The sequence below is a fragment of the Telmatherina bonti genome, assembly GCF_933228915.1.
Source record: "Telmatherina bonti genome assembly, chromosome: 14".
In the NCBI taxonomy this organism is placed as follows: Eukaryota; Metazoa; Chordata; class Actinopteri; order Atheriniformes; family Telmatherinidae; genus Telmatherina; species Telmatherina bonti.
The window spans coordinates 26,864,539-26,920,980 of NC_136612.1; the positions used below are offsets into that span (position 1 = coordinate 26,864,539).

Sequence of the window (56,442 nt, forward strand, 5' to 3'; positions counted from 1 at the left end):
CCTGGGAATGTAATGAAATCATATTTGCAGAGCTGTTAATCTCTTAAGAGACTTAATGGAGGGAACTTACAGAGGGTGACCTCATTTCTGTCCTGAAGGCGTTGGTGGGTGACAAATACTTTCCCTTTTTAGCAGCTAAGAGGTAGATAAAAATAGGATTAGATCATTTTTCGTGGCAGCAGGCAAAAAATAAATAAAAACAAAAAAAAAATAAAATAAAGGAATTGTCACATCTGACTTCACCTGATAAATTCTCAGTCTGAGGAAAAAAAAAACAACAGGAGCAAAACTGACCTGACGGATTTCCGGGATTGGCTGGAGCAGACGATGAAGGGTTAATAGATTCCACTGCTGGTGGTCTGGGTGGGGATTTTGTAGGGAAACGGCTCCCGTGTTTAAAGCCTAAAATAAGGACAGAAGGATTTGCATGCTGTAGATCAGCAGTTCAGGAGTTCAGCTGTAATACTGATGTATGTAAACAACTTCAAATACAACATTTACAGCTTCAGTCATCACCCCCAAAATCAATTTAACTTTCCCTGAAGCACTGCTGTGAAGTTTACACTTTGTAGCAAGTTGAATGAGTCAACACTATTAATAAATTACCATAGCTGCATATTTGTGAGCATTAGATTAACAAGTTATTAGTCCCATGAATATCTTAAATTGCTACGACTTGACCACACCACAAATTGAACATAATTTGGTCCAGCTAATAAAGCTAATTTATTTTGATTCTACTCGACAGTATATTACAGCCAGTTTCATTTTTCTTCACTTGCCAGTTTAAAAAAAACACACAAAAAAAAAAACCAAAAGCATAACTTAAAAATATTTTTAAAAACTATTATTCTGATGCAGCTTTGAGGCCAAAACTCACAGCAAATCATGTCTAATTTTTTACATCCAACACTTCCTTATTAAAATGTATTACACAATCAGACAAGAGGCTTTCATTTTAATGGAGAGAAGCATCTCACCAAAGCTTTCAGAACCAGGTAGAGCTTTCTGGGGATTGACTTCTTTAAAGCCTGCTGTGTCAAATGGAGCAATGCTAACTGCTGGTACCGCAGGTGTTGGAGCTGAGGGCAGCCTTGTTGTAGTAATAGAGACATCACACATAGCTGAGGACATGAATCCAGGCGAATGTTTCAGAGCTAAAGTTTCAGGTTCGCTACATCTGTAAGAAATAAAATACGCTTAAAAATTCTGGCAACAGATACATATTCTCCATTAGCACAAACTGGCAGGTATAAAGCGTGGAAAGGTAGATTAAAGACTGCCTCACCTCATACTTTATAATGTTAAGGTGAAGAGAAAAAAAGTGATGGTCTCATCAGCATTGATTAGAAGAGAATCAAATCTAAATGTTAGAGTTAGAAAAAGAGTCAGGCTTGGCACTCCTTGGGGCTTGTTAGGATGGGAGACAGAGTTGGTGGTTGAACTCTGAGCCAGTCAACAATAGCAGGAATGGAGGAAACACGAAGAGTCTGCATTCTGGAGAGTGGATAAGCTGAGAGGTCAGGCATGCAAGAAGCAAACTATTTTAATATGCTTCACATTCACACACACAAGGCCCCTTTCACTTCAAGCTAGGTTAGTCATGAAGCTTTAGAATATTAAATACTTGGGCAAACTTACTTTAGTTCTTGCACTGTATTGACAGGTTTAAAATGCGTTTGCCACTCGGGGTAGACTGGATCTGCAGAAAAACAATGAGATACGTAATATACGTGCAACTTCTGCAGCTACAATGTAGTTTTAATCGGTGGAGCTAGTTTGTCCATACAGGGTTATTATCAAGTAGCATTTGTATCTCAATTGCTATTTAAAAATGGGATTCAACACTGGATTAGGAATATTTTGCATTGCACAAATCAGTTTATCACTGCAATGATAGCACAATACAGCTTATGACATAAAAAGTATAATCATGCAGAAAACAGCTGACTATGATACAAGCTGCTTGTTTCAAGCCTTTTTAGCTTGTTGCTAAAATAGCAACTTCACTATTGTTTTGAATAAATCTGAATAATCTTTTAATTTGGGAAATTCCTGGACTATATGGGGTTAATGTCAGCAAGCAGTAGAGTTCATTTCCAGGTCTGGAATATATCTGCCAGTGCTACAAATACAACCATCCTGATACCATTCACAATAATTGTGTGTGTCTATCTTCAAACCCGCTGACAACCGTTTACACACATCCATCCCAGGAGAATGGCAGTTCTATAGAAGTTCATTAGTGCAAGACAGAAATTAAAATGTCAGCTAACGACATGCCAGATGCACTGGCTGCTTAAATTAGGGCAAAAAAAAAAAAAAAAAAAGACAAAAGTGCTTTGTTTTCTGTGAATGTGTGAGGCAGACAGAGAGAAGGGGGGGGGGGGGGGGGGGGGGGGGGGGGGGGGTTGTGGGTGAATGCTGGCGAGATGTCAAATAGTGGATCAAGAGCAAGTTAAAATGAATTTCGTAGAGCTTGCCTTTGGCAGTTTTGTGTACAGTTGTTGGCCTGGTGTTGTCTTTATTGATGGTTTTCAGACATGGCAGTTCCTCATTGTTTGTCTGGCTGGTGGTGGGCTGTCCTGTGCAGTTTCCTGCTGCGCTTCGGCTGCACTTGTCCTTTCTCAAACCAGGCATGTCAACAGGACTTGGCTCGTAACCAAACCTGCAGAGAAAGTCATCCCCCCCAACATCAGCCTTCCAGAAGTATTTATTCTGCAGGCCGTTTAGAAGATACAACCCCTCACCGTCTTTCTGCTGACTGGATGGTGAAGAGGCGTTTGTTGTTGTTGTTGCAGTTTTCTTCTGCTAGTTTCTTTCCCATCATCATTCTGGCTTGGTTCTTTTCATCATCAGGACCAACCAGGACCTTTGGTTTTCCTAAGCGCTCTCCAGGTTTCCTGGCACCGGTTGAAGTTTCTGTAAGTTGAGGCGCAGCTTGGAAAAACTTCTGCCGGGCTGCCTGCGTCTTCTGAGCCGAGCTCGTCCAGGACTGGGAAGGCGGGGCAGGACTGACTGGCTTCATATCGACATGAAGTGGTGCCGTTAGCACTGAAGGACGTGCTGTCAGCTGGGTCTGGATGGCACTGTTTGGATGTGCAGCGGAAATAGCGAACCCATCTTTTATTTCAGCATCAGGGGAAGTAGTTTTGGTCGTTTTCTGGTGGGTTTTACAGACAAAGGTGTCTGGACTCTTCCCGGGCTTGTAGCCTCCTGCATGAAGCACACTGGAGCACTCGCTGCATCTAATGGAAATGTATTTGCATTAGTTAACTTCTAGATTATATGAAAGTGAAAAACTACAAAGACAGCACATGAAAAAAAAAAAAATTTAAATCATACTTGAAACAGCTTCTGTGATAAAGCTTCCCTTCCACAAAATGCCTTTGCACCAGATGAACATGGCTCTTGCACGCAAAACATTTGCTATTGAGAGTTCCATTTTTGTTGGCATTGTCGGTCAAAATCACCTTCTGTGGAAGACAAGCATGAAGCAACATCCTGATTTTAAAAAAAAAATAAATAAATGACTGTAAATGCAGTCATAATTTTCACTGCCTGATCATGTATTATTAGACAAACAGAAACCTGAGCAGCAGCTCTGGCCAACTTTGGTGAGTTGTGAGCAGCGATGGTGGAAGGTGAACGGTTTTCAACGCCCATGTTAGACACAAAGCTTTTGGCAACTACTGGAAGATTTTTCTTCTCAGATGGCTCCTCCTTGGAGCCCTCTGCTGGCCTTTTCATACCTCCCACTGAGGACAAGCAAAACAACACCACTATCAAACACACACACACACACACACACAGCAGTGGGGGGTTGGATGGAAGTCATGACTCGATGCAATCAGTTGGTTTCTATTACAGGATATCTATGAACTGCCTTGAAATGGTGTGTATGTTGGTTTGTGTATGTAAAGTGCCCTGTGACAACATTGTTGTGAAGTGGCGCAAAACATATAAAGTTGAAGTTTAATTAAATGTGAGAACAATAAACTGCTTTTTCCTTAAATAGGCAAGAAGGCTCTAAAAGGAAGAAGTAGGAGGTTGAATGACAAATAAATTGTTTATTTGATGTATACACACACTCACTTGGAGACCTTCCTTTGAAGTAGTTGTAGTACTGAGAGACATAAGTAAGAATACTCAGCCTGTCGGGAACCCTTAAAGCCACCATGTCTTCTGCATCTAACAAAGCTGGGATGCCCAACTTTTCTTCAGCAATCTGAAAAGCCTTGAGAAGAATAAAAACACAAATAACATTTGAGTCTATGCCAAAAAGAAAACTAAATAAATAGCACAGATATCCAGAAATGGTTTGATACATATAAACATGTTTTTTTTTCCCCCTCTAAACCAGGCAACCAGACTCCTACATTTACAGCATGTAAAACTGCCAGACAATGATATTCACTTTAAATAGACAGGGAGTATTCTGTAGCACAGTTCAGAAAGGTCTGTATAATGAATAGACTTCCTGTAAGCTTGCAAGGATAAGAAAAAGGATGGAGGGAGCAGGATGTCAGGGCATTGTTTAGGATCAGCTTGGACCGGCTCATTAAATTTAAAAAGAGATGCCTTATAAATGCAACATGTTATATATATAAAAAAAAAAAAAAAAAAAAAAAAAAAAAAAAAAAAAAAAGGGAGCATAAAGGCTGGTTTGGCCACAAAGACAAATTTTCAACTCAGGAAATAACCTACTGGAAGAAACATGATACTATTCATGAAATATAGAAGGGTGTGAATTACTAGATTCTCATATTTCAGCACAGGGAGCATCTTCAACACCAGCTCTAAACTAACACCTGATCAAACATGCCACTCTGGCCCCAAATCTGTTAGTCTTGTGTAGCATTCAAATAGTGTACATCAGCAGTGTGCTCAAGTGAGCAGTCGTCATATGGATCAAGTAGCAGATGACTGCAAACCTCATTCAAAATGAATAGGCTGAAGAGCCTCTCCCTTGAGCTCAGGTTTGTTGCTGACACTGCCAGGACCATCAGAGGCAGCAAGGAAGTCATACATACTGTAGCACTCTGCAGGGGCCCCCCCTCAACCCTCAGAGGAAGCCAGTATGATGGTAGAAAAACCAAATAATGGAGAAGTTCCAGCAACTGCTCATGTCATGCAGAGGTTAGCTAAATAAATGAGTTTAAGGTAACAGAAGCAGAGGAATTGTAGAGGACATGCTTCTTAAACTACTGTACTGTTAAAACATAAATATGGCTTGATATTGAATAAAACTGTTAGATAAGAAAAGGAATAAATACTGTATGTATAGGGGTTAATATAGCAAATGTTTTGTAATACATCACATTTTTATGGCTCATGTTTTTCTCTTTATTAGAGAAAAAAAAACATTAAACAACTTGACATCTTACCAGTCTGTTGTTCTCGAACACATCCTCCTTTCTGAGTGACTCATAGTCTCTGTGAAAACACAAATACAACAAAGAGATTATTTAAGGTGTGTAACTCAGAACTTCAGACTGGTTTTGAAGTTTGAGATATAAACTTTTTTTTTTTTTTTCCCCCAAAGCAAGCAGATGGGTTTACTAAAAAGAAACATTTACAGAAATCAGTATGTTTTTCATATATTAAAGTCTAAATCTGAAAGTCTGTTTTGGTTGTCAACTAAATTCAATACAAACCCCTTTAGGGGTTGGCTTGGGAAGAAGGTGCTCACCCCTAGAATATCCCACCTAAAACAGTTAAATACTCACATGAGGTCCGGTCTGTACTTGTGTATGAGCGCACAGAAAGCCAGTCCGTTCCTGAATGAAGTGGTCATGTTGATGATGGACACATCTCTGTAGCCCTCACATTGCAGCTTACACCACTGCTCCAGCGCCTTGATGGCAGCCATGCCTCCAGCGCCACCAAGACCAAGTGCGCAACAGGCGGGGAGCTTTGCGCAGTGGAGGAGTCGCTCAGAGGAAGGAGAAATAAACAGTGTCTGTCCAGGATTTGGCCGTGAACTGCAGCGCTGCAGCTGCGTCCGGTTTCCTTCTTCTACCGGAATGGCCGCCGACTCTCCTGCTGCTCCCGCTGCTGCTGAGGATGATGATGATGATAATGGGGCTGGCGGTGTGTATTTCTCAGCTCATTATACTAATTGAGACCGACTGGTGATTTGTCATTTGCGACAGTTCATTAAAACTTGTCCAGAAGAGTATATGCAATTCGTGATTCATGCGCTTTTCACATGTTCTGCTGCTACATATTTTCATTTATAAGTAAAATTAAGGGTTTTTTTTTTTCTTCAAACAACCAACCAACACACAGCTGAGTGGAGAATGTTTGCCAGTATGGATGAATGGCTGACATGTTAGGAGCACATTTGGATAATTATATTGCCATCATTTGTGCGCATCGACAGCCAGACTTTAACTAAACAAACATTTTGCTTTGTTGATTACGTATTTCCCAGCTTACGCAACAGTTCGCCAATACCTGATACCAATGTTCTGTTTCTAAATCAGACAAACTCTCCAACTAACAACTCCTTAAAGGCTGAGGAGGAATAACAGATTCATTCAGTGCTTCGTGAAAAGAATTGCTCAGCTCAGTGGTAATATGTCGCATGATTTCTGAAGAATAAAACATCGAAGTTGGGGTGTGAGTCAGCATTTCAGTCTGTGGCATTCACTTGGCTTAATTGTGGACTAATTGAGGCCAACCATCATCATATAGAGTGTGACCCACATATTTTACTGCTCACAAAATCTTAGAAAAACTTGATTTCTCAAGCAACTTTCGCACTTTTAGCTTATAATGAAGAGTCATTCCACCTCAACTGGAAACAAAGTAGCTGAATGTACTTCCTGACCTATTTTGAAACATAATGTGACCCACTGAACTCATCAGTATGAGGTTAAACCTCTGACACGGTGAATGTAATTAGTGTGAGAGCAGAGCTGAAATTGAGTCTTTGAAATATAAGCAAGGGACTCTGACCTCATTCTTTCAAAGGGCTCACAAACAGGCCTGCTGCTCAATTGTTTATCACGAGCTCCGAAAATGTCAGGGGAGCCGGATAGTTTTTAAAAAAAAAACAAAACTATTATTTACAACATTATAGGGAATCTTTGACTCCTATTAAATTTTTATTTCTTAAAAATGAAGCATCACAGACACTATGCCTTACCTAAACTTTTGTCATCTCCCTTGTCTGTGAGGAGGTTGTAATACCCAGAAGGGGGCGCTGTCACTCTGCAAGCGTCTGCGTGTAGAAACTTCATCCAGCATGTGACCAGGAAACAAAGCCAGAACACAAACATGCACAACACTAATCTTCTTTTTCTTTAATATTTTATAATTAACCTTGCCTAAAATGTATTTGCAGTGGTTAAATAAATACACACATTTGAAGTAATCCTCCAGGATTCAGTCTTTTTTTGTTGTTGTTTTTAATCAAGTTTATCATCTATAAACTTAGTGTCACATCATTCAGATTGTTTTTTGTGCTTTAAGATGATGCATTTTGGGCAACAAATGTGTGTACTGGTCCAAAACTAGATCAAGAGTGTTCAGCTGCTGCTCAATATACCACAGCTGTTCTGAATGATCATTTATTACTTTGGTTTGTAATCAATAATTCTTTACTTTTATAATAATATATGGAATGTGTGATACTATGATGAAAACCAAGTATCAGTAAATTAAAGCTCTGATGATTGAAGTGGGGAAAAATAGGAAGACAGATGTCATGTTTCATACTGTAGGGCCAGTTTTCATGATTTCATTTTTCAGTTATTTCCATTGTTTCCTGTGAGGACGTGTAGCAGCATGCAGACATCCTGGCTGAGTGTGACTGTAACCTAAGAGGTCGGGGACGCCATTAGTGAAATCATTTAGAAATGACTTGACTGTATCCTATTGTAGCTGCAGCCTGGAGATGTCAGCATCTGGCCATTTGTCAGCGTTATCTGATCAAGCCCCATGCCGAGAGCATGGAGAGCATGCTGCATTCAGGCATGAAGATAACATCAGTCACATTCAAGATGTACTGAAAACTGCACTGAAATACACGCTGAGCATTGTGTAAACTGTTGGTGTGACTACAAAAAGTTGATACATGTCACCCAACAGAAGTTTAAAAGTTTTATCTTGAACATAAATCTCAAGAAAATGTAAATGAGGATAAAAGAAGTCAAGACAAATGGGGAACTTTCTTTTTTTTTTGGTATTTTTTTATGTGGAAAATACAGTGTATATAAAAGTAAAAGTCAGATGATAGAATTCTCCCACCTCCAATGAAGTTATTGCATATTAATAGCTTCTGCGTTTTGTTCTTTTATCTGTACAAACAGGAAGCGGAAACATGATCAGTCACTGTGTATGCCATCGGTTTCCTGCGTTTGTGACTGTAAGTCACCTCCTGACATGTTTACGGTGCTGTGGATCTCGGCTTCATGCTCTCTGGCTTTTGCCCTCAGCGTGGCAATGCTGCAGGAGCGGAGCTCCTCTGAGCTCGGCCCCTCCAGCCTCTCCCACTTCCTCAGCCTCTGGGTCAGGGGCCGCTTACGCACACCCAGCGCAGAAGTTGGAGTGTTTATCCACGGATAGCTTTCTTCTCCCTGTTGTCTCTCCCAGTGCTCACCATCCGAACTATCCGTCTGTTTTAAACTCTTGCTCACTTTCTCAGAGGTTTCATCGTTGTCTCTTTTCACATGAGGTCGTGCAAGCTGGCCCTGGAGCTTCAGCTGCCGCCTCATCTTAGCTCGACGGTTTTGAAACCAAACCTTGAAACAAATGAAAGAAATGTCAAAGTAAAACATGTCTGATGAAGGAATAGTAACAGCTGGTGTGAGAATTTACGGTGTTTGTCCTGTCTGTATGTGTTGGCCCGATTGAAAATATATCATTGTGTGTGTGTATGTATACAACTCTCCTTTCATGTGAGGTTCACCACAACTTTAAACCAGATTTTGTTTCTTTTATGGTAAAATAAAATAGAATAAATCAGACATTTTGAGCCATGTGGAGGTTTATCAGTTTACAGCTACTTCTGCACAGAGGTACAGATTTACAGCTTCTGTCTAAATTATTCGTTAAGCTCAAAAAAGTATGATTGAAAGAGGAGTGATATGTACATTTTTTACAAGATTTTAATTGGGTTTACATTTAGCATAGACGTTTGTCAAAATAGTTTCGTTTTTCTCATTTTTTAATAAAAAAAAAAAAAAATAAAAATCATAATTCCCTAAACATAATTGAGATAATTGGTTTTTTTATTTGTACTTTACAACAAACAATTTGGGCAGAAATTAAAAATAAAATAAAGAAAAAGAATCAAAGTAACTATCATATGAAAAAAATAACACTCTTTAGGACATTAGATATTTGTTTTCCTTGCAGAATAAATAACTTTTGTTTTTAATTTAATTTTATAATATTATTGCCCCATTCTTTTTAAAAAGACAAATTCTCACTAAAAAGTGGGGAATTACAGGTGAAAAAAGGGGAAACAATTTACATTGATGGCACCGCTGACCTTCCACAGTTAATTTCTTATACCAAAATATTTTTGTGTGCCAGCTCTTACACTGACGTTGATTTCAAGAGTCTATAAGTGAAATATGCACTGATTTTCTTAAGGTAAACATTAAGATGTTTTTTTATTGATATTTTTTATTACACCATCTGCAATTATATTAATGCTTCATGTAAAGCAGTTTTAATAGTCCTGTATGAAAGGTGCTATACAAATAAACTTGCCTTGCAAAATTGGTCAGCACCAGAAACTACTGTAATTTGACCACAATATTCTCACCTTACTCTATGTATCTATTTAAAAGAAGGAAAATACCTCAATAGGTGCATAACAAATCAAGATCAAGAGAAGACAAGTTTGGAAAAAAGTTTAATCTTCTACATTGCAAATTAAAAAATGACTAATGTTCACAAACTTTTTGTGTCACAACATGAGAAAATAATAGTGGTTGGTCAATAGCAAAGAGACAACAGAGTAGAAGAGCTACATATGCCCACTGTATGGAAAATTGATCTGAATATGAACATGGCAGTTCCAGTAGGAGATGAGTGAGCCAGTTACCTGAACTCTGGCCTCAATCAGATCCAGTCTGAGGGCCAGGGCTTCCCTCATGAAGATATCTGGATAGTGTGTGGTCTCGAATGCTTTTTCAAGCTCCTCCAGCTGCCAGCTGCTGTAGTTGGCTCGTGCACGCCGCTGCTTCACTGGCCTCTGTTCATCTGGAAAGCCCAGCACAAGCACCAATTAGACAATCGCCAGCGGGTGACAAGGAACTAATGGGTCTAGATGGGGTAATTAGCACAGCAGTCAGACCCATTTTAACACGGCTTGATAATTGATTGTTAGTTACGAGCTGTTAGTCAGTCTTTTGTAAACATTTGCACTGCAATCAGATGGCGTTCACAGACTGTCTTAAAAGCTGAGAGTGCCACTTCGGCTGAGCTCTGTCTGAACAAGGATCATAAAATCAGTCACATTTTGGCCAAAGGAGCTGGAGCTTGAACTCACCTGTGCTCTCTGTGAGCGGCCCAATCCCAGCTGCCTGTGTGGCCAAGAGCAAAGCTTCCTTGCATGGGTCTGGCTGCAGATAATTTCTCAGGGATTCATAGTTAATCAAGGGTCCTGGGATCAGGATCTGAGGATGAGAGCCCAGTCTGGCTGGAAATGCAGGAAAAAAGTGAGCTGCAGGTGAATGAAAAACTGCAGGAAGGAGAGTGGACACCAGTTGCCCTGGGCTAAACATGTCCACGTGTTAAAAGTCCAATATTTAATGCTGATTTGCTGGAAACGGCCAGCTTGGCTTCTAAAGAGATGCTCGTAGAATGGCAAGCAAACCACGATCCAGAGTGAGAAAAAGGGAGTGGAGAACTACACAGCTATGATGCATCCACCTGGCAGCTGGAGCTGCTCAGTACAGGTAGAAGGTGTAGTCTGACAAGTAAAGGTAAGGCAAAAGGGGTGGAGGTGGTCTTATCTTAGTTTCCCCCTCCTCTTCTGGTCACATGACATCCAACAGATATATTTCTGTTTGCCAGAACTTTTCTATTTCTTTCATCTGAACTGGAATAAGTTGCAAAGTCTTTGGCTTGTGAAATTTTACTGAATGGGACTAGTGAGGACTTATAAATCATGAATAACTCAATTCTTACCTGACCAGAATTGTAAGAACAAATCACTGCAAGTTATGGATGGAAAAAGTCACTCGGTTCTGTGGAAAAAAAGACAGACCCTCAACAGCAGGTCTTAGGAAAAACACACAAAGTAGCAAAACTGTAAATTATTTGTTTTTATTCTTTGTTAATGACCAAATGCTTGTTGTGTTGCTGACTTCATATTATTCCTCTTTTTTTTGTTTTACTGAAGTGATATTATATTTTACCCATCACCAGTTCCAGCTGTGCATCATGTCAAATGTTACAGCAATAAGCATTTAAGATTTTGTGTTTTGCAATAACAGAGCAATTCTCGTAACAATGTAAATTTGTTTGAATAAAAATCCATTAAAAGTATATTTAATTTGTAAGGGTGGGAAAATCAAAAAAAAAAAAAATCTGGATTTATTTTGCTTCACAATTTTAAAAATCAATTATTTTCTTTAAAAAAAGCTGATTTTTTTTAAAAAAGTAAATAAAAATAATCCATTATAAAATTTTTGTCTTTTTTTTTTTTTTTATTGATCTTTTTACTTGTCCTCTTGAGCATTATGGCAGCAGAATGATGGTCTGGCTACTGTGTTGTTTTTTCATCATTGAAATGAAGAAAATTATGAGCAATTTAAATCGAATCGGCACCAAAAAAAAAAATAAAATAAAAAATCGGAATCAAATCTGGACAAAAGCATATTGTCACAGCCCGAATAGTTTGCATATCTTGTGTTTTGTCCTGTATTGTTTTAAAACTTATTTATATGAGTTTGTGGGTTTTTTTTTTTTTTCCAATATTTGTTCTTCTGTCTTCTGTATATCATTAAGTAAGAGATAAGCAACCATTAAATTCCAACAACAACAACAAAAACATCCAAGGTCCCAAAATCAGTGTAAGTGTTGAGAAATAATAAAGCTCACAAAAGAATGGCTTGTAAAATGTCATTTGCTTTTTCATGTCAATTTTGTGTCTCCAGTAAAAACCATTAAAACCATTAACTGTTTATATAAGGTGAATGCAGTTATGCTAAGCTCTACCAACTACAGCATGAAAAGTGATTCTGTAAACGGCACCAAAATATGTCATGGGCGCAATCATCCCAAGAAAAATTTCAACAACTCTTAAACTCTTCCTACAAGCTGTTATTATATTATTAGAGAATCTGAAAACAACATGTAGGATGAATCTTTAATATTTTGTAGATGTCATTAACCCTCTGATGCATGAATGAAGAAAAAAGTCAATGCCAATTTTTTCACATACAATATTTTACTTCTACAAACATGTGCAAAGGTTATTTTCTTTCTTTAGTATTATTTGAACTTTTATTTATCTTTTTATCTATTCAATAGAAATATTTATAAAATAATATATTGTCATATTTAAATAATAGGATTCTATAAAAATGAACTAGTATCATTTTCTCGTCTTGTTTATCACTGAGGTAAACTTGGTAAATTATGCATTGTGTGTTTACATGAAATTTTGTACTAAATTAGTTTGTTCTTCAGTGAGTGGCAGCGTATTCTGTGACTCTCCGAATGTGCACTGAAGTGGCAAAATTCCAAATATATCACTTTCACTTACAAATATACTAGTAAACAGCCTTTAAATGGGTGTCCACTGTTATGGACACAATGCATTGAAGGGTTAAAAATGGCTTTAAAAGAGTTTTTTCATTATTGAACTTTTTTTTTTTTTTACATAAACATGCCAGACAACCAAATCATGGAAAAAAATCCATCATGAATAAAATCTGATTCCACAAATTGCAGAAGAAATCCGGTTCTACAACCATTCAAAGCACAAAAAATCCTGATAAACATGCTTCAGACCTGAAGAGCTGCTGGCGTAAAGCTCTGTCTAATCATCTTCTATCGAAACACATTGTGTGACTTTCTTCACATTTGAGGAAGATATTCAGTTAATCTTTTAATAAAAGTGGTTCATTAAATATGCTCTTTGTAAAACCAAAAGAAGACATTTCTAATAAACCTTTAATCATTAAAATGCTTTTTTAATAGCAGTTAAACCAGCTTAAACAAATACACACACTTGACTAGCCTGTTGGGCAGCATTGCATCACCACACCGATCACGAAAAGGAACCTGTCAATCTTTAGTATCTAGATGACAAATGGAAAGAATAAATTGTTATTCTGAATTAAAATGCAGATTTATCTCCTGACTCTTCTGACAGCAGAGGAGGGTTTGTTTTGTGGAATACTGGTATTTACTCTCCTTTTGAAGCCTGCTTGTTCAATAAAAACCGAGAGACTGGAACAGTTATGGGAACATGTTTTTGTCATATCATGTGTTTGGTAATAATGCAACAAGAAGTCAAATGTTATTACCACTGCTTTAACGCAGGGAGAGTCAAAGTGTTACCAAATGCTTGCAGGATTTTTTTCCATCTCTGATCAAAGCGTCAGCGTATTAACAGCCAAGACAGGAAGATTATTAACACTTTTTTCCCCCTCCTTTGTGCAAGGCAGCTGTAGCTTAGCGCTGATGGATCTCACCACCGCCGTCTGTGTGAATTAAACCCAGGTGTATCAATTAATCCAGGGATGTGTATCATCCAACAACACTTCTCACTGACTGCTTGGCGGCTCTGATGTTAGTGAAAACATCCAGCTGTCAGTGTTGACACCGCTGCGCGGGCCGGATGAGAGCACTTTGATCAGGCCAGGACCTTTCCAGGAGGGAGCCGGTCAGAGCTCAGGTGAGTCATGGGGTGGTCATTCTTATGCATGAAGTGACAACTCCATCTCCATTACCTGTAAGGCCCTTTCATCTGCACCTGTTCAAACACTAAATTGAAGCACTGGTGGGGGTAATGAGGAGGTCAGGATTAACAAGTGACAATTTGGATTTCTTTACATTTTGGGTTAAAACTTTCAGTTTTTTTTATTTCTTTTAAACCAGTCATGACAATATACACACTTATCTCAGATGCAACAGATTAAGTAAGCCTATTTAATACCTTTCTGCGTGCAGAGGAATGGGACACACCAGATGAAAGAAAATGGGGAAACTGAAAAAGATTAGAAGTGTCTGGTTTGAGTTGTGGCTTAATAAACACCCTGTGTGGTGGGACTGATGACTGAGCAGCCATTGCGTTTGTTCCTGGCACACATAGTTACAGGGATTTCTGGTCTGTCTGAAAGAAGACCCCTTCTCCCCACTCCTAAACTACTGTGTTTGTCTGTGCCTGGATCCTTTAATGCCCATTGATCCAGATAATCAGGCACAAAATTGGTGAAAGCCAGTGGGGGAGGTTCTGACAGTAGTTCCTCAAAAGACCTGCTTGCGGATAATTGAAGGAGGCATTAAGACAACAATGTTAATGGATAATGCCAGGCTGTGTTGGTATTTCTACTCACTGACTGACAAGGCAGCACAGGAGATCCACGACTAAAACGGCAATCATCGCATCACTCGCAGCCCCTCACCTGCAGCCACAGAATGTGTATTGTCTCTGGGTTTAGGAAGTCACCGAAGAGATGCCCCACACACATCTTTGGCTTGAAATGGACGTGTTTGAGCTTGTCGTCATTCATCACAAACTTGCAAAGATTTACACCTGAAATCCCTCTAAAGTGTGACTATTTGGCTCAAGTAAGGGAAAAGAAATAGTTTTTGCTTTGCCAATTTGCATGAACAATGAAAATGATCAAACAGAAGTACTGGTATGCAGTTTGATACCAGTAAGTATGACAGATATTAGGCATGACTGACGGCTGGAAACTGCTCATCAGCCAGTTCACAATTTTAACAAGTACAGAAATCCTGAAAGAAAGCGGGTATAAACAGCCTCGACCTGTCATGTGAACAATTGTATGAAATATGTTGTTGAAGAGTCACCATGGCAACCTGCAAAATAACGCACTGTAACAGGATGTTAACACTGTGTTAAAGCCAAACTTGTGATTTTTTTCTTATCCAGTTAGTTTTGGAGAAAAAAAAAAAAAAAAGCAACAAAAGCATAGCTTTAGTGTCAAATCAAACTAGTAAACAGAGTTGCCCAATCCTAACGAAGCTATAGTTGTGGCTAATAAGCATAAAACAATAGAGGCAAAAATAAATAAATAAATTGAACAATTGACTAAGCTGAATGACTGTTGCACCATTTGCTGCTGCTGGCGCCTAAAATTAAGGTCTTGATTTGAGATGTAAAACTTCATGTGATTAGGTGTGCTAGTTTAGAGAGGAAACAGCAGCAGGCTTTGTTTATTTTAGTGACCAAACAAGCTATGAAGTTGTGCTGGTTGGAGGAGTTGTTGTTAAAGTACACAAACTACAGCTCATCTGTTGAGCAGAGATCTCAAACTGTGGTCCTCTTTGGACCCTGTCCTGCAGATTTTAGATTACTCAATATTAGACTCAAATGAATAAGTCTTCTTATAAACCTTGACATGCTGCTGGGGGGTCAATATTATTTGGATCAGGTGTGTTGGTGCAAGGAGGCACCTAAAATCAGGATAGTGGACCACAGTTTGAGAACGGCCCTGCGATGGACTGGCAAGCTGTCCAGGGTGTACCCTGCCTTCACCCAAAAAGACAGCTGGGATAGGCTCCAGCTTCCCCACGACCCTGAATTGGATGAAGCGGTTTGCAAAATGAATGAATGAATTAATGAGTTTGAGAACACTGATACAGAGAATGCCTAAACCCACAATAACTTATGATTTATTTACTTATTTATGTCAAGATGCAGTGAAATCTCCATATGAATACAGCACTGGCATGTCTTTCCTATTATTGTTTATACGTTTAGTAGATATAGAAACATGATCATGATGGTTTTGTAACCAGCTTGTAAATGAAGATTTTGTTATTTAACTCATTTTTTTTGTTTCCTCCCTCTTGTATGGAACATCCAAAACTTCTTACAGCTGTGTCTGTCTGCTGTTTTCCATCTCTTCTTTTCTAAAACAGCTTTCAGAAGCAGCCGAGAATGACTTGTGTGAGTTCCAAAAGCGTGCCAAAGCAAAGCCGAGACGATGATGTACTGTTCCTTGAATATCCGCAAAGCCAAAAGCTGCATTTCAATGTTATCTAGTTCTTTGTAAATTCACCACCACAGGAAACCCTTCATGTTTTCAGCTAGTACAATTTTACATAAAAACTGTGAAGACTTAGAAATAGACCACATGATGCTTCTTGACTAGTCTCTCCTCCGCTGTGTACAGCTGGTCCAGAACTCAGCTGCTCGCCTGTTAACGGGGAAAAAACAGTGTGAGCACATACTGCGTTCTCTTCACTGCCTGCTTATCTGCTTTACGATAGATTTTGAAGTCTTCTGGCTTTTAAATGTTCAAACAATTTGGCACCTTTTTATCTTTCTGAGCTGCTGCACCGTCCAGATGCTCTTAGCAGTCCCTAGTACTCGACTCGTAACTCATGGAGACAGAGCCTTTCCCACAGCAGCCCAGAAACAATGGAATGGTCTCTCTTAAAAAAGTCATGTTTTTTACACTGGCTTTTAACTCAAGAGAGCACAACCACCAGGCCTGGATTTGTTCTGGTGTCTTTGTCTTATTTTGTCTATTTAATTGTTGTTTTAAACTATTACGGTTGGTTTCTTCTATCTACCTGTACAGTACTTTGGTTTCCTTGTATGTAAAAGTGCTCTATAAATGAAGTTTTTATTTAATTTTTGAATATTCATTAAATATTGTAGGTTTACAGATTTATGTGTTCATGACCTGAAAACGGTTAACATCTGCTGAAGTCTTATTCATTGTGGAACTAGTTGCATTGACAACACTGCAGAATGTCAATTTAATGATACAGGCTACCTCTCATTTCCCTGACAGACATGGCTGAAGTGGATTAACTCTATGGCCTTAGTGAGATAAGATCTGATATAATGGTGATCATAAACACTGCACATTATTATTCTTCCTCATCCACTACTATGGCCCTTCAGTTCATAAAACAAGCGTTCTGCCAGATGTCATGCAGAGATGGATGATTATCGTCAGCTCCACTGTCATGGGAATTTATTCGCGTGGTGTAATTTTCAGGCTGAAACAGCAATGAGCACATATTTAATATTTAATGAAAGTATAAGTGAGGCTTAAGGGTTGTCAGTATGCCTCGGCTGTCAATGACATGTCACATTATCATACTTATCGGATTGGGTCAATCTTAACTGCAATTACTGGTCTCATTTCTTTTTCATTCATTCCAAATGTCGAATCATTTTGTCCACTTCTGTGCAAACACATCAAGCAATGTGTTCCCTGACTGCTTCAGTATGTATTTAAGTGTCAACTGTGTGCACAAAAAAAAAAAAAAAAATCTATTAGTTCGAGCGAGGATTGGTATAATTCAATCAACACACCTAAAACGTGTTCGTAACTTGGGACAAAAAGTGTATTTCATGGCTGAGGAAGCCCCTATGCCTGGTGCCTCACTCTCTCTGGTAATAGTATCCCACAGTGAGCAGGTTGATTGTTTTAGTGCTGGATCACTGGCCATGGGATAAACCTGAGAGCCCAGCCTGCTTTTCATGTCAAAACCTTCAAGGGAAAGCGGCCACAATCCAAGAGCAATCACACTTGAGACATCAAAGTGCCAGAGAGAAGAGAGGCGAGAGCCGGTCCACATTTTTTCCATGCAAGCCAAGTGCAACTCAAGCGTGGAGCAAGAGGAGATGATCTAAGACGAGGGTGCCATTGAGAGGAAGACGAAGAGCAGACAGATGTGTATGGGCAGGTAGAAGCACATCAGGGGCCCTTGTGGAGACACCGAGAAGTCTCTGCTGGCCACATTCCTGCTCGCTGCTCATTCACTGTCCATTTTTACATGGCCAGGAAGAAATGTTTAAATATTTTAAGAAATTAAATAGATAATATTAGGAAAACAACTTTTAAGGGTCTAAAATTAAAGGATCAAACAGTCTTTCTGTTTACATGCATATATCTATATAGTTTTATCTGGTTGAAAAACTGTCACTTAAGCTATTGGTTCCCAGTGGGACCCCTTTCCATGTGGTCACAAGCGAAACATGACACCGTCTGAGACAGCAGGCCTCATCTGACCACTGGCAAACAGACCAAAACTGTTGGTATTTACTCTCTCATTTGACTTCAATGCTTGATTTCTCATCTTTATTTCTAAAACATTTTCTCCAAACACTAATTATTACATTGTTATATATTACACTTCCTCTCCTGGGCAGCTCAAGAAATACGCAGTATGAAAATATTTAGTGCCATGAATGAACATGTTCAGCATGGACAAATAGGCGCTTAGCTCCCAGCACCTGCACTGAAGGGCATCCAGCCTGGTATGATGAATAAAAGCAGCGGTGGTTAACTTGTCAGTGGCGCAGCTCTCTCTCCCTTTTACTCACCTTCTCGTTAGCTGTCACTCATCTCTGTTCCGCATCACTGCTGTCCAGCCAATCGGATGCTGGCGCCCAACCAAAAGTCCAAGCTGCTTGGACTTGTGTAGTTAGTTGATTGATAACCGTAAACAGAGCTTTTGGCTAGTTATTGGACACCATACAGGTGCAATTAACACATCAAACATTGAGAGCGGTGAGGGATGAGCAAATATGGCTCACTATCAGTGACACGTGATTAGATTTATATGCGAGTAAGTTAATTAGAAGAACAAACGTGTGTCTGCGTATCCTTTAACTGTGATATGAAGGGTTCTTAAAGGCAGAAATAAATTTAAGATTTGTGGAGTTTGGCTCAACAAGTCATTGACGATTTACATTTTATTTTTTTCCCAATAAAATCACCTCACGTTTGTTGGTTTAGCATGAAACCATGACAGCTTAATTCTTGTTTAACATTTTGTATTTTAGAAGTAAATGATTGTTTCTGAGTGACAGAATAACAGATTAATGACAGATTCCACTGACCCACTAGTGTGGGCATGTCTTCACTGAGGATCCTCATCCGCTCGGCAGCTTCGTCTTCACGTCCCACTTTGTAACAAAACACCAGCAGCACTTTGAGCCATAAAACGACCAACCCACATCACATCTTCCAAGATCCCCTTTGGTCTGTGTGATTGAGCAATTATCACCACGCTTAATTTATCATCAATGAGGACGCTCACTTGCTTGGTTTACCTGCATGCCGACACATTGTTTAACATCTTCTTTTGACTCTAACAAAGAGGTTTTCATGATGAAGCCACTGGCACCGGGCAAAACAACTCATACTTTCATGGCGAAATGGGTTCAATCATAGCATGTGCGTAATGCCTTTAATTTGCCTGTTACACCTGGGCGAAGGGCGAGCGTGTACACGCGACAGCTGCCTCCGTCTTATCACGAGCCTGGAAATTATTGGAACGAAATTAAACTTTTTGCCATTTCAGTTTTTTCTCTCAATCATTGTTTGAGTTGCTAAAATATCATTCTGAAATGTAATTACGGATTATTCCAAATGTTCTGTTTTTACAGTTTCAATATTACAACTAATTTGAGACGTCTCCAGAGCATTCAGAACGGAGAAATTAGCTGCTTAGACGTAACACAACTCAGCAGCTGTCAGGCGAGGATGGAGGGGGAAAAAAAAACCAGAAGCAGCTTTTAAAAAAGAAAAAAAAAAAAAAAAAAGTTTGGTTTGTTTTCTTTTATTTGTGTCACGCTATGGTGGCTCAAAAATGGTATGCAGTATTTTAGGACAAATGACAGAACTACTTTGGATGATAATGCTTTTGTATTTTGGCTTCTTAGTTTAAATAAAATCTGTCAAATTTCAAGTGAAAAACTAAACAAAAAAAGTATCAGTGGAGTTACAAAAACTGCTGAAATGATGAAAAAATGTTTTAGAACAACAATGCAAACATTTCATTTTCCTACAATTAGAACTATGAGGTCAAAACTGTCCAAATGTTTTCGCTGTGATGTAATTTGTCTGCTATAATTTAAAAACTCCAGAAATGCAAAAAAAATCCCTCGAAATGCAAGAATATTTTCAAATGTAATATGAACCAACTTAAAAAATTCTCTTTGATTCTGTCATATCTTGACTGTTTTAACAAGTTTTATTCACCCCATTATCTGAATCTATGATAAAATTTATGAAAACTAAAATATTAATTTCAGCAGTTTTCTTTTTACTGTTTCTGAGAGTAAATTTACATCAACAGACGAAAACTATTCGTATTCAGTAGAAGACAGATTCGGTACAACTAGCCTCTTATTTGTTGCACTATTACATTTATTCACAAAGTTTTAATTGTAAGATCTGAACTTCTTTAGAGGGAATTTTAAGGCATTCTTTGGAGTCATTAAATTATCTGGAACTTAATACATTACTGGTTGTGATAACAGCTCTGTGGAGAATCCTTTAATCTGCCACCCAGAGGAGTGACTGTTAATCTGTGATTATCAAATTAGAGCAATATTTAAGATAAAGTCAATTTTAGGAGAAATAATGGAGCTCTGAAGTGGAAAAAAAGAGAGCGCTGCTCGCAGTCAGATGAGGATGTGTTGTTACGTTGTTGCTTCCATATGAAGGACCTTCATGGACTCTGAGATCATTGAACTGGTGTCAATTTGTCCGTAGATTCCCACCAAGAACGCCTTGTGGAGCAAGATGTCTGCGTGTTCTGCAGCGGGGTAAAAGCACATTATGTGATGCTTTATGGATATGTGACTATTTTAAAGTCAAACTTTCACTTGCATGGTTTATAAAATTAGTCAAGCTGAACATTACAGTTTCATGGTAATACTTGCATGGTCATGTGACTCATCAAAGAGAAAAAAAAAAAAAGAAAAAAAAAACAAGGACAAGAGGAACAACTTGTAAGCAGATCAGCTTAAACATGGATGCAGCTGTTTAGTAACTTCTTACCTTGACAGAGAAGAACATACTCTGGAAGGTTCCTTAGAGCGGTCTGCACCACATCAAAGTTACCGCTTCCCATACAGTACATGAAGGTGGGCAGGAAATCTGTTGCTAAGCTACAGAAGAGGAAAAAAATCAAACACACAGTTAAGACAATTTAGAAAAAAAAAAAACAAAAAAAAAAAACAAAAACAGAAAAAATAAGTTGTTTTAAAAAAACTAACCAGGGATTATTCTGGATGCAGCGCAGGGCCAGACTGAAGGCCATGTTCCTACACAACTCCTCAGATGAAGTCATGAGTCTCTGCAGATCATTCTACAAACATCAACACAAGGCCGTAACTGACGTGTTACATCCTGACATGCACAGCATGCGACTTTTCTGCGTGTCTGTTGCTCGTGACTCACAGTGAAGTACTGTATGATTTCTGGGCTCCTCCTTGATTTTTCATCCACTTCTGTCAACACCTCCAGCACATCTGCAGCAGAGGGGTAAATCTGTATATTAGTCACTATGGATGAAACCAGTTCATATGCAGGTGAACCACAAACAGCTGCAGGTTTGTTACCCTCCACTGCTTCTCCCTTAGACATCTTTTTCAGGTACATCGTCATGTCTGCGGCACTAAGTGAAAACGAAGCAGATATGTTGACCAGCGGTAAAGAACCAGCGGACACCTCATCTGCAAAAAGAGAAAAAGCAATTACTTTTTTTTTTTTTTTTTTTTAAATATGTGTATGCCTCTGTAGAAACTTTGTGTAAAAAAAAAAACAAAAAAACTAAAAAACAAAGCTGCTCTAAAAATGCCTCCCTATAAATTAATAAACATTGTATCCAGATAAAAAGCACATACACACACAAGGTATAAACTATTTAAAATAGACACACTTTCAATATAGAAGGCCATCTGCTTTGTGCAAAAAAAGCTAAAAGCAAACATTTCCAACCTTCTCTGTCCTCAGCTGGAACCTCTGCAGAGGAGCTTTTCACTGGCAAAGTGAGCCCGGCTAACAGAGACTTCAGCTGGACCAGGTCTGGATTTTCTGCACACAAACACCTGAAAGAAGAAAGGATGAAATTCATTTAATTTATTTAGAAGCAAGTTTATTATATCTGTTCATATTTAGTTGTTTAAGCATAAAAAATGCATAAAAAAAGATGTCGCTTAGATTTACTGTAGGATGTCAGAGTGCTTCTGTAGGTAAGGAATAGCTGCTGCCGCATCGTTCGTTATGTACTTCTGCGTGAACTGCAGAAACTTGTTAATGAAGACCAGCGGAGAACGGATCCTCTGGAAGTTCTACAAAAAACCCGAATCCATAAATACAAAAATCAGCACAAAACAAGCTGTCATGTTTGAAGTTGATTCTGGTGAGGATTTAATATTATATGAGCACCTGCAGGACTTTCATGAAGGACAGGAGGCAGTCTTGCAGCGCCCTCTGGTGGTCGCTGTGGAAAACAAGCGGCTGCAGCAGCTCCAAGATGGCAAGCACGTTGCTAAAGAACGTCATGTGGTTTTGCTGGCGAAACTCTTGCATATTTAGGTGCATGCGACTGTGTAGGAGTCCTGCAATCATGGGCAAGTGTCTGGGGAAATAAAAAGAAAGAAAACAAAAGCTTGATCATGTTGATAACTTGTCTATCACTCACAATGATTCATAAGCTTTACAAGTGTAAAGCTTATGAATAATCTGTAAATCTTTTTTTTTTCCCTCCAATCTATATACCTGAGTAAAAGGACAGGATGCGATACAGCCAGCTTTCTGCAAGCAAGATTGGCATCAGATACACGACCTTCAACAGACTTTGAGTCTCCTACATCAGCAAGTAGAGTGACCAGACGATGGACCAGGACATCCAACTGAAAAACAGAAATGTAAACTCTTTTTTTTGTGACAACATGCTCAGAAAAGCAGTTTTTTTAGCAGGAGTATCCGACAGCTTTCAGTGACATTTATTGAATTATTGATGTGAAAAATACGTAAAAGCTGTGAATTGTAAGAACTGTGCCGCCCACGAGGCATCTTCACCTTGCAGCTACTGCTGTCTGCGGCTCCTCCACTGCTTAAGGTGCCTTCAGGGAGGGTAACATGTTGGATGACCTCAGGGAAGTGCAGATAGATCTGCAGGAGCAGGTTCTGGCACCGCTTACTCATTGCACTAAGCGGCAAAAGAAAAGCATGGTCAAGTTTTCTGTTTGATATATTTAAAGAGACGAGCCAGTTATGTTATCATATATGTCTTTGTCCCTCCCGGAGCCATCCTGAGGCTTAGTAAGAGGACGATGAAGACTTTCAGACTAATACCATTAAAGTCGTTTAATGTTTTAAAGGTTTTATTGGTCAGTTTGACACTTGTTTTTCTTTTTAACTAATTATCACCAGAGCTGATATAAAGTTAGAGATTAGAGAGCAAAATAAAGTTATGCTCTATTGTTTCTGTCTACAAGCAACATTAATTAATGCCCATTAATACAAGCTAGGAACATGAATAGCATAATGTAATTCAGAGGTATTTGCCTTAAAGTCACTTCGGCTCCATAAAATCCTCTTACTGGCTAAGACTCTTGTCAGACTCACATGATGCACTTTCTTATTAAATGAAAAGTTTATTACAGATATGGTTTAAGCAAATCAGAGCGACCTTGAACAAGAGTTAAGAACTTCCTGGTTGTTCAGTAGTTTCTGCGTAAATGGAATAAACACCATCTTATCCGACAGCAGGCTCTCAGAGGAAGAATGCTTAACATGCGCGCGAATGTTTATTCATACACAAGGCCAAAACCTCTTCGCTTTCAACGTGTTTTTATCCTGCCATGTTTTCATTCGCAACCATTTTACCAGAAAGCTTAGCGCTACTTAAAATACCATAATTCTGCAGCTAATTTTGCTTGACCTTGGCCAAAGTTTCCTCATTAAAGTGGTTTAATAAGCAGAGACATATTCATGAAAGGAGGGTTTGCCTCCACAAAGAGTTGCACCCTGATCTCTGACAGCTAAGTCAGAGCAGGAATTCACAACACAGGCAAGTTTAGAGCTTCAGCCTTAATCCTCTTGCCTTCATTATAATACACTGAGCTTTTAAAGAGATCACAGTACAGACGACTTCTGCTGGTTTTAATTTCACACCAATAGACCTAATTATCGAGTTTTCCCTGGTCCACAGCATTGTAGCTGACAGGGGAAGTCTAAAAAGTTCATCTGCACTGAGAAAGAAAATCTTGGGTGATTTAGTCAAAGTCTATCAACACACCATAGCAAGAGGGGAAAAAACTCAGTATTTTTTGCTAATTGGAGAGAACAATACAATGTGTTGACATGGACTGGTGGAGCAATGTGGTAAACATGGCTAAACATGACGAACCCACGCAGACTCCAGACATGTTGACCCACGCACACACAAGTTTTCTACTTTTTTTTAAAAATTTTTTTATTTAAAATGAGTAAATGCAGATTTAACTATAGAACTGTGGGAGACACACTGATTCATCCTTTCTTTCTCTTTTTGGCATAAATATATTTACAAAAAACCCCCGCTTTAAATCAAAAGATGTTTAAATACAAGAGGAGTGATTCTTGGCGTTGCCTCAGTGTTGCTAACTTGGCATCTCTTTCGACTTTTTCCCGTGTAAATCAAGCAGGTCTTCAGCAAAACCTAACTACTTCTGTCTAGCAGAATCTTCACAACTGTCCTGCAAGAGCAAGATGGATTTATGATGATGGATAGACTGCGAACAGTCTGTCTTAAATCATGGTTAGACTGAACCTAGACAATTGTCAGGAAAATTATTCAACTCCCACTGCATGGGAAATCCAAAGCAGTTTGGGTGAATAAATTTGCTGTTGACTGCTGATGCAGTGGATGATCTGACCTCAGTCTGCTCAGCGAATAGCAAACAGGACCTGGGGCAGAATCTCAGCTAGTATGACGTAAATGTGCATGTAAAAGGAAAAATACGACATCCAGTTGGCTCCAATGTTTTCTCTGAGTGATGATCTCACACATAAACAACTTAAATTACAGAACAGTCATTGTCTTAAAAGTATGAGTATGGAAGTTATGCAACACACTAATCCACTTATGTTTTATTTGATTACATCACTACTGAAATTTAATATTTTGGAAAAAATGAATCTGTATCTTAAACAAATTACGAAATACTGGAAGCCTTAAGGTGGAGGGTGGAGAAGACGAGATGTTTCTGTGTCAAACAATAAAAAGAAAAAACTCACCTGTCTCCCCACTTCTTTGTGCAGTTAATGAGGTACTCTGATACTTTCTTGATGTTTTCCAGAGCTCCATTGCAGTAGGAGTGAAGAAGAGGCAGTCTGGACTGGATGAGGGAGCAGGAGGCCTGGTCCAGGCTATTTTTATCATCTTGAGGTGAATCATGACTGTCAAGTTCTGACTCTGACAAGATCAGGTCCACAAGGCTGATGAGCTCCTCCGAGCCGAGTCGGAGCACAAACTTTTCTGTCTTCTTCTGCACAGGCCAAAAAGAAGACGCAAGAGTCATCAGCATGAGCAGAACTGGTTCTCTCTGGTCTCCAGTGTCATCTTAAATGGGGGGGGGCTAAATGAGACTTTCAATGCAACATTTAAAGCTTACTTGAGGGATCTTCTGGTCCCGACCCTGCCAGATACGAGGAATGTGGCTGCAGGCCCACAGGAAGTCCAGAGCTGATGATGGATCTATTCTGTGAAAAAAATAAAATATAAAAAATTGCTTTTTTTTTTTTTTTTAATGAATTTTTATATTTATGAATTTTATATTTATTTATAAATAGAAGAAATAGGAATCTATTCAGATCATGTACTTGTAGTCTCTGTGCTTGCTGAGAAGAGCACTGATGCATTGCAGGAGGGTGGACCAGTTGGACTGATGGGTCAGCAAGGCCAAAAGGTACGGTCTGTATGCTGGGGTGCCTCGTGCCTGAAAGAAAGGAAAAAACACACACTCACACACCATTTAACTGTAAGTAAAAGAAGCAAATAGCACTTCCTGCATACAACGCCCGTCTGACCTTGTTGAGGGTAAACAGCAGTTTCTGCTGAAGGTCGGGACAAACGGATGTAACCTCAGGGTCGAGATGCTCCAGCCAATCAACCAGCAGCCCAGAGTTCAGTCCTGACTTTGTTACTTCAAAACCACTGCTGAAAGTCAAACAGAGGTGTTACTTTCACACATAATAAAGTCAGCAACCTTTTAGTGTGTATTCACATCAGTGTTTCAGTCTCCCCCAGAGGCAGCACAATGTGGAGCGGCATCAGATCCTGGTGGTCTGGTTGATCAGATTTCTATCAGAACTCTGATCAAATTCTTTCGCTTCTTCCCCACAAGCTATTTCTTCCATCCCAACCCGTCTATCATCCAACATGCGTGTAGATTTTGGTTACCTCCCCAAACGAAGCAGAGTTTCTGAGCAAACGGACCAGGATTGAAATGAAAAAGGCTGACGTGAATGCGCCCCTTAGTATGCACCTGCCTCTACTGGCAGGATTGATTTAAACACAGTTTCCTGCAGGTTCCACAGCGTGTGAATCTGAAAAGCCTTCACAAAGCTGCAAAACCAATTAAACCTCCCAGAAGGAAATCCAACAGGAGTTTACAAGTAAGCAGCCACAGATGGTATGCGCCAGTTCGCTATTTCTGTCTCAGCTGCGTTTGTTTGTCATTTAGTCCGTGCGGGCATAAATATTTCCTGCATGAGCCAAACTGCAACTCTCACCTCTTTGAATTCAGATCCTTCTTTACAGCTCGCTCCCCGCTCTCCTGAAGCAGCAAGGATATCACTATGGCAACAGGGCCGGCTGTCCCATTCTGAGTACCGACAGTCATCAACAGAGACAGTAACTCCTCCAGGTATGGTGACTTGACCTCCATCAGCCCTTGTAACACTAAAAGAAAACAAAATGTTAAATGTGACAAAAGCTTCTGTGTCTTAACAGAAAAGTTTAGGTGTAACGACACAATCTTTAGGTTTAGAACCTCATCAAACCATTGCTGCTGATTTTAATATGGTTTATTGTCTGAAAATGCCACATTTAACACTTTTAATCACCTAGACTCCCAAGTTAACAAACCAATCTATCAGTTATCAAATGTCTAAACTATTAAGTGGAATAATTGATCTGATATATTCAGTGAACTCTAAAATCGGTACCTTTCCCAATGAGCTCAGGTTCTGTGTTACACCGCTCTCCAGCTTTTAGCATTGCTATGACAGCTCTCAGTGGAACTTCAACATCTCTGCGGTAAGCCAAAGCCTCGGCCAGGTGGATAAAACCTGTACGCACTGCAGAGCAGAGACCAGCTAGCCATCACTGCTTGTATAAAAATGAATTGATAAGCAGGGGAAAAAAAAGATATTAGTCAGAGTGCTCACCATCACTGTGCCTGTGTTTAAGAGAGCTGTGACCAGCGAATGATTTGAGGAGGGTCTTCAGTGGTCCTGCCTCCACAGTTGGATTGTCTAACCACATCAACATCTCTGCAATGACTTTGAGGAACAGTGTGGAGAAAGCAATGTCCTGGGACACAAGACGCTGGGAACAACAGAAATATACGAAAGAAGAAGCTGAAATGTTACAAACAAATGCTTTACAAAGCAGCATGAAGACTTAGAACACTTGTTGTTTGTAGGTTTCACCTGGTAGAGGTGAAGCTGGCGCATCAGCGGACAAGAGAGAGCATGGCTGCGGTGCATTGATAAAACAATAGGTCCAGCGTGGGCCGACGTGAGCAGGGCTGCAATGGCCTGTAGCAGACGAAAGGCCAGACCTCCCTGCTGGATCTGACCTTGCTTAGCCCGCATCAGCTCTTTAGCCAAGGCCTGCTGCAGGGCCAGGGAGAGCCGACTGGGAGGAGGGCCATGCCAGAGAGGGTCCACCTTTAATGGGAAAATCTGTTCAAGTAAAAGAAAAAGAAAAGAGTCATTAAGTTGTTTTTTTGTTGTCGTTTTTTTAATATGCTTTAGAGATCTGTGATCCAAAAAGCAAAAACCAAAGACAAAAAAAGCAATTAATAAACAACCTGAAACAACATTCCAGTAAGATCATCATCAGGTCCAACAGGAGGAAGCTGAGTGGCAGCTCTGATCTTCATGGAGCTATGTGGAGGTTCCACTGTAACTCTGACCTTACTTGTCTCAGAAGAATCTGCGAGAAGGAAAAAATACAAAGATGATGATCCTTTCCTCTCTGATCTTTATCATCTAATTTACATTAAACTTCTGTTCCATCTTAAATATGCAAAACCAATTAAATAGTTAGAAATCAAGACACAACTATTATGTTGTCTAATGTAAGATGAAATGTAAATTTTCTACCATTTGGAGGTGAAAATCACTCACCTCTGGTTGGAGGAAGAGAAGAACTAAGTAAAGCATGAAAAGTATGCCCTCCGGTGGCACCTCGCTCATGCTGCACCTCAACCAAGTGGGCCATATAATCTGTCATGAGGATATATAGAGTTGAATTGCTTATTTAAAAACAACATAATATAAAAATGCTCTGACTCTTTTAAAAGAAGATTAATCACAGGAAAAACACACGTTTGTCCATGATGTTTTGCTCCAGGGTCTGTGGATCATGAGAGACAGCCTGATCCAAGTACTGCAGGAGTTTACTCATGCTGGAAACGGGGATACCAAAAGACTGAACAAAGAGCAGCAGCTGCTGAGGCTCCAGGTCTTGTAAAGCTGATGGGAACAAATGCATTGGTCCGTTATAAAGTAAAGAATTATATTCACCTCTCATGTTTTATGTACAGTAAGAAAATTATACCCGCGTTGACCAATCGCGGGACCTCAGATCGGATCATCCTTAGTTTCAACCAGTCAGGCAAGAGAAGGGCCTCCTCTGAGGTGTCCACCAAGAAGGCAGTAGGTAGAGGCTTCTTGTCAGGAAACCAAATGTCCAACAGAGCATAAAAATCACTCTCCCCTACAAAAATATGCAACAGTAAACATGTTACTGCAACCACTTCATCAGTCCAAACGCTGACCTTTAAAGCAAACAGGACTACCTTTGGGCGGCCCCAGCGTCAGCAGAATGGCAATTGCGTGGACTACAAGAATGTGCATCGTAGCAGTCTCTCCTGTAGTCCAGCGCAGGAAAACCTGGTCCTGAGATTCTGACTGGGGAAAAAAAAAAAAAAAAAAACACACACAAGCTACTTTTAAAGCTTACTTTAAATGTTTAACATATACATTGCTTGTGTTTCTCACACTGAAAATACCAGCTCAGTTACAGTAGCTAGTGCTCACCCAGCTATAAAGATCCTCATCCTCCTTGGTCTTCCTCATTCTCTTGATGTACGTAGAGAAGATGGTGAGGAAAGCAGAGAGCACGGCATCGGACTCAGGCCTGCTGGAGTGTTTGGAAAACAGGTTGTTCATGATGGTGGACCGCTCAACAACCAGCCGGGCGATGTCCTACCGTGAGAGAGAGCAGGGGTGAAATGTATATCAGAGCTTCTCTGCAACAAAACTGCTCAAAGCAAACTATGTCAGGAGAAATCTTAAGCTAGTTGCTAATATTACCAGTGCAAGGTCATTATGAGCAGCCTGCTCTTCCACTGGTGCATGCTGGGAAAGGTAGATGAGGTAGGCGCTGATAGTTTGTGGGTCTGTTTCCATGTGAATGGCCTTCAAAAGAACAGAGAAACTTGTAATTCTCTTAAAGGCTTTATATATAACTCATCTTACTGGCTGCTCACTGTGACAACAGGCTGACCTGCTGCAGGGCAGTGGAGGTCATGCCCCTGACACTGTCAAACAAGGGGAGCTTTGGGAGGTCTTGCAGTAACCACTGGTATCCTGGCAACAGTTCAGCATCCACAGAGTCTTCCTCCATGGGCTGGTCTCGCTCCTCCCCATCTTTCAAGCCTCCTTCGCTCAGCACCAATGACAAACCCTGCACACAGTTATGTAACAATCACGACCTTCCTCTGTAGCTGTAACACAATGTTTCTTTTGCTTTATATTACCTTCATAGCTAGAACTCTTGATGCCACTTGAGAAGAGCTGAGACGACGCAAGAAGTAGTCCAACACTTCACATGTTGTCTGCTCATCTGCCTTAGGGCCCAACAGGAGATCCTGGAGCCGTCCAAGTAGCTGCCTTTGCTTTTGTTGTCTCTGCCACAAACATAATAAATCAGGAACAGTCAAGAGTCTAAAAGCACCCAGTTGTATTACATATAATTAAATATGCATAAACAAATGGCAATTTACGTGTCTCTTCTTGGCCTTCTGCTCTTTGCTCTCTCCTTCATCATCATCATCTACCGGCAAGCTGTCATCTGCAGCATCGTGCAGAAGGAACTCACACAGGCACTGCACTGGAAGCACATCCAGAGATCCCTCACTGGACTGCACCAAGTCAGCCAACCATGGCATGGACTGGGAGGAAGCCTGTCAAAAGATTTAACTTGTAACACACCTGAAGAACACAAAACACTTTAAAAACTTAAGAATATTAGGTTTTCTCTTATCCAAGGTAGGTTATGTATCTTTAAGTTCATTTTCAGAGTTTCAACAAGGTGTTTGACACAAAGTAAAACTAATCCAGTTAATATGTATATAATACAATTCCACTTATGAAGCCAGACTACTGTAAATGTTAGTTTTGAGGAACTTAACCTTCATCACTGCATAAAAAAATGACATGTTTTCATAATAAAACTGCATTCTTTTTCACAAACAGAAAAAAAAAAAATCACGCCTACCTGTTTCAAAAGCACTAACTTTCTTGATTATTGTTGTAATAAAGAATGAAAAAAAAATATGTTCATAGCGTCTTTTTCATTGTCTTTTGCATATATTTCTTGACAAAAAAAATACACGCAAACAAAAATTTATTTACAGTTTTTCTGTGGAACTTTTACGGGTGAAGATCAGGGGTGAATTCTACCTAAATGTGGTCCTGCAAGTTCACGAACGGTGAACTGTGTTGCTGTGTTTCGGCACATTCATGCGCCGGCAGTTTGTTGAAGGTTAAAGACTCAATCAGTATTTTCTGACCAAACGTACAACATCAGGACTGAGTAAGAGCAAAACGTAATAGAATGAAACCACATTCAACACAAAGCACTGAAACTCAGGACATGACGGTGGGTTGTGGAGTGGGGAGTGGGGTACACGACTCACCTGTCTCTGAATGATGTTGAGTAGAAAGTCAGGGTCCCGGCTGCGGCAGAGAAGATGACCAAGACGCAGAGATTGGTTGAGACTTTTGATCTGCTCCTGGACCTGAGGAGGAGGTCGGCGAGGAGGACCCCTAAACACAAACATTTATCACCCAAAAAAATGAAGAAAAATGACTGTGGCTTTAAACAGTGAAGCGTTCAAACTTTTTTCTCTGCTTACTGTGGGTCCAGGCTGGTAAGCTGAGACAGCAGCAAGCTGTTGCTCTCTGTGATGGTCTGTTTGGTGGAAGCAGCAGCTAAATGGCTCTCAAAAGCCAAGATCTCTTGTTTCTCTCTCTGGGAAATCTGCAATTCCCTGTTGATCATCTCCGTCTTTGTGTCCTCATCAGCGATGGTGCAAGGAGGATATGTATAGTTACTATGAACGAAGACACAAGTGCATTAATTGTTATGCACATTAAAATGAATTTATGTCCATTCATAAGCGTGACTCACTTTGTCATAACCATCTCCATGAGCATTTTCAGTGTAGGATAACCCTCCCATGCAGGAGAACCTAAAGGAAAACAAATACCACAATTCAATATTTATGGCCTAAATAACATAACGACTAATCTTAGGTATATTTATGCATATAAAAATGACTGTTTTACCTATCTTCTTCGGATTAAAAGCGGCCACCACAAGCAACAAGAGCCAAGCCTTCCAATACAGTGTAGATATTGCCAAATTTGGCGGCTGATACCTTAAACGTTAGGAGACGTGTTGTTATGTTAGTCTGTGTGATCTGCCTGTGTTTTTAAAAGCCATTAAATACCAGTGACGTACCCCGCTGGCAGCTGGATGTTCTCCGGGTGGTGGTATGTACACAGATTCAGCACCGCATCAATGAGTTGGATCCTCTCCACTTTCAGGACCTCTAAATCTGTTAAATCAGAAGCAAGTCAACCCCTTTGTTAATATTCTCCTAACATTATTTAACTAACTTGCACAGATAAAACATGAATGAGGAGCTTCCTCTCTTGCGGATTTCGCGTGGCTCATTACACTGAAGCACGAGTGTTTATGAAACGTCCAAACATTCTGCCGCAGTGTAAAACAAACATCTTTTACTGCTGCTGTAAACATGAACAGCCAGAGAGGACTCCCACACACCGTCAGAGTGAACTCCAGCAGCTCTCTTGACCAGGTGATCCGCGAGCTCCATGGCATCCGCGGGGCCTAGAGGCAGATCGCGTGACAGCCCGATCACCAGGATGCGCACCAGCGTGTCCTCTAGCAGAGGCACCTCAGAACAAAGGCGAAGGAAGAAACTGAGGGTTGAAAGAAAACAAAAAACAAAATTCGATTCATTCAGTAACTGTAGTGTACATTAAAGATGTCTGAATACTCAATGGAGACTCACTTTCTGTCACTCTCAGGAGGCCAGTTGTCCCACTTGTAATATGTCTCCGGCTGCTCAGTGAAAAGCACTTTATGCAGGCTGCAGACATGACAGAGATAAAGTTATAGAAAGTAGCGTTGAGTTTGGACAGTCATCACACCAGAAACTCAGATACTCGCCAGTGAACGTAGTCTTTTGCTCCAACTTTGCTGATGGTAGGTACTACAGTGTGAAGCCACCACACCGCATCTCTCTGGATGGCAGCAATCTGATTCTGAAACGACCTCAGGACCTCCAGGTCTGAAATAAACCACAAACATGTCCCATCTGAGGCGGAACCAGACGCATACGCCGTAAATGAATAATTAGAATAAACACAGAGCACATACTCTTTTTCTCCCCTTTGTCCCATGCAATGCCAGCTTCTTTGACCTGAGCAGTGATTCCCAGCATCATGGAGACAGTGAGTAAATCCGTCACTTGAATCACAAAGCGCTCCTACAGAAAAGATATACGGATAGACAGCTCAGCATCAACTTCAAACACATGAATGAGACATCTGAAAAGAAGTGGGGGAGTGTTTAAATCTCCTTACTTTGAACTCCATGTCGATGTAGCTGGCTTCTTTCCTCTCCTGCATTAAACCAAAACAAAACGACTGGAAGTTGATCTCATGCTTTGTCTGTTTGATGATCTCTCTCAGCAAAGCTCGGGAGGCACGGAGGTAATCGTCCTTATTTGTTAGCAAGTCCTGGAACACCATGGCCAAGAACTACAGACACAAAGATGAGATATGAGACAAAGCTCTGAGGAATAAAATAAAAATCAACATAAACCAAAAAAGTAAAACAATTTCTGTTTTGGGTCGAGCTTAACCTTTGGTGCCTGTTCAGGGCTGTGCTGCAGCACCGTGTGCAGAACCTGCATGTTGTTGGGATTTCTGGCATTGGACAGCTCATTAAAGATCACCAGCTTCACCATAGTACCCAGGTTGTCTCTGTGCGCATTTAGCAGCTCCCTGGAGAATCGCATTTAAAGAACAAGTTAGCACGACTTGCTGAGCTCTCCAAGAAGATGGAAGCACAGCGATGAGGTATAGCCGCACACACCTGACACATAGCATGTAATGGTTGAGAAGGACTTTAGGTTTGAGACGGATCTTGATCAGGTTGGAGATCACTTCCATGTCATCAGCTCCGTGGGTGTTGCAGTTCATGCAGAGTGACATGAGGAGGTCCTGAGCCGGTCGAGTCAGCTGTGCAGACAAGAAGTGATAAACAATCAGTAAACAGCGCTAAGCTAGAAAATGTTTCGCAACATTGCTACAACTCTGTGTAGGTGAGAGTGACCTTTGATTGTTTTGACATTATATACTAGAGTTGACCTTTTCAGATAAGCAAGCAGCTGATTACAGTATGACCGCCTTTCTCTGAACAGCAGCTCCTGGTGTTTCTGCCACAGGTCAAGTCTTGACCTGACGTGCTTTCTGCAGCCTTTCACTGGTTACTGCTGTTTGGCCTCTGGCTTAAAAATTGTACACCCAAACCGTGTCACCAGTGAAGATACTCAACATGAAGATCAGATCAGTTTGACACAAAATGTTTACTCACTCTACAAATTGGAGGTATGGTACGAATGCTAGTAGCACTGTATCGCTTATTGTTGTGCTACTTTATCCTGACTGAAGATCATAAGCTTTGATGTGTGTTGCCATGTCTTGCTTACCCTGGCAAGTTTTACACACACACACACACACACACACACACACACACACACACACACACACACACACACACACACACACACACACACACACACACACACACACTAAAGGATGTCTGATAGAAGAAAATGGCATATTCAGATTTGGCAGCTTCTCAGACATGTATTGTTTTAGTTAAAGAGCTTAAAAACTTCCAAAGCCATGCTGTGTGTGAGAATACGATACATTTCAGAACTTCTGAAATGCATAAAGGAGATAAAACAGCACTAGGAATTTTTTTTAGTTGAAAAGGAAAAAAATGTGAGACTAAAACCAAACAGCAAGAAACAGCTACATTAATAGAACAATTACACTTTATATCAGGAATAAGGAACTTTAGGAGCTCAGGGGGGACAGAGCTTTTTCTGTTTCTGGTCCAAAATTGTGGAATGAGCTTCCCCTCCACATTAGACAAGCCTCCTCCCTGTCCATTTTTAAAACTCATCTTAAAACCCATTTTTAGTCCTTGGCTTTTAACCCAACGTAAGACAGCTTCCGGTCAGTGTGCCTTATTTTTTATTATTGGTTTTTACTTACTATTTATTTAGTTTGTTTTATTGTTTTAATTCCATATTCCTTGTATGACCTCTTGTTTTTATGTTATTTATTTGCATTTAGAATTGTTTTATTCTGTTTTTATTTTTGCCGATTGTGTACAGCACTTTGTTTCAACTCTGGTTGTTTTAAAGGGCTTTATAAGTTGAGTTGAGTTGAGTTTATGTTCTTGATCTTTGCTTGCTTTGACATCTAGACACCATCTACACTTTTTTAAATGGTTTGTACCTTGAAAGTAACCACATCACAGATGGTTTTAATCTAGTTAAATGTGTAAACACATCCTAAAAGGGTTACTCACAACACCTAAAGCTGGGGTAGGTAATCTTGCTCAGAGACATTTTTTTTTTTTTTTTACTCTGGGTGAAGTAGTTCCTCGTCCTGATAGTAGTCTGTACATTTTGTAATCATGAACAATAAAGAATATAGTTAGACCCCTCCGTTTACTGGAAATCTGTAAAAACTCTGACCAATCCAAACATTCAGGCTGAATTGAAGTTGTTCATTTCTTATATTTTGTAAGCTTCTTCTCCCGGCTCCCCTCCTCCCCCTCCCGCAGAGCATACCTGATAGCCACACCCTGCATATAAATATTGTGTTAGGATGAAAATACAAAATATTGAAGAAGAAACTCGGAAGGCAAACATGGCAGAGAAAAAGCAGGAAGGATTTCCCCGAGCCGGCTCGGTTTATTTGCCTCCTCCTGCTAAACAGCCGAGAAAGAGAAAATTGTTGGCGGAAAAAGCTGCAAACTAGAAAAACACTTGGAGAGCACGAACCCCCGGCAAGGCCTTTAAAAAAATTCCTGGATCCAAATAAAATCCATCCATAATTTTTTGATTTATCTTGAACACAAACAGATAAACACGGGTAAAAACATAACCTCCTTGGCGAAGGTAAGAAAAAAAGCCTTGGATCACGCAGGGAGCAAAACCAGAGCGGGAGGAGCCAAGACAGCGCGTCACTTTCAAATCTTGCTTGCTTCCCAAAATGACCTACCCCAGCTTTAATCCAGACAATGTATTTGCTTTTTTAAAATGCATATTCTTTGAGCTTTTTTGATCACATCTTATATTAAAGTGGAACTATTATGTGTATTTCTGGCTAATTTATTTTTATTTCTGAGACCAGAAGGGCTGGGATTGATCGAGTTATTGTCACAAATTACTTTATTTACTTCAGACCGACCCTCTCCGTAGGCTGTCAGATCAGCCTGTGGGCAAAACGAGTGGATTGAGACTCTTCCGCATTACGCCCCGCCTCCCGCCACTGCACTACATCAGGAGCGCGCACCGCACCTGCTTTTGCCGTCATTGTAACATCTAATAAACAGAAGGATTAGGCTAATATGAACTCAATAAAAAAAAACCCAACAAAATACAATGTCAGCACATAACATACAGCCCTACATGTTGGAACCTGAATCAGACCCTGAAAACGAAGTGGAAAACAGCAACCCACAGCAACGAATGCAGCAGGACGTCTCTCTTTGGTAAACTCACCAGCCATCGTTGGAAATAACTTTATCCCACGTTTTCCACCCGCCTGATGTATTTGTACATGCCCTTGTTAACCAGTAGAAGGTAACCAATCACCGAACCTTATCCCCCGGGACGTCACAAGGATTTCCAAGTAGAAAAAACTCTCTAAAACGACGCGTTTTTCGTCACCATGGAAACCGAATGGGAGAGTGCTGGAACTCAAACTCAAACTCAAACATGCGTTTAGGTGATAAAAATGGTGCCGTTAACATGTCTGATGAGGATTCAACACTGTAACACTGTAGAAAGCTCAGAAAACTCCAAATACCATAATAGGACCCCTTTAAGTTTTTCATAATTTAGTTTTACATTTCTCACCTTTGGATTTTGAAGCCACATCTCCAGCCTCTGCACCGCCATGAGGCGGGCCTCTTTGTAACCGCACGTCGCTGTGATCAAGCGCAGCAAGTTACGGGACACATTGTCCATCGGCTGTCTGCGGTTCAACTGATCCCTGAGAACATCTAGCACATAGTCCTCCACACTCTCTGCTAGTTCCTCATACCTACAGTTCACCAGCAGGCAAGGAGGGAAAAAAAAGTATTTGCATAATTTAATGAGTGTTCAACACATTTAAATTATTATCAACAAATTAAAAAAAAAGGAAAAATGTAGAGAAGGTGTCTTATATCTTGTCACATCTGTATTAGCAGCAGTCATACCTTGGCATAACCTGCCCTTCATCCTCAGGACTGAGTTTCTCCTCTGCTATTAACAATTCAGTCTGACTGTCATCTTCATCTGGGGTTGAGGGATGAGGGCTGCTACCTGGAAGAATCAGCAGCAAGATCTTGTTTTCTTTATTTGTTTCTAACATCACAACTACCAATAAGCCAGTCTTTTTTGGATATACCCTACCTGCACTGAGATCTCCAGCAGAGCGGCCAGTATCAGCCTGCAGCAGCATGCTCTTTGGAGGCATCTTTGTGCCACATGCAGTTTGAATGTTGTCAACAAAAGTCTTACAGTGAGAGCTGTCCACCCAGATCCTTTCACCCAGAGAGTCCTCAATGTACACCTGAAAATGAGTTTTAGATCAACATCGTGTGAAAAAAAAACTGAAGTAACACTGAAGTAAAATTTATATATAAATGTGCATTTAATGGATATTCTCACTTTGACAAAAATCTCTGGCCAGTTCTCATCTTCTTCATAGGCTGCCATGAGGAGGTTGCAAGCCAGAACAGACACCAGGCTGTTGCCTTTTGCTTTAAAGTTGATAGAAGCATCCCGGCGTAAGAGGCTGCACAAAGCCTTGGGAGAAGTGTGAGAAGGACGGAGCGTTAAAAAAAACATAGTTAAATATGATCTGTCAGGTTTACATTGGATATCATAAACAGTAGGTTTTATATGTTCTAAAATACGCTTTAAGAGTTACACTAATCAAAATGTATCATCTCTGTTTCGACATTTCTGCTATCCTACCCAAAAGTGTGAGTTAAAAGAAGAAATACAATTTGATATTATAACAACAATTTCACAATGAAACTGCTCCTCTAGGTGTTATTCAAAGTTTCACCTCAATGATTCCTTCAGTAGCAAAAACATTCGGCTTGATCTTGGCCAGAAACATGAGGCTGAGGTACAGCGTGATGTCAGGCTTGGCTCTGTTCATCTTCAGTTGCTTCACTGCTCCACACAGCAATCCCTCAATGCGATCATCATTTCCCTCTGACTCTGCAGCCTCAATCTCATCCAGCAGAACTGCTGGAGACACTGCCACAACAAGCAACAATTTGTCACAAGCTGAACGTTTGTAAAAGTTTAAGTGCCAACATTTACACTTCTTTGAGATGAGAGAAATCTGCTGATTTACCTTCAATGGGGACTACTGATGGCTCTTTTATTGAGGGCGATATAGCCCTCTTGTCCACTGCTGCAACATCAGCAAGGCGTCCCAGAGCACTGACAGGAGGAGTGGTGGATAGCTTGGGTCGTTTAGTCAGGGTGGAAAGACCTGATGAAGAGGGCAGAGTGGAGGATGTCTCTCTTTTACGGTCAGCAGGTAAACCTGTGGATGCTGGCTTCAGGAGGACAGCAGGGGGTTTGGGTTCTCCAGTCTGGCTCTTTGAGCCAAGAGCGATGAAATCTCCTGGAGGAGGATGACCTGTAACAGGTAGATATTAGTAAGACTGTATCCAATAATCAATATGAAAACGTGAGATAACTTTTAAACGTATACCTGACGACTTTGTAGCACCGGGGCGCCTCAGAGTTGAAGGTTTTGGACGATTCATGTTTACTGACGAGCTCCAGTCGATGACATTACCTGCCTTGATGAGCCTAAGAATAACAATAACATGAATAAACATTTAGTAATAGCCTTAGTTTTGGCTTAAAAAAAATAGCAGGAAATCCACGTTTATTTTCATTACATCAAATTGTAGTCATTACATTAGTATTAAGTACATAAAAGGCTAACAGAAACATTACATTAGTATTAAGTACATAAAAGGCTAACAGAAACATGGCTAACGATCTACGGCATTTAGCAACTCAAGCTAACTTTATAAAATAAAGGATTAGTGGAAACGTAATTTCCCTCTTCCTTAAATCGCAGTGGTACTTTTCATTTCATAATATGTTTTATAAAACCGACAGTGTATAACCTGAAAGATGAGCTTTACACAAAACTGGAATACAGTAGTTAAAGATATCCAGAGATGTGGTAGATGGTGCTTCTTCTATTTTTTTCTAGCTACGCCATGGAAACAAATACAGCGCCATCATGCGCTTGGAGGTGTCATGAACACGCAAAACCGGTGGAAATAAATAACTTCCTCCAAATTTTTCTCGTATATGTTCTATTATGCTTGCTTTCCACTGTATGCCAGGGTGCTTGAGCAGTCAAACGTTGTAACTATTTTACGTGGCCCCAATAAGAGCATTTAACTTCTTACAGGAGATGTTTTAATTCAATTTTGTGCACGTTTCCTGTAATCCCTCACATTCACCACAAGATGGCAGTAATAACACAACGCCTCAGTCCATAGAATATTGTCATGGATACAAACTACAAAAATCCGAAAGATTTCCCTGTACTGCGAAAACTCAATGGATAGCTTATCATTTACAGTTTAATTAGTATAGATGTCTGAAGATCACATTTAGTTACTTTTCCACTTAATGGCAAAGTAATTTCACTGCTTCCAAATTAAAACGTCAACGCCAGAAAATGTTGTAGTAGCATGGAGTGACCACTAGAGAGCAACCAAAACCTGTAGTGTTTCATGTATTTTGTGGCTACACCATAGACTGTATATGTCTATGGGCTACACCCAGTATTCATATTACACGTAATATATATGGACAGCTTCTTTTCAGTAGCTCAGGTTACCATACACTACCTTCTTATAACAAATTGAGAAATTTAATTGAGGTCTCTTTTGGTAATGCATCCACACATTTCCATACACATTTCATGGCTTTGGCTGCATTAGATGCTTCAAAACATGGACAATTTTAAAGTGTCAGCTAGTATTTTCACATGATTCTAGGCAACACCTTTGTTAGTTTTCCTCTTTGTAGTGAACAACATCATAGCTTTCCTGTGGCATGAAATTTAGTCCTCCCCTAAAACAACAGTTATACTCACATCAGATGTATTTAAACTGCATTCTTGTATGGAAAACATCAGTTGTATTTTCTCTTAGCCCTGTTTTCAAAACACTTGGCGAGTAGTTTTTATTACTGCAAGTTCATTTTAGTTTTCATTACTAGTTTGAAATGTTACAAAACCAATATTCTGGAAGTGATAGCATGACACTTTCGAGCAACTTGGACAGGGTCAGCAGAAAATGAGATACGTTGCATAATAAAGAAAAAAGAAAAGAAAACACTGATGGAACATCTCAAAACTAATTCAGCTGGAATGGGCATTAAAAAACAATTTCAAAGTGGTTGAATCTGTCAAAAGTGAAGAAGAAGGGTTTCTTAGTATAAATGTGAGATTGCAAGAAAAAACACCAGTCTGCCACCAGTCAGCAACCATTTCTCTCTGATTCCACATCCTCACAATTTTTTTTGTGCAAATAAAAAAAATAAATACATTTTTAATACTGTCCATATTCGTATTATCCACAAACTAATATGTCATGATTAAATCAAATCAGGAAAGCTTTTTCCTCTCTGAATAATGTCCATACTTAGTCCCGCCCTTGGTCCGTGCAGTGAGCTATTCATTCCTCGCGCGTTGCTCAGCAGTAAAATAATTACAAGTACATAAGAAGGTTCCATTTTCCCTAAAACAACAATGTTATTGACGTCTAAATCAATTTTAGTTAGTCTTGCTGATCCCACTAACAGAAAGAATTGCTAATCAAATAGAAATGAGTTTGGTAAAGTAGGAAGAGGTCAGTCCTGCTGACCTGAGGTCAGTCCACGACTGTCTGCTCCAGCTGCTGTGTCTGTCACCACTACTACTGTAACTCCACCATGTTCCTTTCCATTCAGCTCTGAGCTTCCAGCTGGTTACGTAAAGTGTTTTCATATGAAACACATTTTGGTGAAGTCAGTGGAATGTCCAGTAAATGCTCCAAATTAAATCTTGGGTCACATGGGAAGTCTACAAATGTGCAAAAACAATTCTCTAACGTTTTGAAGTGACGTGTGGCTCACAGTGTGCCAGAGGCTGCAGTATAAAGTGTCAGGCATCTTCAGCGAGCTATATCTAAGGAAAATTGATAACATATTGAATATTTTTTGCTTTTTAAGGCTTAGCTCTGTTTAAAATACCTTATATGCTAAATATTTTCCTATTGCACACCAATAATTTAGAGCACATGAAGAAGAAGAAAAAAAAAAAAGATCCTTTAACAGAGGGCCTCTTTGTGCCAGATCACATTTCTGCGTTCAACAGTGTGAGTCAGAAAGAAGTAAGATTAGTGACTCAGTGTTACTTCCTGTAATCTAAAACTGACGGTAAAGAACACAGACCCCACAGCTAGAAGATTTAACAAAAAACAAGAAGAGTGTGCTGCTCATGCTCGGCTCTCTTCGCTGCGTTGGACACCAGGAGTGTATTTCAGATCTACAGTGAGCTAGCTGCTGCCAGATGGACAGTAATTGGGTGGTGTGGAATTGAGTGAGCAGCTGGATGTCTGACTGATTCAGAATATTTTTGGTGGCCCCACAGAAATCAGTCTAATCTTTTTGTTTCATTTTGTCAGATTAAAAACAGAGAATAAAACACATTTCTATTATGTTTTATCATGTTCTATCCACCATCCATCCATCCATCCAGTTTCTTTACCTGCTTTTTTGGGTTTGTTGACTTCCACTTTATATATTTATTTATATCATATGTTGCTATTGTATTTTCTTTGATTTAGTGGAATACCTACTCTAACCTTTAATTTTGTGAAATATATTATGTTATCACCATGTTTAATCCAACATAACTCCTCCTGAGTTTAGTTGGTCTTCTTTTCTATTCTTGTGTTATTGATTCCGAATAAGTTGTTTGATGATGTTGATAAAATTTTAGAGCAATTTCATCATAGCTTGTCTTTACCGTCTAATATAAACCAGTGGTTCCCAACCCATTTTCTTTGTGTACCTTCCTCATGAAGAAGTCAGGGATGTTTGTCTTCATTAGTTATTAATTTATTAGTAAGCTACTCGCCAGCAGCAGATCATTGTGGATGTGACCAGTCCTGTCCTGTGGTAAGACCAAAGTTATAGTAAGTATCTACATATAGCATATTTTTATTTTATTGAGGATAAATTATCTCCACTGTGTCATTTCTCAGACATGTTTCATTAATGAAATGGTGAAGAAAATTTTAAATAGGCATGAACTGCCCCACTACTGTAGCTCCACCAGCTCAATGACCTCACTACACAGTACAAGGACAAAAATAGCTTGGGTAGCTCAGGTGTGGCCAAATAAGTATTTTTTATTATTATTATTATTATTATTATTATTATTATTATTATTATTATTATTATTATTATTGTTATTATTATTATTATTATTATTATTATTATTATTATTATTATTATTCATGCATTCAATATCCTAACCGCTTAATCCAATGAAGGGTCGCAGGGAAGCTGGAGCCTATCCCAGCAGTCCTTGGGTGTAAGGCAGGGTACACCCTGGAGAGCTCGCCAGTCCATCATAGGGCTATTATTATTATTATTATTATTATTATTATTATTATTATTATTATTATTATTATTATTATTATTATTATTATTATTATTATATTAGGAGATAAGTTTTAAAATGTTGCATAGCCAATTTTGATGAACCCCATTTATTCACGTCGGGTTTCAAAAGTTAGTGTTTTCAGGCCCCAAATTGCTGGTTCCATGAAAATGAATTTTCCAAGCGATAAAAAAAATCGAGGAAACACATCTCAACTTGTCTTTGTGAGGATTTTGCTTTAATTGTAACACCCATTTAGACTCTGAACAGTCAAAACCTTGCAGACTTCCTGCTTTTTGTAGGCTTTTTTGGGGGTCAAACACCCCAGGTTGGGAACCACTGATTGCAAACTAACTTTAATGTTAATTTGAAAAAAAAATCTCTGATCATATTCATTTCTAAGTAATATGGTTGCATCTAATCTCTGACAACAAACAAACAAAAACAAACAAGCAAAATCTCATGTCATCCTTTAGATCAGAAATCTAACCCTAACCGAACAATATCGCAGTGATATTTGATTTGATCTGGAAAATTTTCTCTCGTCCTTTCTTACATCATACACGCTGATACACTCCCGACTATCTATTAGCAGTAGTCTGATTTCTAGTCTAATTCAGTTACATACAACTTAATCTCATCAACAACAGATTAATGTAATCTTCTGCAGTCTAGAGTTGAGGAAACTAGTTCAAATCTCATCACCACTACTTTAATCCAGTCTCATTTCATTTAGTCTTATTAAATCTTGTCTATGTACAAGTGTAATCAGAACCACTCTCATCCTTAATCATAAATATCGTTATCACATGGGAAAGCTGCTCTGAACTGATTGATTTCTGCTGTTGTGAAAGTAAACTGCTTACCCATGTGATGCATGTGTCTGCCTTTCTATTCTAAAAAGGAAATGCCGTGTTGCTGTTTGTGGTATTTGTGGTGGTTATGTGAGCTACTGAGAACACAATCTCTCAACTTGTTTCTTTGCTCCTCTACATGCAGCAAATCATCTTTAGTAAACAACTGATACTACATGTGCTGTGCAGGCTGAGCTGATGGGTCAGCTTAGTTAATTAGCTTCTATATCGGCGGTGTAGAATGATCAGTAGTTAGTGTCTTTATCTATGTCAGTGCCGTGGAAAAAGAAAACCCTCAAGAAAACCAATAACAGAATCCAGCTCAGCATTTATATTCTAATCTGCCATGGATTAATCATAGATTATCTACAGATCAATCTCACGTCACGCAGCTGACTGTGTGTGTGTTTTTAGATGCGTGAGTGTGTGTTTCCTCATTTGTCTCTTCAGTGGCTAAACATTATCATGGCTACACTGATGCATCATGGAACAAATATGATTCAATATTGAAACTACTCTTGACCTTAAATGGTCAATGACAACAAAGTGTGTTGACCATTTAAACGCAAAGTTACAGGCTGTTTGATGGCTTTTGCTTTCTAGTGTTTGCTTCATCAGCACCGACTGATTGAGATTTATCCCCGACAAATAAATTTAAAAGATATAAAAACTATTTAATCAGATTTTGCATCTTGAGCTCAACCACAGAGGCTACAAAATTCTTAAGTAGGTAGAAGATATCAGCTTACTTCTCACATACACACACACACACTAATATATATATATATATATATATATATATATATATATATATATATATATATATATAATATGCATAAATATGTATGTATATAATATTTATGCTTTTAAAAGAATAGGTGTATTGCCTTCTATTTTTATGTGAACTGTGTGTGTTTAAAGTGTGAACAAATTGCATATGTGTGAAACAGAAACAGTCTGAGGCAAGCTTAAACTAAAGAGCTGAACAGACAAACTATTACAAATGGAGGCCTTAAAAGGCTTGAGACTTAACATATTTACATTCAGTACTTAATTACCCAGAATAACCTGTGACGTTACTAAAATAAGAGAAATCCTGTGACTGCTGGGCTACTACACCACATACTTTCCTCAGGAATGGAATGCTGCTTCTGCTGCTGCTCTCCCAAAGGCAGACGGGGGGGTTAGCTGTTTTCCCCTCACTTATTGCACATTTTTGAATACCTTGTAGTGCAGACCTGACCATAAAAGAATCCACACAAAGGAAGAGGAGTGGAGTGGACAACAAAAGCATCAAGTGGAACCTGAAAACTTCGCTTCTCTTGGCTTAATGCTGGCAGCAGGAAGGGACTTTGATTAGTTTTGTAAAGTAAGCAAAAGCAGTCGCCAGCAGTATCTATCTTCTATTTCTGGCCTGTCCGCAGCCCCCCTTGCCAGACTGACGTCAGCAGAAAGTTATTTTCATGAATGGAGGGGGCGGTCACGAGGAATCGGTGACGTGAGTGCTTGCGGAAGCAAAGCGTGGAATGTTGGTACATTGTTGTTGTTTTGTAGTTAATTTAGTACGAGGATACACCGCCGCTGGAAGCTTTTACACCAGCTGTGTCCAGTTACTTCGCCGCTTGTGTTGGAAACCTACTCCGCCAGTTCTACGCATTCCTGTCTACACAAACCCCGCGTCCACAGAGGTGAGCTTGGCTTTTCTTTTTTTTTTTCCTTAATTTATTATTTTTTTCCCCCCACAAAAAAAAGGCTACTACAAGATGTTCCCACATTCCTTCCTAAAGAGCTGTAGTTGTCGCGGTGACATGTGGGCTCCAGGCGCATGGCGGCGGGCTGCTGCTGGCCACACACGCCCGTGATGAGGCTTTGATTCCGGCTGTGAGAGACGCACTTAACTCTGTGGACTACTGGAGCTTTTCGGACACGTGTTGTGTTGAAAAAACATTTACAATGTCCAGAAGAAAAAAAAAATTTGTTCAGATCCGCTAAGTTGTGTGGTATTTCAATAAGAGTTAAATATAAAAATGAAATAGTAAAAGTACTACTTCATTTTTTTTTAAAAATAGCAAATATTTTCAACTTATATAGGTTAATTTTACTTTATGTTCAACCAAATTGAAGTTTTGTGTCCTTTACAAATAAAAAATGATTTAATTAATATGTATAAGATTTTAAAAATGAAAATACATCAAAAAGCACAAATGACGTTGCCTATTAGACTAATTGTACAAAAACAAATATAAAGGTTGTAAACAGTCAAGATTGCGCAGAAGCACAAAGCTTATGTAAAGATTACAAAAGCTTTAAACGCACCATCCCTTCGCGCCACAGTGCCATTACGCACAGTCAGAAGACTGATGTTTTTGTGAGCGGATTCTTTCTAACCTCCTCTCTGTAACTCGGGTGAGCTGTTGAGGAAAATGGAAGTGAAATACTATTCATTTCCCTGTCTGTGTTGTTGAAGCTGTGTGTATTAAAAACGCGCTGTTTCACATCCCCTCCAGACTAATTCTGACACTGGGCATTCAATATAGACTGTTATTATGCAAAATACCAGCCTAGTTTTGACACTGGAATCAACACGTGGTTTGCATTTTAGACATGTGGGACAAAGGGCACCAGAGACCACCAGGACTGACTGGTCTACACAGCAGAAACAATCCAAACAACAGAAGGAATGCGTGTTCCTTAAGCAATAAATCACTTTGATGGAAGTAAGGCTTTTATCTTATCACATTGTTTAGCTCTAAATCCTGGTCTATATAAATCCTCATTACTTGGGGAATGATAAGGAAGTGCGATGACCTAATATCACATGATTCTCACTTATCCTGTGTTGGATTTCCATATTTTGCATGATGACTTTGACTTGTGGCCCCTGCTAATGTTGTGATTAATAAACAGAAGATGTTTGTCTCTTTGTAACTTGTTCCACTGAGATGAGATGTGCCACAGATTTGTTCCCAGGAGGCTTCTCTGATTCACTGTTGTTCCTGGTGGGTGCACATTGCCCTTTGGGGAAGCAGTGGGAGCTGGTGCACTCCTCTGTCATGAGGTTGACATGTGGCTCAGTCACTGAAGTGATGATGTCTTTTTTGGATGGAGAAGTTACAGCAGCTGACTCATTTTACCACCAAAGCATGTTGGAAGAATCACCCCCCCCCCCCCCCCCCCCCCCCCCCCCCGCCCCAAAAAACACGCACACATACCTTGAAGATGCGCCATACAGTTGAATTATCTTCAGTTACACAGCATTTGTCATTTTGCTAGACAACGCTGATGGATGAAAGCGGTGCAGAGTAGAGAACGTTTTTGTGGTGGCCTGTTGTGAAAGTGAAATATTTGTGGTAACTGATGTGATGACTCACAGGGAACACACTCGCCATGATTTGTTTTGCTCCTCTTACTGGGGAAAAAAAAAAAAAAAAAAGTCAGCTTTTGATTATTGACCTCGGAAATCTTTGGTCTTACACACAGTTGAACGTGGCAGTGATCAGTGTAAACAAGCAAATAAAAGGTGAGTGTGTGAATAAGTCTGTCTTGCATCCAAAGTGGCTCCCTGACAGTTCTAGTGCCTGAGATATACTTTCTCTTCCCCCTTCGCTCACTCTTTTCTGCCAGAATGACTGCATCTCAGTGAGCTGCTCTCACCTTCTCTTGGTTACAAGTGTGAGACATGTCACACTTACTCATTTACTTACTGTGTAAATGCCCTATTGGGGACTTTTTTTTAGCCACCTTTAATTGGGTTGATTGCAACTTTCAGATTCTACTGTGACTCAAATTAAGAGTTGGCAGCAACACAACCTCTTGATCCACATCCCATCTGTGCTCACAGTGCCCAGTCAGTTGTTTTTTTCAAGAGACAGCTAAGGTTTTAGGAAACTGATCATAGTTTCATGTAATCCAGTCATTAACGGTTGCAATCCAAAGTGGAGCATTGATGTCCCCTTTTTCTTGCATTCTTGACATTTTTGTCATCCCAGAGTCTGGGAGAGTATTTTTTCAGCGAGTCCTCCTCCTTTTCCGCACAAAAGTTCCGGCCGATCATGCCAGCCATTTCCAAGGTTCTCTGTACTTTTCCTTCCTCCCTGTGAAACAACGGGATTTTCCAGGAAACGTCAGATCAGGAGGGTGTGATTCCCTACCGCTGGTCGTCGATTTTTACCAGTAAACAGCATGACTCACTGCTCAGCTATGCTCTCCATTTCCTTCACATAATATCCCACCAAAATGTGCTGCGCTGGAGAAAGAGCAGAGCGCCACACACCTCAGCGGGGAGAAAAATCTCTTCATCTCCTTGGAAAAAACAGTGCATGAAAAGCTTTCTCAGAGGAGTGAAGGAGACTGTCAAGGGCAGCGAGAAGTCTGCTTCCTGCTGAGCCCCAAAATCCCAAGCTGGCATAGAAAGAGAGCACTGCATTTTTTAACTGAAGCGTGAGCACACAAGTCTTTGATATGTTTATTTTTTGGAGAAGGTTTAGGCCCCACAGCTACCTGTTGTTACTGAGGTGTAGCCATGTACCCCGCCAGATCTCAAAGTTTAAAAGCTTTAAAAAGGTTATTTTTAAACAGCAGGAAATTTTTTATTTTAGTGTTTTTAAATAAATACTATTTATAATCAATAGTTAGCTGGTAAATATAAGGAGAAAGTAGTTTAAAAAAAAAAAAAAAAAAATTAAAAAAAGGACCAGTTTGTTTACAGTTCTTCCCCCAAAAGAACGGTGGGCTCCTCACTTCCACACATGTGCACACAAGCTGCCTTTTAATTTGTTTGGGCAAGCAATGGACATGAGGAGCTTCTGAATTCCAGACATTTTGTGAATTTTGCAACCATTGTTTTACAAGTGGGGATAGTCTGAACCCCACCCCCACAGCTGAGTGCATTGCAGGACATATTCGGAGAGCATGTTTCCTCTCCAGAGAAGACTTGCCTGTGTGCATGTGAGGTTTTGCACATGTGTGTTCACTCAGGAATGTGGTTTTGTTCTCTGCAGCTTTTTTCTTTGAGGTATTTTCTCAGCCTCTCTTTCTTTTGGTTATGAAAAACCTGATACGAGTTATTTTCCTGACAATGTTGAGAGACTGTTTTGTCAGTCTGTCTGACCCGTGAGTGGATTCAGCCATGTGATATAATTTCTGTTTTTCCTTTTGAGAAAACTTTACTATCTTGATTATACAAAACACAAACAAAAAAAAAACTTGTCCTTGTGCAAGTTGCAAAATCATAAGCGCGCTGCAAAAGAATTTCAGGCAAACAACCTGGCCTCTTGATTCCGACTGGAGGCCCCCTGTATGGCAGGGGAGGCCCTCCTGCACCACTTTTTTTCACAATCTTTGCAAGGAGCATACCCAGTGACACCCCCCCCCCCCCCCCCCCCCCCCCCCATCTGATGCAATGCAATAGAATTAGTCTCTTTTGGGCCAATTGACTGTCAAGGAATGCTTTCAGAGCACGATGCTTTGCAGCACAAAGGAACAAAAACATCAGAGGACACAACAGATGTTCTTCAAATCTCCCAGTTTAGCTCATCTCATGTATTTTACATCTGCTTAATTCCCATTTAGGCTATTTTAAGGACAGCGCCTCATGTTTGAGAAACAGAGTTGTTTTTCTGTTTCTGTTTCAGTGCCACACAGCTTTCATCCAGAATCCACACAATCCTGCGCATTAGGTCTATTTATAGCCTAAAATGATAAACATCTTTAAATGTAAAACCTCACCCAGAGTTTCTTTTTTTTTCTTTCTTCTTTTCTGTGAAAGCTGCAGCTAAGAGCCCTTCAGAGAATATTTGCCCTCTTTTACTGCACTATCGTTTATCGCATACTCACCTAAATTGTTTAGTTGGTAGAAATTTGTGTCAGCACTGCGAGCTAAATATATCCAGCAGAGTTAAATAAGGGCATGGAGTGGCTCAGGAAAGCCCAGTGTAAGAGGATCCAAGCAGAGAGAGAGACGACGACCCTAAATCGACGGACTACATTGTCTCACAGCAAAAATACATCAGTGACTATAAAGGAAACTATTCCTCTGTGACACTCTATCTTCTGGAATTTTCCACAGGGATAACTGCTGCCTGTAAAGTTCAGCATAACTGTAAATGTTAGCTGTGTGTTTTAATGTGTGATGAGGAGGCAGAGTGGTGAGGCCTGACAGTTCAGGCAGACGCATCAGATCTAAGCATCAAACCCTATCCATGAGATCAGATTCAAGTCTGATGATGGAATAATAATAAATTTAAAAAAAAAAAAAGGATCATAAACTCTGAGGAATGTTTATATGAGATGTCTAAGTTATCAACACAAGTTTTCCTTCTTATTTCTACTATGCACTGCCCTGTGTTGCGGTTATGAATGAGACTTGTTTACCCTTTTGGTGACCATGTGACTCATGCTCCCACGCCCATTTGCAGGGCGTTTCCATGGTAGCTGTTGAGCATGGAACAGTGCACTTGTAGTCAAGCTGGTCTGCAGGTCCTGAAATGGAGCCTTGGGGGTTGTGTGCCTCTCACAGGATCACAGCTCAGCGCGCTCGCTTTTTTTGGCCATGGCAGCAGCCTGGGAAGCATGTGTCCCCCCCACCCCTCGCTGTAATGAGGGCCGAGGGGCTTTTCTAAAAGCAGTTCTGGCAAACGCACTGAGGCACAGGGTTAAAATGCACACTTCTACCATGAGTACACGAGAGGCCGCCTGTTTCTAATTTTTGCTTGGTCTAGTGAACTAGATTGGCAAAGCCCACCTCCTTCTGATAAGGTGAATACACAGGCTCCTCAGATGCGGTGTTTAAAAGCATGGTGTCATACTGCCCTCTGCTGACATCTCTGGCACCAACAAGCAGACTTCAAAGCATGATGTAACTCTGGATTGATGAATTTATAGAGAATACTGATGGTGTGCGTGTCATTTGTGCTAAACTGCCATATATATTAACTGTATGCAATAATACACACCACTGGAGGGGGTCCACTTGGTTCTGATTGTTTAATATAAATATTAATTTCTCATTTTAAAATATATTGACTGAATATTTATAGCACTGCATTAAAATTGACTGGACAGCGGAATGTTTGCTTGAATGATTTATCATTTAATAATATCTCATAAGTATGTTACTGTTAAAGAATACTTTAGTGTGTAAGCAGTGATTTGGGTGCAGTGGCAGGAAAATCAATATGCATCCTGTCATATAGATGGTTAATAAAATATATGAAAGCTATAGTTTTATGATGGTTATGAACTGGAAGTGAAGAATCCCAGATTTAATGTGAAGATATTTACATAATTTATTACTTAAAGGCCACAAATGCCCCCCCCCCCAGCAGTCAATGGGGAGGAATTGAGATTGGTCCAAAGTCATCCTTGAATTGCAAAAAGCAAAGCGAATCAATCAGAGACCACAGTGTTTGCTGATTGCAGGACCCTTTCCAGAGCGAAGAAATAGCACTTGACAACATCCAGCTGTCTTTGAAGCGAACTCATCTTCATCTAGCACTAAAAGAAGGCTTGATTAGAGAACATCGAGGTTTCATCACAAGGTGTGAAGGCATGGACAGTCTTCGCTTCTTATGAAACAGGTGACAGAACAGAACTCCTAAGGGCAAAGTCAGACACTATCTGCTGTGATTTAAAATTCACAAGTGTGTGATTGGTCGAAGGGGTACTATGAAAGCGAGCTACGAGTTTTTGATGGTGGTGAAGTGGGATATTTAACAATATCAGCCCTTTACTAATGACAGCTTTCTGTTCACTTCTCAGTGCATCTTCTGTGAGGTTCTGGTCAGTTGTCTGCATGCAGGGAATGACGACTCATTTCAAGACGAGCAAAGCTTTAAAGGTAATTGGGATGAATTTCAGGCACGTTTCACTGCTCGATCTACCCGCGTGCTTCTTCATCCGCTTGTTCACGTCTTGCAGGTCAAGAAGGAGGCAGGTGAGAATGCCCCGGCGCTCAGCGATGACGAGTTGGTGGCCATGTCTGTGCGGGAGCTCAACCAGCACCTGCGTGGGCTGACAAAAGAAGACGTCGTGCGGTTGAAGCAGCGGCGACGGACCCTGAAGAACCGTGGCTACGCTGCCAGCTGTCGCATCAAGCGTGTTACTCAGAAGGAGGAGCTGGAGAGACAAAAGACAGAGCTGCAGCAGGAGGTGGACAAGCTGGCCCGGGAGAATGCCAGCATGAGGTTGGAGCTGGATGCCTTGCGGGCCAAGTATGAGGCCCTGCAGTGCTTCGCCAGGACTGTGACCCGAGGGCCAATGTCACCGGGCAAGGTGGCCACCACCAGCGTCATCACCATTGTCAAGTCGGCTAATCACAACAACTCCAGCCCGACCCCGTTCTCAGCTCCTTCCTAGTATTGACAGGACTGGGCTCCACTGTCTCCTGCCTGGTCCTTCCTGGCTCTGACCTGGCCTGAACCCACTCATCCTGTACTGAGAGGATGCTCAGTAGTTTATTAGACTGAGGGATGGAGTGGGGTGGCAAGCTCTGACATTATGCTGCATTCACAGTTCTGTCTCCCTCCTTCTGTCTCTTTATACAATCTAGATTGTCTGTGCACTGTTCAAATCCTCCCCTTGACCCCCAGCACCGGCAGGGAATTAGGCCTCTGTGACCCTACCTCCATGACAGGTAGCAGAGATTTGCTTTTCCTCCAGCGTGAAGTGTCTAACATGCCTTAATGTGGCAGCACAAGGTCAAGGACCGCTCTGCTCCTTAACACTTTACCTTAAAAAGAAATAAAAAGAGAGATTTTAATGTGACAGTACAGCTATTTGTAAAGCTTTTGCCAAATTAAGCCGCTGATGCTGTTGTGTTAAATGACATGTCAGACATCGATCTGTTAAAGACACTAAGGTGTTAAGTTTCCCAGCGTTGAGTTCAGATGGACACCTCTTTAAAGCCAAACTTTCCAGTGTTTTCCAACCAGATGCCCTCGAGTGCCGGCTGAACCAAACACCAGATGTTATTGCCAACACGCTCCTCTTCTCTTTAAGGAGCTGCTAAGCAGTAAAATCACATCTTTTAGTGGTCAGTTGAAGTGAAAACCAGCGAACATATGGTTCGCACACACAGGAGCTTGTAGCTGAGCAGGCTTTTGCTGAGTACTGAAGAATCTCTAACACCAGCACAACAGTTAGACATGTCGCACGTCTGTAGGTTAACCTCATCAGGTACGGTAGATCCAGTTATTGGATGCATTTGCAAGTCGAAGTAGGACTCAATTTTAGTTGAGAAACTGTTGTATTATTCAGTGGGTCTGGAAAGTGTTGACGCTGTTAAAGACATCGGAGGCTGTTGGGGAAAATGTTGCACGCGATTCTGTTGGCTTGTTTGTTTGCATCATGTTTTTAATACTTACTAATCCCACCGGGGACGACAAAATGCGCACTTGGAATGTGAGTGAGAAGTGTATCGAGCCAGATCTTTGCGGATTAGTCTCATTGCATAGCACTTATAACTGTAAAGCTACAGTTTAAAGTAAAAATAATTCACAGGAAACGGAGACGATGACAGAAGCTTTTCTGTCTGTAGTTACTGGGGTTTAGTTGCATGATGATTAAATGTGTTGTGACCATTTTTGTCAAGTTGAGTAAGGAAGGATGGTTGATGATGTACACTGCAGCACTTATTGGATGAGGCGGGTAATCCATATTGGATATAATTGTAATGAGAGTGGTCATTTTTAACGTAGAATGCAAAGCAACTTCCTGTATATTACAGATCTGAGGTGACAAAGCTCAGTGAGCGTCTGTCGTTTCACCTGCGCTGATAAAACTCCGTCCAAAGAGAAATCATTCCTCCTGCTGGGTCACAAGAAGTGCTGCTGCCGGTGTTGGTATTTCACACACAGTAGTTATTTACTTTGCTTTTGACACACTCTTTTACAAGAGAACTCCTGACGCCCATCTCTAGAAACGGTGGTGTCACGCCAGCGAATGCAGTAAACACCTTGCGCTTGTTGAACACATTTAGTTTTATTTAAAATCTGAAATGAACTTGAAATCGAGCTGTTCTTAAAGAGGATCCATTCCTAATTCGGAGTGAAGTCAATAGAGATTGTTCATGTCAGGATTTTCTCTTGGCTAAGAGGACATGACTGTTCTTCCCCTGTTCCATAGCTGCAAAGAACAGTATGGGGAACTTTGCTGCTGTACAACCTGCTGTGATGATGCAGGGGCATTGCTGTGTTATTACTCTCATTTTGTATTTTCACCTGGTTTCTATGTCAATGCCTCCTATGTTCTTTTTCTGATATTAGTTTTATACAGTCTGCATATACAGTATATAAATTTTAAATATATATTACATATTTTTCTATATTTATGTCTTTTACTATCCTGGGAGTGGTGTGATTATGTAATCAGTCTTTGAAGTCTAATTGTATCGACGGTGACCTTTTTTGTTTTTTTTCTGGCAGAAATATTCAGAACTTTAGGTCCTTTGAGTATTTATGTCCCATCAGCAGTTCTGCTCTACACATTTCCTTTTTCTAAAAAAAAAAAAAGTTTAAAAAAAATAAAAATCAAAAACACAAATTCATCATATTGACTGAGGTTAGGTGCAGGCAAGTTATATCGCAGTGCAAATTGGAAAATTACATAAAGCAGTCAGGGAAAAGCATGTGCACATCTGTCACAAACCTGTATTACGTTAAGATGTGAGAGAAAAATGGACCAAATTAAAATTCAAACTTAAAAAAAAAACCAGCAGTCTATTTAAAATATTTTCTGGATAATTTTTGTGCAAATTTTAAAGCAAAATTTTTTCACACAGAAATAAGTGACCTGCTACCTTAAGCCATTATCCTCTTAGAATCATTCATCTTCATGCAAACATCAATCATTGCAGGTTTTTTATTGAACCTGGTTTACTTTGACGTTTTCTAGACTTTTTTTTTTTTTTTTTGACTGTTGAAAAAACTGTTCCAAAAATGTAAGAGACTGTTAGACCCTTTTATAGTGGTCCGTTTCAAGTTTGAGGTAAATGAGTATTGTGTTTACATTGGTCAGATTCACACGTTCAGATCACAGATGAGGCAAAAGCATTTTATGTCAAACATAACAGTGACCTCTTGTGGTAAATTTAAAGAAAACGTTGAGCACTTATTGTAGAATTTAAAGACAGATCATTGATTTTTATAAGCACACGTACATATTCATCATGTTAATTGCTTTTTTTTTTTTGTTTAAATGTTAAAGTAATTGTGCCAATTCAAAGACAAACCTTTCTCTGGGTGAATAAAATGCTGTGTTCAGTGTGACCAAGCTGGGGTCTATTCATGCTCTCAGACATGTTTCCTTTAAGCAGACCTTCTAAAACCATTTTTTCCTTTTTCTTTTCTTTTTTTTTTCTTTTAAATATATAATAGTGTTACAAATACAACCGTGACAAAAGAGATGAATGCAACAGCACACAGCAGTGATGGGTCCGTTTGACATCACTGATCATTTCATTGTTTTTTTTTTTCTTTCATTGATTACAAAAGTGCAAATGGATGCGAACAAACAAGGTCACTTGTGCATCTTGACTAGAAATTGAAGATTACTCTTTGTGAGAATGTCTGATTGTATAAGCTTTCACACACAAGCTCTGCCAGCCCGACAAGCTACACAGTTCAACTTCAGCCACGTAGAAGGGATGGAGCATAAAAGAAAGTACTTTAAATGTTAGTTCAGTTGCGATTTCTTTGCCAAATTTGTATGTTTAGAGATGTTTAGAGAATCTGATGACATGTAGTGGTCTAGTGAGTGTCAATATCTTTAAAAGAGGACAGTAAAAGGCAGCATAAGCTGAGTATGTAACCTTTACACCAATGTCATCATTCTGCTCATTTTATATTTATTTAATGGATTTGTATTTTATTAAAAACACCTAAATTATTTTTATTTTACTTTCTTTTATTGACATGTTTTCTCAATGAACTACCCTCATGTACAAATAAAACTTCTGTTTGTTTCTGATTCAAAGAATGGTTAATTCTTCCTATAAAAAAGGTCTGTTGTGTCCATTTTTATACTTATAAAGCTCTTTCCTTATTAACATGTTCACCTACTAACGTCTGTCCCAAAAGCATTTTCTTTTCCATTCAAGCAAAGCAATACTAAGACAAGTCTAAAACTACTTTGCCAACTCCAAGTTACTTTCTGCCTTGTCAGAAAGACAGCCATCATTGGCACACAAGGTTCAAAATGAAATAAAAGAGGACATAATGTACAAAGATTGGCCTCTAATAACCTGCATGTTTAAAAACTTGTGACATATGATGTTCCTACGGAGAATCAGGAACAACTCAAGTCTGAAAGCATAAAATTTAGTTTGTGTTTCTACACACAATTTACACTGTTTGGGCCTGAATTAGACATAATAAATATAATAAGATCTTCACACTTTAGAACCCAAACAATACAATAACAAACAGAACAAATTACACAACACAATTAACACTAATTAAATTTTGCACATATTTTACAATCCCTGCAATGATGAGTGAAAAACTGAAAAAAAACACAAAAAAAAACAGTGCATAAGCTAAATATCTAACTGTCAGATGGCTAGAGATCTAGATGTTCCCAATCTTTAGCAGGATGGGCAAATTAATGAGAATATTCTCTCTACAGGTGACAGGTTTTTCCTGATTTGTCCCTCCACTGGTAGATACACAGGATTTTGAAGTGCCTGCTCCAAAACTAATGTGTCTTTGAACAAATCCTTCCATTTGTCAAAAAACCACGCAGAGAAATGCTCAGCAAATACTTCAAACATGCTGATGTGAGAAACAGTCCATGAAGTGCCATTCTCAGCCGTCGCTGGTTTCCCTGCCTCCCACGTGGAGTCACATATTAATCACCTCCCCTTTGAAACTGACATGATTCAGAGGGAACACACTTCAGACAGCCAGAGAGCAGCAGCAGCATAATGACAAAGCCAGAATCTGCATCAGGGACGCAGCTGAACATCCAGCGGCTTGATTTAAAGAAAAGGCATAGCTCCGGACGTCTGTGATGAAGTGAAGGTGACATGTCATTTTCCTGATTATCACAGCAAGGTGGAGACAGATCACTTCTCT

The 56,442-nt window shown here is 39.9% G+C and overlaps 4 protein-coding genes across 5 annotated transcripts in view; 1 reads left to right on the forward strand and 3 right to left on the reverse strand.

Annotated features, from left to right (window-relative positions):
* The window catches only part of micall2a (mical-like 2a), a gene marked incomplete at its 5' end in the record, with an annotated part of 9,545 nt that extends 3,673 nt beyond the window's left edge, over positions 1–5,872 (reverse strand). Inside the window, 11 exons of the mRNA XM_079253106.1 lie at positions 71–135; positions 295–402; positions 981–1,180; positions 1,642–1,702; positions 2,484–2,668; positions 2,751–3,248; positions 3,346–3,476; positions 3,592–3,758; positions 4,096–4,237; positions 5,388–5,436; positions 5,730–5,872. Coding sequence (XP_079109232.1) covers positions 71–135; positions 295–402; positions 981–1,180; positions 1,642–1,702; positions 2,484–2,668; positions 2,751–3,248; positions 3,346–3,476; positions 3,592–3,758; positions 4,096–4,237; positions 5,388–5,436; positions 5,730–5,872 — 1,749 coding nt within the window. The remainder of the gene's footprint in view (positions 1–70; positions 136–294; positions 403–980; positions 1,181–1,641; positions 1,703–2,483; positions 2,669–2,750; positions 3,249–3,345; positions 3,477–3,591; positions 3,759–4,095; positions 4,238–5,387; positions 5,437–5,729) is intronic.
* A 2,461-nt stretch (positions 5,873–8,333) lies between these two features.
* LOC306765624 (visual system homeobox 2) lies at positions 8,334–10,745 on the reverse strand (the record flags this gene model as incomplete). The annotated part of the gene is made up of 3 exons (XM_079253107.1): positions 8,334–8,750; positions 10,064–10,221; positions 10,511–10,745. 3 exons carry the CDS (start codon positions 10,743–10,745, stop codon positions 8,334–8,336), a joined length of 810 nt encoding a protein of 269 aa, XP_079109233.1.
* A 9,106-nt stretch (positions 10,746–19,851) lies between these two features.
* Positions 19,852–39,061, reverse strand: ints1 (integrator complex subunit 1). The gene is given in 48 exon segments (XM_079253474.1): positions 19,852–20,733; positions 20,979–21,088; positions 21,197–21,288; positions 21,381–21,451; positions 21,542–21,655; positions 21,921–22,030; positions 22,149–22,273; positions 22,371–22,563; positions 22,704–22,837; positions 23,007–23,136; positions 25,209–25,459; positions 25,586–25,673; positions 25,794–25,909; positions 26,001–26,130; positions 26,706–26,874; positions 27,141–27,272; positions 27,363–27,522; positions 27,627–27,881; positions 28,010–28,134; positions 28,329–28,427; positions 28,530–28,676; positions 28,762–28,991; positions 28,993–29,114; positions 29,244–29,411; positions 29,520–29,624; positions 29,713–29,892; positions 29,966–30,115; positions 30,212–30,391; positions 31,127–31,256; positions 31,346–31,543; positions 31,621–31,681; positions 31,779–31,870; positions 31,954–32,050; positions 32,281–32,438; positions 32,531–32,608; positions 32,689–32,809; positions 32,899–33,007; positions 33,105–33,281; positions 33,386–33,527; positions 33,619–33,764; positions 36,686–36,872; positions 37,030–37,135; positions 37,226–37,385; positions 37,484–37,621; positions 37,887–38,083; positions 38,184–38,474; positions 38,550–38,650; positions 38,977–39,061. Coding segments are annotated over 47 exon segments (6,645 nt in total). The 5' UTR covers positions 38,605–38,650; positions 38,977–39,061; the 3' UTR covers positions 19,852–20,617.
* A 5,882-nt stretch (positions 39,062–44,943) lies between these two features.
* On the forward strand, positions 44,944–55,336 carry mafk (v-maf avian musculoaponeurotic fibrosarcoma oncogene homolog K). 2 transcript variants are annotated; one of them, XM_079253300.1, is made up of 3 exons: positions 44,944–45,060; positions 51,131–51,209; positions 51,290–55,336. In XM_079253300.1, the coding sequence occupies exons 2-3, from the start codon at positions 51,165–51,167 to the stop codon at positions 51,725–51,727; spliced, it is 483 nt and encodes a 160-aa protein (XP_079109426.1). In that variant the 5' UTR covers positions 44,944–45,060; positions 51,131–51,164; the 3' UTR covers positions 51,728–55,336. The 2 variants fall into 2 exon arrangements, with proteins under 2 accessions (XP_079109426.1, XP_079109425.1); XM_079253299.1 differs by lacking the exon at positions 44,944–45,060 and adding an exon at positions 46,859–46,892.
* The last annotated feature ends 1,106 nt before the right edge of the window (positions 55,337–56,442 follow it).

Coding starts and splice junctions, on each gene's coding strand:
- mafk (XM_079253300.1), top strand. CDS start 51,165: ATGCAGGGAATGACGACTCATTTCAAGACGAGCAAAGCTTTAAAG. Junction 51,210..51,289: donor AGACGAGCAAAGCTTTAAAG/GTAATTGGGATG, acceptor CACGTCTTGCAG/GTCAAGAAGGAGGCAGGTGA.